At 51.7% G+C, this 71199-nt stretch overlaps 1 protein-coding gene across 2 annotated transcripts; it reads left to right on the top strand.

Annotated features, from left to right (window-relative positions):
- Window positions 1-21343: 21343 nt before the first annotated feature.
- Window positions 21344-70714, top strand: LOC119945079 (amyloid beta precursor protein). 2 transcript variants are annotated; one of them, XM_038766095.1, is made up of 16 exons: window positions 21344-21445; window positions 37688-37855; window positions 42422-42551; window positions 42806-42918; window positions 43244-43464; window positions 44651-44874; window positions 48523-48656; window positions 49689-49763; window positions 51211-51369; window positions 52332-52460; window positions 56761-56860; window positions 58246-58470; window positions 60325-60378; window positions 64688-64788; window positions 67932-68078; window positions 69611-70714. In XM_038766095.1, the coding sequence occupies exons 1-16, from the start codon at window positions 21386-21388 to the stop codon at window positions 69710-69712; spliced, it is 2142 nt and encodes a 713-aa protein (XP_038622023.1). In that variant the 5' UTR covers window positions 21344-21385; the 3' UTR covers window positions 69713-70714. The 2 variants fall into 2 exon arrangements, with proteins under 2 accessions (XP_038622023.1, XP_038622022.1); XM_038766094.1 differs by having other exon boundaries at window positions 51208-51369.
- The last annotated feature ends 485 nt before the right edge of the window (window positions 70715-71199 follow it).

The raw sequence follows: 71199 nt of genomic DNA, 5'->3' as shown, positions 1-71199 counted from the left end.
GCAAGTCACCCCATCTCTCTGAGCCTCAGTTTCCTCCTTTGTAAAAGGGGAGAAGACTGATACCACAGTCTCCCTGGTGCGGGCAGCGGTCCTGCCCAACCCACTGGCATTCATTCATTCAGTGGCATTTATTGAGCGCTTACTGTGTGCAGAGCACTGTACTGAGCATTTGGGAATGTCCAATATAACAATAAGCGGACACATTCCCTGCCCACAACAAGCTTACAATCTAGAGGGCACCTCCCAGAAGGTCTCACGGCCTTTAACAATAATAATGGTATTAAGCTACAAGCCCTGTTCTAAATATTGGAGTAGGTACAAGCTAATAATAATAATAATGGCATTTATTAAGCGCTTACTAGGTACAAGCTAATAATAATAATAATAATGGCATTTATTAAGTGCTCACTATGTGCAAAGCACTGTTCTAAGCACTGGGGAGGTTACAAGGTGATCAGGTTGTTCCACAGGGGGCTCACAGTCAATCCCCATTTTACAGATGAGGTAACTGAGGCACAGCGAAGTTGTGACTTGCCGAAAGTCACACAGCTGATAATTGGCGGAGCTGGGATTTGAACCCATGACCCCTGACTCCAAAGCCCGCGTTCTCTCCACTGAACCACGCTGCTTCTGGACGCAGTCCCTGACCCACATGGGGTTCACAGTCTCAATCCCCATCTTACAGGTGACGTAACTGAGGCCCAGAGAAATGAAGCGACTTGCCCAACGTCCCCCAGCAGACAAGTGGCCGAACTGGGATTAGAACCCACGACCTTCTGTACCCCCAGGCCCAGCCTCTGTCCACTCCTCCATGCTACTTTGAGAACGGAGGGCAGGGACTTGCAGGTTGTGATGTAATTAAATAATCATGGGGTCTTCAGAGGTAAAGTGACCTCCCGCCACGTCTCTTTGCTCATCGCTTTTCCCACAAACTCGGGAATCCAGACCAAGTCCTCTGGTCCATTCCTCTGTTGGACACTCCTAAGTGCTCAGTACAATGCCCTGTCCATGCAAGAATGGAAACTCTTCCAGGGCAAGGGTCATGACTACCAACTGTCTTTTGCTCAGCACAGCGCTCTGCGCAATAGGCACAGAGAAGCGGAGTAGCCTAGTGGATAGAGCACGGAGCGGGCAGTCAGAAGGACCGGGGTTCTAGTCCCGTCTCTGCCGCCTGTCTGCTGGGTGACCTCGAGCAAGTCACTTCACTTCTCTGTGCCTATCTCATCTATAAAATGGAGATTTTTTTTAAAATGGCATTTATTAAGTGCTTACTATGTGCAAAGCACTGTTCTAAGCGCTGGGGAGGTTACGGGGTGATCAGGTTGTCCCACAGGGGGCTCACAATCTTAATCCCCATTTTACAGATAAGGTAATTGAGGCACTGAGAAGTTAAGTGACTTGCCCAAGGTCACGCAGCTGACAATTGGCAGAGCTGGGATTTGAACCCATGACCTCTGGCTCCAAAGCCCGTGCTCTTTCCACTGAACCACGCTGCTTCTCTAAGATTAAGACTGTGAGCCCCATGCGGGACAGGAACTGCGTCCAATCTGATTTGCTTGTATCCACTCCTGTGCTTAGTACAGTATCTGGTGCATAGTAAGCATTTAAAGAATGCCACAATAATTATCATTAATAATAATAATAAAAAACCTGATTGAATAGGATTCTGGCCTGTTTCTCCCTCATCCTCAATGGATGGAAGCAACTTCTCATTCATTCATTCAATCGTAATTATTAGGCGCTTACTGTAGACTGTGAGCCCATTGTTGGGTCGAGATTGTTGCCGAATTGTACTTTCCAAACGCTTAGTAAGTGCTCTGCACACAGTATGCTCTCAATAAATGCGAATGAATGAATGTGTGCTGAGCACTGTACTATTCATTCGATCGTATTTATTGAGCACTTACTGTGTGCAGAGCACTGTCCTAACCGCTTGGGAAGTACAAGTTGGCAACAAATAGAGACGGCCCCTACCCAACAACAGGCTCACAGTCTAGAAGGGGGAGACAGACAACAGAACATGTGGACAGGTGTCAAGTCATCAGAATAAATAGAGATAAAGCTAGATGCACATCATTAACAAAACAGAATAGTAAATATGTAGAAGTAAGAGTAATAAATCTGTACAAACATATATACAGGTGCTGTGGGGAGGGGAAGGGGGATGGGAAAGTACAATGCAACAATAAAGAGTGCCAATTCCTGCCCACAGCGAGCTCACGGTCTCATATTCTGTATTTTAGCGGTTTCCTTCCAGGATGGATCTATTTTGAGGATCCGTATGTCTTTTTTCCGTCTGTTGTTTTTTTCCCCCGAGTCCTTTCATCCTCACCTTGGTTCCAAAAGCCAATGTTTTTTCTGCCGTCAGCTTCCCGACAACGCAGCCTCCTTTGGTTGTTGCCGGCATCGTCGTCGGCCTCCTCATTGTGATCTTTTTATAGCTGCGGGCAGATGGCAGCCCTCCAGAGCTGGGCCAGAGAACAGAGGATGGGAAACGGTTGGTTGGGTCGGTTTCCGGTGGCTGGGCGTCTGACAGTGCTAGCGCTGGCGAGGAATTGGAGCCAGGGGCACGGCGCAATGGCAAGGTCACAAGGTCATGGGTTCTAATCCTGCCTCCGCCACTCGTCTGCCCCATCAATCATTCATTCAATCATATGGAGCGCTTACTGTGTGCAGAGCTCTGCACTAAGCGCTTGGGAAGTCCAAGTTGGCAACATCTAGAGACGGTCCCTACCCAACAGCGAGCTCACAGTCTAGAAGGGGGAGCCCTCCAGAGCTCATCATCATCATTTTGGTAATAATAATAATAATAATGGCATTTATTAAGCGCTTACTATATGCAAAGCACTGTTCTAAGCGCTGGAGAGTTTACAAGGCGATGAGGTTGTCCCACGTGGGGCTCACAGTCTTAATCCCCATTTTACAGATGAGGTAACTGAGGGCCAGAGAAGTTAAGTGACTTGCCCAAAGTCACACAGCTGACAAGTGGTGGAGTATTTGTTAAGTGCTTACTATGTGCCAAGGACTGTTCTGAGCGCTGGGGGAGATACAAGGTAATCAGGTTGTCCCACGTGGGGCTCACAGTCTTAATCCCCACTTTACAGATGAGGGAACTGAGGCCCATTCGTTCATTCAATCGTATTTATTGAGCGCTTACTGTGTGCAGAGCACTGTACTAAGCGCTTGGGAAGTACAAGCTGGCAACATATAGAGACGGTCCCTACCCAACAGGGGAAGGCCCAGAGAAGTGAAGTGACTTGCCCAAAGTCACACAGCTGATAAGTGGCAGAGCCAGGATTAGAACCCCTGACCTCTGACTCCAAAGCCTGGGCTCTTTCCACTGAGCCACGCTGCTTCTGTATGACCTTGGGCAATGATCTTCACTTCTCTGGGCCTCAGTTACCTCCTCTGTAAAATGGGGATTGAGACTGTGAGCCTCATGTGGGACAATCAATCAATCAATCAATCGTATTTATTGAGCGCTTACTATGTGCAGAGCACTGTACTAAGCGCTTGGGAAGTACAAATTGGCATCACATAGAGACAGTCCCCACCCAACAGTGGGCTCACAGTCTAAAAGACAGGGACAGGGACTGTGTCCAACCCGATTTGCTTGTATCCATCCCTGCGCTTAGTGCAGTGCCTGGTGCATAGTAAGTGCTTAACAAATATGTGTTTGTTATAACAAATATGACTCAGTGGAAAAAGCACGGGCTTGGGAGTCAGAGGTTGTGGGTTCTAATCCCGGCTCCGCCACTTGTCCGCTGTGTGACTTTGGGCAAGTCACCTCACTTCTCTAGGCCTCAGTTAACTCATCTGTAAAATGGGGATGAAGATTGTGAGCCCCATTGTGGGACAACCTGATGACCTTGTGTATCTACCCTAGTGCTTAGAACAGTGCTTGGCACATAGTAAGCGTTTAACAAATACTATTATTATTATTATTATTAATTAATAATTATAATTACTAAGGGGCCACGTGGCCTACCCCTACTCCCTGAAGCCCCCGTGTGTGTGTGTGTGTGTGTGTGTGTGTGTGTGTGTGTGTGTGCGCGTCTGTGAGCAGAGACCAAATGCAAGGACCATGGGGCACTTTGGGAGGGGTCTGCTGCACCCCAAGACCTGCAGAAATCAATCCATCATGTTTATTGAGTGCTTACTATGTGCAGAACACTAAGCGCTCGGGAGAGGACAGTGCAACAGAGTTAATAGGCAGTTTCCTGCCCACAATGAGCTTACAGTCTAGAGAGGGAGACAGGCAGAAGAGCGAACTATTGAACAACAGCCCAAGGATAATTGGCCCATCCATCAATTCATCAACCAACTTTGTGGTGCTGTCTTGGCTGTCTTGAGATTGCTTGGTGTTGGGGGGTCCCAGGCCCTGCCAACCCAATGAATCATCATCATCATCAATCGTATTTATTGAGCACTTACTATGTGCAGAGCACTGTACTAAGCGCTTGGGAAGTACAAATTAGCAACATATAGAGACAGTCCCTACCCAACAGTGGGCTCACAGTCTAAAAGGGGGAGACAGAGAACAAAACCAAACATACTAACAAAATAAAGTAAATAGAATAGATATGTACAAATAAAATAGATAAATAAATAGAGTAATAAATATGTACAAACATATATACATATATACAGGTGCTGTGGGGAAGGGAAGGAGGTAAGATGGCGGGGATGGAGAGGGGGATGAGGAGGGAAGGGGCTCAGTCTGGGAAGGCCTCCTGGAGGAGGTGAGCTCTCAGCAGGGCCTTGAAGGGAGGGAGAGAGCTAGCTTGGCGGATGGGCAGAGGGAGGGCATTCCAGGCCCGGGGGAGGACGTGGGCCGGGGGTCGATGGCAGGACAGGCGAGAGCGAGGTATGGTGAGGAGATTAGCGGCGGAGGAGTGGAGGGTGTGGGCTGGGCTGGAGAAGGAGAGAAGGGAGGTGAGGTAGGAGGGGGCGAGGTGATGGACAGCCTTGAAGCCCAGGGTGAGGAGTTTCTGCCTGTTGCGCAGATTGATTGGTAGCCACTGGAGATTTTTGAGGAATGAAGGGGGTCCAGAGGAGAATAACCCAGAGGGGAGCAGGCCTGGGGAGAATGGCTGTGGAACTTGGCGCCGGGGGGCCTTGACAGGGATACGAAAAGGCTGGGTTTGAATCCCGGCTCTGCCACTTGTCTGCTTTGTGACCTTGTGCAAGGCACTTCAATTCTCTGGGCCTCAGTTCCCTCATCTGGAAAATGGGGATTGAGATCGTGAGCCCCACATGCAGCAGGGGCTGTGTCCAACTCACTTTGCTTGTATGCACCCCATTGCCTGGTATAGTGACTGGCACATATTAAGTGCTTAAAAAACATCATCATTGTTATCCGTGTCCTGCTTCTGGCCAGGACTGTCCTCTCTCTCCTTATCAGATGGATAATCCCTCTCCCCCCCCCATCAAAGCCTTATTGAAATAGCAGATAAATTCCCTGCCGGTGATGAGCTTCCAGTCTAGGGGGCAGACAGACATGAATATAAAGAAATAATTTATAATATATCGATCAATCGGTGATATTGAGCGCTTTGTGCAGAACACCGTACAAAGCGCTGGGAGAGTACAGTCCAACGGAAATAGCAGACACGTTCCCTGCCCATAACGAGCTTCCAGTCTCGAGTATATGTAATTTAGAGATGGGTACGCAACTCTTCTCTCGCCTTTGAGGGAAGTGCTGAGACCCAACCCATTTAAGGACACTGAGAATCTAGTCAGCCTGCCCTTCCAGTTACCCCATTTTCCGCGATGGGTGGAAAATCACACCTCCAGGAAGCCATCCCTGACACAGCCCTCATTTTCCCACCCTATTCGCCCTCCTCTCTGCGTCACATGTGCGTTTGGTTCTGGCCCCCCTAAGTGTTTTGATTACTCACCCTCTGGTGCTTATGTTGTTCTATTGTAATAATTATAATAAATAATTATGGCATTTATTAAGCGCTTACTATGTGCAAGGCACTGTTCTAAGGCTGGGGAGGATACAAGGTGATCAGGTTGTCCCACGGGGGGCTCACAGTCTTCATCCCCATTTGACAGATGAGGGAACTGAGGCCCAGAGAAGCGAAGTGACTCGCCCAAAGTCACACAGCTGACAAGTGGCGGAGCTGGGATTGGAACCATGACCTCTGACTCCAAAGCCCATGCTCCTTCCACTGAGCCGCACTGCTTGTACTCTCCTAAGAGCTTAGTACAGTGCCTTACTCAAAGTGCTCCGTAAATACGATTGAATGAATGAATGTCCATATCCCTTATACTGTGTAATCTATTTTAATGTAGGACTCCCCCTCTAGACTGCAAGCTCCTAGAGGTTACAGGGTCGTGCCAACCAACTCTATTATACTGTACTCTCCAAAGCGCTTTGTAGAGTGCTTCGATCCCATGAAGCACCCAATAAATACCAGCGGTAGGTCGATGTATCTTAATGCAGAGGATTCATTAACTTTATCTGTCGATGGTGAATCCATTTTTTTTCTGGTATTTATTATCAGTCAATCAATCAATCGTATTTATTGAGCGCTTACTGTGTGCAGAGCACTGTACTAAGCACTTGGGAAGTACAAGCCGGCAACATATAGAGACAGTCCCTACCCAACAGCGGGCTCACAGTCTAGAAGGGGGAAACAGAGAACAAAACCAAACATACTAACAAAATAAAATAAATAGAATAGATATGTACAAGTAAGATAAATAGAGTAATAAATATGTACAAACATACATACATATATAGGTGCTGTGGGGAAGGGAAGGAGGTAAGATGGGGGGGATGGAGAGGGGGATGAGGGGGAGAGGAAGGAATTATGCACTTTATTATGCACTTTCTAATGTGCCAGGCACCATTCTAAGCGATGGAGTAGATACAAAGTAATCAGGGTGGACACGGTCCATGTCCCACATGGGGCTCAGGGTCTTAATCCAAATTTTATAGATGAGGAGACTGAAGCACAGAGAAGCCAAGTGACTTGGGCGAGGTCACACAGCAGACAAGTGGCAGAGCCGGGATTAGAACCCTGATCCTTCTGACTCCCAGACTTGGGATTTATCCACACAGCTTCTCTATTCAGATTTTGGAATATCCCCTCTCCGAAACTGTGCCGCAGTGAGATCCTTCCAGCATGGCACAATTCCCATCGTAATTCAAATTACTCCGAGCCTCCTTCCCTTCGACGGAAAGCAATTTTTTTGGTAACTCCATCTGACATAAGACTTCTCCGGCTTTTAATTAGATGGCTGCTTTGTCCAAAGCTTCCAAATAGGTCCTTCTTGATAAAAGGGAAAACAGGCTGCTGAAAATCCCATGAGGAATATAAATCTCCATGAGCCTCACAGTTTCTAGCACACTGGCGAGATTTGTCATAAAGGTAATTTATGTAAATAATTTATTTATGCTCAAAACAAAAGGCAATTCTCGGCCTGATGATGTGTCTCTGGGCCTGGTTTTGTGTTTTTGTTTTTTTTTTTAAGCAAACTCCAGAACCACTGGGAATTCAAAAAGGAGTTTCAAGCCAAAGTCTGAATCCACGCCAAGAAGCTGCGTGACTTAAGGGAAGGAGCCCAGGCCTATGAGTCAGAGGACCTGGGTTCTAATCCTGGCTCCGCCACCTACCTCATGTTTGATCTTGGGCAAGTCACTTTACTTCTCTGTTCCTCTGTCGCCTCATCTGCAAATTGGGGATTCAAAACTTGTTTCCCATCCAACTTAGACTCCCGCTTACCTCGCTCTCAACCATCTCGCCACCGACTTTTAACCCACATTCCACCTTTGGCCTGGGACACCCTCCCTCTTCCTATCAAGACGGATGATCAACGCCCCCACCTTGAAAGCCTTTTTGAAGGCCCACCTCCTCCAAGAGGCCTTCCCTGACTAAGCCCTCATTTCCTCTTCTCACACTCCCCCTGTGTCACCTTTGCACTTGGATTTGCTCCCTTTATTCACCTCTCCCTCAGCCCCATAGCACTTAGGTACATATCCATAATTCATGTATATCAATCTCTTTATCCCCCACTAGACTGGAAGCTCATTGTGGGCAGGAAACATGTCTACTGACTCTCTTTTAGTCAGTCGATCGTATTTACTGAGAGTTTACCATGTGCAGAGTTTGACACACACACAGAAGTTACTCAGTCAACACTGGCTGATCCAGGCGGTGATGATAATAATAATAATGATGATAGCATTTATTAAGCACTTACTATGTGCAAAGCAATGTTCTAAGCGCTGGGGAGGTTACAGAGTGATCAGATTGTCCCACGGGGGGCTCACAGTCTTAATCCCCATTTAACAGATGAGGTAACTGAGGCCCAGAGAAGTGAAGTGACTTACCCAAAGTCACACAGCTGACAATCGGCGGAGCCGGGATTTGAACACATGACCTCTGACTCCAAAGCCCGGGCTCTTTCCACTGAGCCACGCTGCTTCTCTGTCTGACTGACCCTTCCAGGAAAAGCAGCACGTCCTAATGGATACCCCCCAGAAGTGGAATTCAGGACCTGTGTTCTAATCCTGGCTCCATCTCATATCTGCTATGTGACGTTGGACAAGTCACTTCACTTCTCTGGGCCCCAGTTCCCTGACCTGTAAAATGGGGATTGAGACTTTGAGCCCCAAATGGGACAGAGACTCTGTCCAACCTGATTAGTTTGAATCTAACCCAGAGCGTAGTACAGTGCCTGGCACATAGTAAGCTCCTAACAGATACCAAAAAAAAAAAACCAAAAATGGTTTGCTACTCCCAAAGGAGGATTCTCATGAAGACATTCAAACCAGACACAAAGGTATTTATTTGAGACTGTTTAAGTGTGTAGGTTTGTTTTATGGTACTTGTTAATAATAATAATAATAATAATGGCATCTGTTAAGCACTTACTATGTGCAAAGCACTGTTCTAAGCACTGGGGAGGATACAACGCTTAGAACAGTGCTTTGCACGTAGTAAGCGCTTAATAAATGCCATTATTATTATTATTATTATACAAGGTGATCAGTTTGTCCCATGTGGGGCTCACAGTCTTAATCCCCATGAGGTAACTGAGACCCAGTGAAGTGACTCGCCCAAAGTCACACAGCTGACAAGTGGCTGAGCTGGGATTTGAACCCATGACCTCTGACTCCAAAGCCCGTGCTCTTTCCACTGAGCCACGTCGTTAAGCATTTACTGCCCTCTCTGTGTCGCGGCTGGGGAGTTTCCCATCCTCTACCAGTCTCGACTACGGGAGGGAGAGCCAAGCAGAGGCCTACCCATTCCATTCCTAGCTTGGGCAATCAATCAATCAATCAATCGTATTTATTGAGCGCTTACTATGTGCAGAGCACTGTACTAAGCGCTTGGGAAGTACAAATTGGCAACACATAGAGACAGTCCTACCCAACAGTGGGCTCACAGTCTAAAAGGGGGAGACAGAGAATAGAACCAAACATACCAACAAAATAAAATAAATAGGATAGAAATGTACAATCAATCAATCAATCAATCGTATTTATTGAGCGCTTACTATGTGCAGAGCACTGTACTAAGCGCTTGGGAAGTACAAATTGGCAACACATAGAGACAGACCCTACCCAACAGTGGGCTCACAGTCTAAAAGGGGGAGACAGAGAACAGAACCAAACATACCAACAGAATAAAATAAATAGGATAGAAATGTACAAGTAAAATAAATAAATGAATAAATAAATAGAGTAATAAATATGTACAACCATATACACATATATACAGGGCAGTGGCTAGCAAGTGGAAGGCCATCTACTACAAGTCAAAACTCACCTGTGCTGAGCAGGAGCGCCACGGGAGAGAGTCGAGGGTGGAGACTCAAGTTTACTGTGCGGAAGGAGGCAATGGTAAACCGCTTTCGGATTTTGACCAAGAAAACTCTATGGATACACAACCAGAACGATTGCGGGTGGAATTGGGGCATTCTGGGAGAGATGCGTCCATGGCGTCGCTATGGGTCGGACACAACTCGACAGCATAAGACAACAACAAACACTTATTATGCATCAAAAACTATTCTAGGCACTGGGGTACGCCCAAGTCAATAAGGTCAGATGCGATCCCAGTCCCCCCTGGTGCTCTCAATCTTACATGGAAGGGAGTAGAAGTATTGGTGGTGTATTTGTGTGTGTGTGTGTGTGTGTGTGTGTGTGTGTGTGTGAAGATCCTGTTGAGAGGAATGTGCCCCCAATAATATTAATAATGATAGCATTTATTAAGCTCTTACTATGTGCAAAGCACTATTCTAAGTGCTGGGGAGGTTACAAGGTGATCAGGTTGTCCCAAGGGGGGCTCACAGTCTTAATCCCCATTTTCCAGATGAGGGAACTGAGGCCTAGAGAAGTGACGTGACTTGCCCAAAGTCACGCAGCTGACAAGTGGCGGAGCCGGGATTTGAACCCTTGACCTCTGACTCCTAAGCCCGTGCTCTTTCCACTGAGCCACGCTGCTTCTGTAGCCCAAAATGCTGTGATGTGGGCACAGGAAGATCATCCTCTGAGTCAGGGCGTGTGTGGCTGGCAGTGCCCGACATTGTTTTCTAATCTCCTCCCGGACTCCTGATCTTCCCATCGGCTCTGCTCTGGGCCAGTGACCCCTTTCTGATGGCTATCAGCCGGGTCAGCCTGTTGACTGTAAGTGCCTCTAAATCATCTTCTAGAAAATAAGCTCGTTGTGGGCAGGGAATGTGTTGGTTTACTGTTCTTTTGTCCTTTCCCAAGCACTTAGTATAGTGTTCTGCACACAGTAGCGCTCAATAAATACAATTGACTGACTGTTGGCTGGTCAAATCCTTGACCAATTGTTGTCTTTGGCTGGAAGAGCCCCTGGAAAGTAGTGGTTATCTTCCTGGTAATTCTACCACCAGTATTTCTCCTCTTTCTTCTTCTTCCTCCTCCATTTCTTCCTCCTCCTCCTCCTCTTCATCCTCCTCCTCCTCCTCCTATCACCCTTTAGCCAGGCCATTTGCTATTCAATAATAATAATAATAATTGTGATATTTGTTCAGCCTTTATTGTGTATCAGGCACTGTAATAATTGCTGGGGTAGATACAAGCAGCGTGGCTCAGGGGAATGAGCACGGGCTTTGGAGTCAGAGGTCATGGGTTCAAATCCCGACTCCACCAGTTGTCAGCTGTGTGACTTTGGGCAAGCCACTTAACTTCTCTGAGCCTGTTACCTCATCTGTAAAATGGGGATCAAGACTGTGAGCCTCCCATGGGACAACCTGATCACCTTGTAACCTCCCCGGCACTTAGAGCAGTGCTTCGCACATAGTAAGTGCTTAATAAATGCCATTATTATCGTTATTATTACAAGCTAATTGGTTGGGCACATTCCCTGTCCCACTTGGGTTTCACACTATTAATGCCCATTTTAATAATAATGATGATACTTAAGCGCTATGTGCCAGGGAATGTACTAAGCACTGGGATGGATACAGGCAAATTGAGTTGGACACAGTCCCTGTCCCACGTAGGGCTCACAGTTTTAATCCCAGATGAGGCAACTGAGGCAAAGAGAAGTGACTTCCCCAAGGTCCCAGATGGAGCCTGGACTAGAATCCATGACCTTCTGATGAGGGAACCGAGGCACAGAGGAGTGAAGTGACTCGGCCAAAGTCACACCCAGCAGACCAGTGACGTCGCTCCCAGGCCCGGGCTCTTTCCACTTAGCCACGCTGTACTATCAGAGAGGCTCATCTACAAAAAGGCACCTTTGTTCCTACGATGGCTTTCCTGTTTCTTCTGGCTGGGGGACAGTCCTCATCTCCATTTGAAGCTCATATCAACGCTGGCATCTGGTGCTCCGGGTCGCAGGTCGGGGCCCGGGGCCTCGTAGGGCCACCGTCTTTTCTGATCTCAACGTCCCATTCGTTCCCATCCAATCCCGGGGCGAGGGAGCCAACCACCCACTTGCAAATGGAAGAATGACAAGAAGCGATCGTGAAAGGGACATTATCCGGAGGAAAAAAATAAGTCCTTTTAGCGAGTAAAGCGGTCCTAGTCTATGTGTGACTGATGAAACTTTTTAGATAACAGTGGAGCTTTGTCCGCTGAGAGCTCACTGCTCACCCCAGCGCGTGCCCAGGGTGGTGAAATTACAGGCAGTGCCACCACTCTGCCGGACAAACAGGCCATCTGGCAGAGTTCGGTCCCTGATGACCACCGGGTTCTTCAGCGGACTGGTGTGCTGGTCGCTCTCCTGGACACCTACCCTCGTGTCCAGGGATGATCCACCCAACACTCCTGAATCTCTTTTCTCCATCCCGCAGTTGAAAGGTCCAGGCTGGGTCACTGGGAGAAAGTCAGGGATGGAGAGGGGAGAGTCAGGAGTGTTGAGTGGTCTTGCTGTGACATTCAATTGTATTTATTGGTTGTATTATTTGCCGGGGGCTGTGCACTGTGCTAAGATCTTGGGAGAGTACAATACAACATTCCCTCCCCACAACGAGATTACAGTCTAGAGCGGGGAGACTGACAGTCCTATAAATAAATTACAGATGTGGACGTAAGCGGTGTGGGGCTGGGAGGAGGGAAGAACAAAGGGAGCAAGTCAGGGCTACGCAGAAGGGAGTGGGAGAAGAGGAAAAGGGGGCTTAGGTCAGGGAAGGCCTCCGGGAGATGTGCCTTCAATAAAGCTTTGAAGAGGGGAGAGTAATTTTCTGTCGGATTTGAGGAGGGAGGGCATTCCAGGCCGGAGGCGGGATGCGGACAAGGAGTCGGCGACGAGACGGGTGAGATGGAGGCACGGTGAGAAGGTTAGCACTAGTAGAGCAAAATATGTGGGCCGGGTTAGAGTAGGAGAGAAGTGAGGTGAGGTAGGAGGGGGAAAGGTTGTGGACTGGCTTGAAGTCGATGGTGAGGAGTTTTTGTTTGATGCGGAAGTGGATGGGCAACCACAGGGGTTTTTTGAGGAGTGGAGTGACATGTCCTGAACGTTTCTGTAGTACAATGATCCAGGCAGCAGAGTGAAGTATTGACTGGAGTGGGGAGAGGCAGGAGACTAGGAGGTCAGCAAGGAGGCCAATGCAGTAATCCAGGTGGGAGAGGATGAGTGAGGATTAACGTGGTAGTGTGGATGGAGAGGAAAGGGTGGATTTGGGGGATGTTGCGAAGGTGAGGCCAACAGGATTTAGTGATGGATTGAATACGTGGGTTGAGTGAGAGAGAGGAGTCAAAGACAATAATAATAATAATAATGGCATTTGTTAAGCGCTTACTATGTGCAGAGCACTGTTCTAAGCGCTGGGAAGGATACAAGGTTATCAAGTTGTCCCACGCGGGGCTCATAGTCTTCATCCCCATTTTACAGATGAGGTAACTGAGGCTCAGAGAAGTTAAATGACTTGCCCAAGGTCACACAGCAGACATGTGGCAGAGCTGGGATTCAAACCCATGACCTCTGACTCCAAAGCCCCTGCTCCTTCCACCGAGCCACGATAAGGCCAAGGTTAGGGGCTTGGAAGACGGGAAGGGTGGTGGTGCCATCTACAGTGATGGGAAAGTCCCAGGGAGGACAGGGTTTAGGTGGGAAGATTAGGAGTGTCACTGGGGGAGAGGCAGGGGTGTTGGAGGATCTGTGCTGGGACACTGGGGAGAGTCCCGAGTGTCCAGTGGTCTGCAATGGGTCGCTGGGGAGAGTCAAGGGTGTGGTGACAGGAGTGTGGACCTGTGTTGTGTCACGGCAGAGATAAATAGAGCTGTCATCTCCGGCTCCCCTCCTAGTTGGCTGCCCGCCCTCCCGAGGAGGTCCCACCCCCGAAAGACCAATGTCTATTCCCGGACATGGTATCCTTGCTGCCCACGGTCAGTCAGGATGGACGTGACCATCCTGGAACGTGACCTTGCCCGCTGACGTCTTTCCATCCTTGCTCCTGACTGGCAGGGTACAATACAACAACAGAACAGACACAGGAAGCAGCGTGCCATAGTGGATAGAGCATGGGCCTGGGTGTCAGAAACTCTGCCACTTGCCTGCTGTGTGGCCTTGGGCAAGTCACTTAACTTCTCTGGGCCTCAGTTCCCTCATCTGTAAAATGAGGATTAAGACTGTGAAGCCCCATGCCGGACAGGGACGTGTCCAACCCGATTTGTTTGTCTTCACCCCAGTGCTTAGTACAGCGCCTGGCACATAGTAAGCACTTAACAAATACAATTGTTATTATTCCTTGCCGACAACGAGTTTGCAGTCTAAAGGATCTTCGGAGGTGGTGGCATCGTTAGCGTCGGAAGGCGGGTTCAGATCGGATGCGAGCCCGGCCCGCCGCACGGAATGAGGGAGTAAGAATAGTAATAATAACTGTGATATTGGTTAAACGCACTGTATGTGACTGGGACTGTACTAACCACTGGGTCCCTGTCCCACGTGGGACTCTCAATCCCCATTTTACAGATGAGGGAACTGAGGCCCAGAGAAGTGAAGTGACTTGCCCAAAGTCACACAGCTGACAAGTGGCAGAGCCGGGATTAGAACCTGTGACCTTCAGAGTTCCCAAGCCTGTGATTTATCTACCATGCCGTGAGTAACCACTACGCTGCCAGACGGGCCAGGACTCCACCTCTTGACTGTAATCTCACTGTAGGCAGCGAATGTGTCTGTTCTATTGTACTCTCCCAAGCGCTTAATACAGTGCTCTGCACACAGTAAGTGCTCAATAAATGCAATTGACTGTCTGGCTCGCCTTGAGGCTGAGGTGCCTTCTACGTGTTTTGACAGGTGGTCAAGAGGGAAGGTCATTCTAGGGAAGATTCCCGATTCCCCCTCTTCCAGATCCACCCAAGCTTCTCCTCCGGGGAGCAGTGCCTAGGCAGTGTGGCCCCATTCATTCACTCATTCAATCGTATTTATTGAACGCTTACTGTGTGCAGAGCACTGTACTGAGCTCTTGAAAGACCCAGGCTTCGGAGTCAGAGGACCAGAGTTTTAATCCTGGTTCTGCCACCAACTTGCTGTGTGACCTTGGGCAACGCACTTCACTAGTCTGTGCCTCAGTTCCCTCCTTATTTGTAAAATAGGGAATCAGTCTCTGTTCTCCCTCCTACTCAGGCTGAGAGCCCCAAGTGGGACCTGATGATTTTGTGTCAACCCCAGAGCTTATACAGTGCTTGGCACATAATAAGTGCTTAACAAATGCTACAGTTATTATTATTATTGGATTTCTCCCTTAGGAACCCCAACGGGAAAACTGGGGGAGAAACAGCATGGTGTAGTGAGATAGAGCCCGGGCCTGGGTGTCAGAAGGTTGTGGGTTCTAATCCCGGTTCTGCCACTTGTCTGCTGTGTGACCTTGGGCAAATCACTTCACTTCTCTGTGCCTCAGTGACCTAATCCGAAAAATGGGGGGTGAGACTGCGAGCCCCAAGTGGGTCAGGGACTGTGTCCAACCCGACTTGCTGTATCCACTCAAGTGCCTAGTACAGTGCCTGGCACACAGTAAATGCTTAACAAATTCTACAGTTGTCATTATTATAATTCGTCAGGTGGTTCCGATCGGTTTAGTGAGCCCCTCTCCTCGCCCGACCCTCAGATCTGTACTTTTCTGTCAAGTCAGTGATGATAATAATAATAATAATAATGGCATTTATTAAGCACTTACTATGTGCAAAGCACTGTTCTAAGCGCTGGGGAGGTTACAAGATGATCAGGTTGTCCCACAGGGGGCTCACAGTCTTAATTCCCATTTTACAGATGAGGTAACTGAGGTACAGAGAAGTTAATTGCCCAAAGTCACACAGCTGACAATTGGAGGAGCTGGGATTGGAACCCGTGACCTCTGACTCCAAAGCCCGGGCTCTTTCCACTGAGCCATGCTGCTTCAATCAGTCAACCAATCGTATTTATCATCATCATCATCATCAATTGTATTTATTGAGCACTTACTGTGTGCAGAGCACTGTACTAAGCGCTTGGGAAGTACAAGTTGGCAACATATAGAGATGGTCCCTACCCAACAGTGGGTTCACAGTCAATGATCTCATAATACCACAGCTGTGTCCAACCCAAATTGCTCGTATCCCCCCCAGGGCTTAGTATAGTGCCTGGCATATAGTAAGTGCTTAAGAAATACCACAATTATTATTATCAATTATTTATGCCCTGACCACAGCCACCCCCGCCTGCCCTAGCTCCTCTCCCCCTCCCTCTCTAGGTGAGGCTTTTCAGCCTTCCCGCTTCCTTCCCCCTCTCCAGAGATGGAACCCCAATATCTCCGCTTTCCCACCAAAGACCGTGGTTGGTTTTTTTCCTCCGCCCGAGATGAGCCCCAAGGCGTTTTGTTTGGCGAGCGGAGCGAACTCGAATAAGACGTCCAAGGACAACCGTTAATTCGTTGGGAGGAGGCTGGTTAAAACGCTACCCACCCTCTCCACTGCTCCCAGCCAACCGCGCCCGGCTCGGTCGAGGCCCGGGCTCTATTTTGGGAACATCCTTTGGATCACACATCAAATACGCCTCCTTTCCCTCTCCGTCCCAAATAGGATCCTGTCGCCAAGAGCCAGCTCTGCTGTGCTTCCCTAACAGGCACTAGGCCCCTGGTGTTCTCAACCCCCAGTTTTGCTCTCCCTGGATTCCCACCACCCCCGAGGAAGGATGGAGCTATCAGCCCTGACTTTCCCCTCTAGACTGTAAGCTCGTTGTTGTCAGGGAATGTGTCTGTTATGTTTTTATATTGTCCTCCCCCAAGCACAATGCTCTGCACACAGTAAATGCTCAGTAAATACAATTGACTGCATGCATAATAATAATAATAGCATTTATTAAGTACTTACTGTGTGCAAAGCACTGTTCTAAACGCTGGAGAGGTTACAAGGTGATCAGGTTGTCCCACGGGGGGCTCACAGTCTTCATCCCCATTTTACGGATGAGGTAGCTGAGGCCCGGAGAAGTGAAGTGACTTGCCCAAAGTCACACAGCTGGCAATTGGCGGAGCCGGGATGAATGACTTTCCAATCCAGCGACTCAGTGTCTGTCAACTGGAAGCTCTTTGTGGGCAGAGAACGTGACTGCCAACTCTGTAGTACTGTGCTCTCCCAAGCGCTTATTCAATATTCTGCACGTAGTAAGCGCTCGATTAATGATGTCTCCCCAGGTTTTTAGACCGTCCTGCTTTATCTTGTGGTATTTATAAAGTGCTTACTCTGTGCCAGACGCTGTACTAAGTGCAGAAATGGATACAATCTACTCAGGTTGGGAACAGTCCCTGTCCCATCATGGGCTTACAGTCTTAATCCCCATTTTACAGATGAGATAACTGAGGCCCAGAGAAGTGAAGTGACTTGCTTGAGGTCACACAGCAGAAAAGTGGCAGAACAGGCTTAGAATCCGGGGCCTTCTGACTCCCAAACCTGGGTAGAGTCAGGATAAGCAGCCCCAGTCCCACATGGGGCTTTCAGTCTAATATTTTAAAATATTCTTGCTTCCCTGCCCTCTTCTGGGTTCCTACTCTTGACACCCCCCAAACTATGGTCCCTTTCTCCATCTTCCAAGATGGGCTTGGGGGCTCCTCACCCCAATTTCCAGGGATTTGTGCGTGTCTGTCTGCGTGTCTATGTCTCTTATCGTACCAGACAAGAGGCTCTAGACTGTCAGCTCATTGTGGGCAGGAAACAAGTTTAGCAACTCTGTTGTATTGGACTCTCCAAAGTGCTTAGTTCAGTGCTCTGCATACTGTACGTGCTCAATCAGTACAAGTGACTGCCTAGATTTCTGCCTCCAGACTGTAAGCTCATGGTGGGCAGGGACTGTGTGTCTACCAACTGTGCTGCATTGGACTCTCCCAAGTGCTTAGTTCAGTGTTGTGCACCCTGTAAACAATCAATACGATTGATGGATTGGTTACCTAGCCTTCCCACTCTAGACTGTAAGCTCTTTTTGAGCAGGAAACGTGTCTACCGAGCGTGTTGGACTGGACTGTGAGCCCGTTGCGGGCAGGGATTGTCTCTCTTTGTTACTGAATTGTACTTTCCAAGTGCTTAGTACAGTGCCCTGCACACGGTAAGTGCTCAATAAATGAATGAAGTGTTTAGTTCAGTGCTCTGCGTAGTGTAAGCCCGCAATCGAATCGATGGATTGCCTAGATTTCCCCCTCTAGACAGTAAGCTCATCGTGGGCAGAGAAAGTTGTCCAACTGTGTTGCACTGGACTCTTCCAAGCGCTTAGTCCAGTGCTCTGCACCCTGTAAACAATCAGTACGATTGATGGGTTGGTTATCTAGCCTTTCCCCTCTAGGAAAGGAAACGTGTCTACCGAATGTGTTGGACTGGACTGTGAGCCCATTATGGGCAGTGATTGTCTCCCCTTGTTACTGAATTGTACTTGCCAAGTGCTTAGTACAGTGCTCTGCAAGCAGTAATAATAATAATAATAATAATAATAATAATAATAATGATGATGGCATTGGTTAAGCGCTTACTATGTGCAAAGCACTGTTCTAAGTGCTGGGGGGATACAAGGTGATTAGGTTGTCCCACGTGGGGCTCACAGTTTTAATCCCCATTTTACAGATGAGGGAACTGAGGCTCAGAGAAGTTAAGTGACTTGTCCAAAGTCACACAGCTGACAAGCTCAATGAACGAATGAAGTGTTTAGGTCAGTGCTCTGTGTACTGTACACCTGCAATCGATATGATGGGTTGCCTAGATTTCCCCCTCTGGATTGTAAGCTCATGGTGGGCAGGGAAGGTGTGTCCACCAGCTGTGTTGCATTGGACTCTCCCAAGCGCTTAGTCCAGTGCTGTGCACCCTGTAAACAATCAATCCATTTGATGGCCTAGCCTTCCCCCTCTTGACTGTAAGCTCATTGTTGCCAATTTGTACTTCCCAAGCGCTTAGTACAGTGCTCTGCACATAGTAAGCGCTCAATAAATACGATTGATGATGATGATGTGAGCAGGAAATGTGTATGAGTGTGGACTGGACTGTGAGCCCGCTGTGGGCAGGGATTCATTCAATCGTATTTATTGAGCGCTTACTGTGTGCAGAGCACTGGACTAAGTGCTTGGGAAGGACAAGTTGGCAACATATAGAGACGGTCCCTACCCAACAGCGGGCTCACAGTCTAGAAGGGGGAGACAAGAGAGGGATTGTCTCTCTTTGTACTGAACTGTACTTTGCAAACGCTTAGTACCGTGTCCCGCATGCAGTAAGCGCTCAATGAACGAATGAAGTGTTTAGTTCAGTGCTCTGCGCCCTGTAAGCCCTCAGTCGGTAGGGTGGATTGCCTAGATTTTCCCCCTCTAGACTGTAAGCTCGTCGTGGGCAGGGAAGGTGTGTCCACCAGCTGTTGCATTGGACTCTTTATTCTGACGGTACTGACACCTGTCTACTTGTTTTGTTGTCTTTCTCCCCCTTCTAGACTGTGAGCCCGTTGTTGGGTAGGGTCCATCTTTATATGTTGACGATTTGTACTTCCAAAGCGCTTAATCCAACAGTAAGCGCTCAATAAATACGATTGAATGAATGACTCTCCCGAGCGCTTAGTCCAGAGCGCAGGGGCCCGATGAGAGGGATGTCTTGTCGAGAAGCAGCATGGCTTAGTGGCAAGAGCCCGGGCTTGGGTTCTAATCCCGGCTCCACCGCTTTCATTCGTTCAATCGTATTTATTGAGCGCTTACTGTGTGCAGGGCACTGTACTAAGTGCTTGGGAAGTACAAGTCAGCAACATATAGAGATGGTCCCTACCCAATAACAGGCTCACAGTCGCTTGTCTGCTGTGTGACTTTGGGCAAGTCACTTAATTTCTCTGCGCCTCAGTTCCCTCATCTGTCAAATGGGGATGAATACTGTGAGTCCCATGTGGACAATCTGATCACCTTGTATCCCCCGCAGCGCTTAGATCCGTAGTAAGCGCTTAACAAATACCAGCATTATTATTATTAAGCTCACTGTGGGCAGGGAAGATGTGTCCACCCGCTGCACCCAGTCAGCGGTCGATAAATCCGACTGAATGAAGGAATGAACTTTCCCAAGCGCTTAGTCCAGTGCTCTGCACCCAGTCAGTGCTCAATCCATCCGGTTGAATGAGCGACCCTGCGGAGCACTTAATCCCAGTGCTCTGCATCCAGTCGGCGCTCAATCCATCCGGTTGAACGAACGACCCTGCAGAGTGCTTAGCCCAGTGCTCTGCACCCAGTCACCGCTCAATCTTTCCACTTGAATGAACGACCCTGCAGAGTGCTTAGTCCAGTGCTGCGCACCCAGTCAGCGCTCAATCCATCCTCTTGAATGAAGGAACGACCCTGCAGAGCGCTTAGTCCAGTGCTATGCACCCAGTCAGTGCTCAATCCATCCTCTTGAATGAAGGAACGACCCTGCAGAGCGCTTAGTCCAGTGCTGCGCACCCAGTCAGCGCTCAATCCATCCTCTTGAATGGAGGAATGACCCTGCAGAGCGCTTAGCCCAGTGCTGTGCACCCAGTCAGCGCTCAATCCATCCTCTTGAATGTAGGAATGACCCTGCAGAGCGCTTAGTCCAGTGCTGCGCACCCAGTCAGCGCTCAATCCATCCTCTTGAATGAACAACTCTGCAGAGTGTTTAGTCCAGTGCTGCGCATCTAGTCAGTGCTCAGTCCATCCTCTTGAATGAATGACCCTGCAGAGCGCTTAGTCCAGTGCTGCGCCCCCAGTCAGTGCTCAATCCATCCTTTTGAATGAAGGAACGACCCTGCAGAGCTCTTAGCGTAGTGCTGTGCCCCCAGTCAGCGCTCAATCCATCCACTTGAATGAATGACCCTGCGGAGCGCTTAGTCCAGTGCTGCGCACCCAGTCAGCACTCAATCAATCAATCCTATTTATTGAGCATTGACTGTGTGCAGAGCACTGGACTAAGCGCTCGGGCAGTGCAAGTTGGCAACATATAGAGGCGGATCCATCCTCTTGAATGAAGGAGCGACCCTGCCAACCAATCAATCGTATTTATTGAGCGCTGACTGTGTGCAGAGCACTGGACTAAGCGCTTGGGAAGTGCAAGTGGGCAACACACAGAGACCACCCTGCGGAGCGCTTAGTCCAGGGCCTTGCCCAATGTGTGGGGGTGGGGATGGGAGGGATGGTTTGGGGGGGTCGTGGGGTGGGGGTGGGGGGCTCTGTTTCTGGGTGTGTCCGGCGGGAGGGGGCCGAGGGAGCCACGTGGGCCGAGGGGGGCGAGGCGCTCCTGGGGCCGGCGGGCCATTGGTCAGCTGACTCCCCCCCCCCCCCCGGGCTCCTCCTCCTCCATCCTTCCTTCCCTCCTCCCTCCATCCCGCTTCCCTCCTGCTCCTGCGGCCAGGAAGCAGCCCGGCCCTCGGAGGTCCAGCCCAGGCCCCCCCGGGGGAGGAGGAGGAGGAGGAGCAGCCCCCCACCCGGAGCCCCCCGGAGCCCCCACCCCCCCAGACCCGGGATGCTGTCGGTGCTGTGGTTGCTGTGGTCGCTGGCCTGCCGCCCGGCGGGGGCCCTGGAGGTGAGGGGCCGGCGGGGGGTGGGGGGCTGGGGGGCTCCGGCCCCCCTCCCCACCTTTGGGACGGAGATGAGGGTGGGTGGGCCCGACAGAGAGCCCCCCAGTCCCCCCCACCCCCCCAGCCCCGTTCCCCTGGGCCCCGGGGGTCTGTGGGGGCAGACGGGGGGTCCCCGGGGGTTTGTGTGGGCAGGGGGTCCCCGGGGGTGGGGGGCGCCGGCAGGCGGAGCGGGAGGGAGCGGTAGAAGGGGCGAAGATGGCGCCTCTGCAGTGCAGCACAGAAAACCGTGGCAGGCAGGGCAGGCAGCCCGCCCCCTCCCCTCCCCTCCCCTCCCCTCCCCTCCCCTCCCCTCCCCTCCCCTCCCCTCCTCCCCTGGACGCCTCCCCTTCCCCCGACCCCGGGGTCCTGGCGGTTTGGGGGGTCCCCTCCCTCCCGCCTTCCTCTTTAACCTCCTCTCTCTGCCCCCCATCTCCTTCCCTTTCCCCCCCGCGATGGTCCTCCCATTTTCTCCCCCTCGGGGTCCCTGCGCTTTGGGGGGGGCCCGGCCCCCCCTCCCTCCCTCCCTCTCTTCCTCTTTAACCTCCTCTCTCTGCCCCCCCCCCCCCCGCCCATCTCCTTCCCTTGACGCCTTCCCCCCCGGGGTCCCTGTGTTTTTTGGGGGGCCGGGCCCCCCCCACCCGACTCCCTTCTCCGCCTCCCTTCTCCGCCTCCCCCCCTCTCTTTGCCCCCCTTCCCTCGGCACCGTCCCCTCCCCCCCCCGGGGTCTCTGTGTTTTTTGGGGGGTTCCCGGCGCCCCATCCTCTCCCCCCCACCAGCCCACCCCCTCCCTTTCCCCCCGCCCGCCCGCGATCTCCTTCCCTTGACGCCTTCCCCTCCCTTTTCTCTCCGCCCCCGCCCCCCGAAGTCCCTGCGTTTTGTGGGGGGCCCTTCCCCCCATCCCCTTCGCCCGCCCCCTTCTCCGCCTCCCCCCCCCCTTTGTCCCCCTCTCCTTCCCCCCCTTCTCCCGCCGGGTGTCTGCAGTTTTGGGGGGTTCCCGGCTCCCCATCCCCTCCCCCCACTCCCAGCCCACCCCCCCCTTTGCCCCCCCATCTCCTTCCCTTGACGCCTCCCCTTCCCCTTCCCCTCCCCAGGGGTCCGGCCCCCCATCCCCTCCCTCTCCCTCCTCCTCCTTAACCTCCTCTCTTTGCCCCCCATCTCCTTCCCTTGATGCCTTCCCCCCGGGGTCCCCCCATTTTCTCCCCCCCCGGGTCCCTGCGTTTTTTGGGGGGCCCCCGCACTCCCCTCTTTTATTCCCCCCTCTCCTTCCCTTGGCGCCTTCCCCTCCTCTTCCCCTCCTCTTCCCCCCCCCCCGAGGGGGGTCCCTGAGTTTTTTGGGGTCCCGGTTCCCCATCCCCTCCCCCCCCCACCCCATCTTCCCCTCTCTTTGCCCTCCCTCTCCTTCCCTTGGCGCTTTCCCCCCTCATCCCCCCCCTCGGGGATCCCTGCATTTTGGGGGGGTCCCGGCTCCCCATCATCCCCTCCCCCCACCTTCCCCCCTCTCTCTCTCTCTCTTTGCCCCCCCCCTCCTTCCCTTGGCGCCTTCCCCACCTCTTCCCCCCCCCCCCGGGGGTCCCTGAATTTTTGAGGGGTCCCGGCTCCCCATCCCCTCCCCCTCTCTCACCCCACCTTCCCCTCTCTTTGCCCTCCCTCTCCTTCCCTTGGTGCTTTCCCCCCTCACCGCCCCCGGGGGTCCCTGCATTTTGAGGGGGTCCCGGCTCCCCATCACCCCCCCTTTCCCCTCTCTCTCTCTCTTTGCCCTCCTTCTCCTTCCCTTGGCACCTTCCCCCACCTTTGTACCCCGCCCACTCCCAGGCCCCTGTTTTCTGGGGGGGGACCCGCCCCCCCCTCAGCCCACCCCCTCCCCCTCTCTCTTTGCCCCCCAGTTCGGTGGAGAGGGGCGCCCCCTCCCCTTATTCCCCATCCCCTCCCTTTCCTCCTCCACCCCTTGGGGTGGGGCTGGGGGTCCCAGGAGACCCTCTCTCGTCCCCCCAGTATAGTGCTGGGGTTCCGTTGCAGATTGATCTCCTGGGTCCCCGGGGCGGTGGGGTGGGGGTGGGGGGTCTGCTCAGCCCCCTCCTCGCCCCCTCCCTTCCCGAGATTGGTTGTTGGGGGGGTGGGGGGCCCTGCGGTCAGCACCCACTGAGCCCAGGGCCCGCTGGGCCTTTCTAAGGGGCAGGGGAGGGGGTTGCCAGTGGCCAGAGCTGCCAGTGGCCAGTGGTTTCCAGTGGCTAGAGCTGCCAGTGGTTTCCAGTGGCCAGAGCTGCCAGTGGCCAGTGGTTTCCAGTGGCCAGAGCTGCCAGTGGCCAGTGGTTTCCAGTGGCCAGGGCTGGGGGAGCTCTGCAGCCCCCTGACCCCCGCTGGTCAACAAGGGCGCCCGGAGTTTGGTTACCCCAACAGGAGGGCTGTCAATCAATCAATCAATCAATCGTATTTATTGAGCGCTTACTGTGTGCCAAGCACTGTACTAAGCGCTTGGGAAGTACAAGTTGGCAACATATGGGGCAACAATGGGGGCTGGGTGCCCAATGGAAGCTGGAGGGGGGGCTCTCTATCTGAGGGAGGGTCCCCTGGGTGTGGGTGCCCAGTGGAAGCTGGAGGGGGGCTCTCTATCTGAGGGGGGGGGTCCCCAGCCTATCAGTTAAGCCCTTTCTCCTTTCTCCAGGGCCTGGGGAATCCTTCCCTGCAGATGGAGCTGAGAGGAGCCTTAATTGGGGCTGGGGGCGGCTTGGCCTCCGGATTGGCTTCACTCTTACAATTCCGCCGGGATCCAGAACCGGGATCCAAGATACGAGGGGGAGGTTTCTGAGCGTTTGCTCGGGTGGGCTTATTGAGGTCAGGGGTGTATTTGGGGGTGGGGGCTGTCTGAGAGGGGGGAATGTGCCCTGGGGGGGACGGGCTGTCAGGTGTGTGATTGGGTAAGTGTGTCTGGGTGGGATATCCGTGTGTGTGTGTTTGGGGGGGTGTCTGGATAGTGGGTTGGGGGGTGGTGTCAGTCTTTTCCCCTTCCTCTCTGGGGATGCCTGGAAGAGGCAGGAATTGGTGCATGGAAGCTTCCAGCTCTTGCTGTGGGTGGAGGGCTCAGAGGGAGCAGATTCCCAGCCATAAACCCCGAGGCAGATATTGGGGGGGCGGGAAGGAGTCCTGTGGTCATCGCAGCGGTCACTCCCCGTGTTGGGCAGCGGGTCCCTGAAGGTTTGACCGCAAAGACCAGAGCCAGAATGGGGTGAAAGGTTCCTTCCGGCTAACAGGGGAAATTATTTCTGGTTGTGGGATTTTTGGGGGGAATTTAGGCTCCCCCAGACCCTACTGACACCCCCTTAGACCCTACCCCTCGTCTCTCCAGGGTGCCCCCCTCTTCCCTCCTGTCCCCACCCTCCCCCATTTCCTGCTACTGGATCCAGTCTGAGCAGCTCTAAGGCTACAAGAAAACATCTTCCCCTGCTTTTGGGGTACCCAGTGCTTTGGAGAGGCCGCTTGGGGTGGGGGGGGATCCTATCCCCCCCACCCCTGTTTTGGCAACGAAGCCACTTAGACGGACAAGGTCAGATTTTTCCAGAGAGCTCACCTCTCTGTCCTAATTCTCATGCAAGCAGAGGAAAAGAAGGCGAGATTCTTTGGGGAAATCAGAATTTTCAGGAAAAATGGGAGTGGCAGGAGTGGGAGGGGGAGATGACGGGGATGTCTGGATCAGGGAGGGAGAGTCCGGGGGTGGGAGGGTCTGCTAGATCATTGGGGGAGAGTCAGGGATGGACAGGGGAGAGTCGGGGGTGTGGGGTGGTCCGTGCTGGGTCAGTGGGGGAGAGTCGGGGGTTGGAGGGTCTGTGGTGGATCACTGAAAAGAATCAGGGGGTTAAATAATAATAATAATAATGATGGTATTTTTTAAGCGCTTACTATGTGCAAAGCACTGTTCTAAGCACTGGGGGGGATACAAGGCGATCAGGATGTCCCACGTGGGGCTCACAGTCTTAATCCCCATTTTCCAGATGAGGGAACTGAGGCCCAGAGAAGTGAAGTGACTTGCCCAGAGTCACACAGCTGACAATTGGCGGAGCCGGGATTTGAACCTCTGACTCCAAAGCCCGGGCTCTTTCCACTGAGCCACACTGCTTCTCCAGTTGTCCCCGATGGGTCGGTGGGGGAGAGTTGGGGTGGTGGGTGGTGGGCATCATGTTGGGTAGGGACTGTCTCTATATGTTGCCAGCTGGTACTTCCCAAGCGCTTAGTACAGTGCTCTGCACATAGTAAGCGCTCAATAAATACGATTGAATGAATGAATGAACAAACGTGGTCATCCCAGGGCCCGGGCTGCCGTCAGAGACGGTCCTATAGGGAGTTGGGGTCTGGGGGTCTGGGGGCAGGATGGCCTCACTCCAGGGCTTCCATTACGAAGGCTCCCAATGGGGATCCTGGAGTGACACTTCCCCGTCAGCCGGGCCCCAACACGCAGAGCGTCACCCATAGCGGGACCCTGGTGCTCGGGCCCTCCGACCATCTCTCCGTTCCTCAGAAATGGGGAAACTGAGGGGGCGAGGCTGGGGGGGGGGCGGCGGGGGTGCTGCGAGCATTTGGGAAGGAGAAAATCCGTGTTCCCAAACCAGCTTCCCCAGCTGTTCCTCAGGCCAATCCTGGGAAACAAATAGAGAACCAGCGTGGCTCAGTGGAAAGAGCCCGGGCTTTGGAGTCAGAGGTCATGGGTTCAAATGCCGGCTCCGCCAGTTGTCAGCTGTGTGACTTTGGGCAATTCACTTCACTTCTCTGGGCCTCAGTTACCTCATCTGCGAAATGGAGATTAAAACTGTGAGCCCCCGTGGGACAACCTGATCACCTTGTAAGCTCCCCAGCGCTTAGAACAGTGCTTTGCACATAGTAAATGCTTAATAAATGCCATAAAAAAAAATTCAAGGCCAGGGGGAGGGGGCAGCTCTCTGACTCGTTCCCTCTGACCCCCATATCTCACCCTCCGCCCCGTCTCTCCCTCCACCCTGTCTCTCCCTCTGCCCCATGTCTCTCCCTCTGCCCCATGTCTCTCCCTCTGCCCCGTGTCTCCCCCTCAGACCCCTATGTCTCTTCTGCCCTCCATCTCTGTCTCTCTCTCCCTCCTATCTCTCTTGGTCTCTGTCTCTCCCTCGCTTTGAAGTTGGCCTCTGCATCAGACTTCTGAAGCGAATTCCATTTCCAGAAGCTGCCAATGCGAAGCCATCGTCCCCCCCGACGTTTATATCGTCCTCTCCCAAGCGCTTAGTACAGAGCTCTGCGTACAGCAAGCGCTCAATAAATACGATTGAATTTAAGGGTCCAGGAGACTTGTGCCATTCCTATATCCTTGTCCGTCTCCCCTCTGCAGGGGGGCCGGCAGAGGTGCCGGAAAGATGGAGGGTGGGAGTCGCAGCAGACGTGGATCAGGGATAGCATTGGATTTATTTTTATTGTAATATTGTACTCTCCTAAATGCTTACTGCAGTGCTTTGCACACAGTAAGCGCTCAATAAATACAGTGGAATGGATGAGGGTGAGGATGTTGATGGTGGCGGTATCAAAGTGCTTAATAATAATAATAAAACTGCTATTTGTTAAGTGCTTACTATTGGCTCAGTGGAAAGAGCACGGGCTTTGGAGTCACAGGTCACGGGTTCAAATCCCGGCTCCGCCAATTCATTCATTCAATCGTATTTATTGAGCCAATTAGCTGTGTGACTTTGGGCAAGTCACTTAACTTCCCTGGGCCTCAGTTACCTCATATGTAAAATGGGGATGAAGACTGTGAGCCCCCTGTGGCACAACCTGATCGCCTTGTAACCTCCCCAGCGCTTAGAACAGTGCTTTGCACATATTAAGTGCTTAATAAATGCCATCATTATTATTATTATTATTATTACTATGTGCCTGGCACTGTTCTAAGCCCTGGGAAGGTTGCAAGCTAGTCGGTGTGGATACGGTCCCTGTCCCACATCGGATTCACAGTCTTAATCTTGTGTATACCCCAGCACTTAGTACAGTGCCTGGCACGTAGTAAGCACTCAACAAATACCACAATTGAATTCCCATTTTGCAGATGAGGTGAATGGCTCAAAGACGTGAAATAACTTGCCCAAGGTCACCCAGCAGACAAGGGGCAGAGCCGGGATGAGAACCCAGGGGCTTCCGACTCTCAGGCCCGGGCTCTAGCCGCTAGATTATGCGGCTTACTGTGTGCTAAACGCTGCTCCATTGCCGGGATGGACACAGATGGTCAGGTTGGACACGGTCCCCGTCCCTCACGGGGTTCACCGTCCAATTAGAACAGCAGAAGATTCAAAAGGGCAGTATGGTCTAGTAGTTAGAGCCTGGGCCCCGGGGGTCAGAAGGACCTAGGTTCATTCATTCAGTCATATTTATTGAGCGCTTACTGTGTGCAGAGCTTGGGAAGTACAAGTTGGCAACAGATAAGAGACGGTCCCTACCCACCAACGGGCTCACAGTCTAGAAGGGGGAGACAGATGACAAAACAAAATATGTGAACAGGTGTCAAGTCATCAGAATAAATAGAAATAAAGCTAGATGCACATCATTAACAGAATAAATAGAATAGTAGATATGTCCAAGCAAAATAAATAGAGTAATAAATCTGTACAAACATATATACAGGTGCTGTGGAGAGGGGAAGGAGGTAGGGTGGGGGGGGATGGGGAGGAGAAGAGGAAAAAGGGGGCTCAGTCTGGGTTCTAGTCTCGGCTCCGCTGCTGGTCTCCTGTGTGACCTTGGGTAAGTCACTTCTCTGGACCTCTGTTCCCTCATCTGTGAAATGGGGATTAAGACTGTGAGCCCCATGTGAGACAGGGACTGGTGCTTGGCGTAATAATAATAATGGCATTTATTAAGCGCTTACTATGTGCAAAGCACTGTTCTAAGCACCGGGGGCGGGGGGGTGTTACAAGGTGATCAGGTTGTTCCACATGGAGCTCGCACTCTTACTCCCCATTTTACAGATGAGCTAAATGAGGCTCAGAGAAGTGAAGTGACTTGCCCAAAGTCACACAGCTGACAAGTGGCGGGGTCAGGATTTGAACCCATGACTCCAAAACCCGTGCTCTTTCCACTGAGCCACGCTGCTTATTTGTTATTATTGTGTAATTGTTATTGTTATTTGTTATTGCTATTGTGGTGTTATGTGTCAGTTGTTAAGCACTTACTACGTGCCAGGCATTGTACCAAATACTGGGGTAGATACAAACAAACGAGGTTGGATGCAGTCCCTGTCCCACATGGGGCTTCCAGTCTTGATCCCCATTTTACAGATGAGGAAACTGAGGCCCAGAGAAATGAAATGGCTTGTCCAAAGGCATACAGCAGATAAGCGGCCGAGCCAGGATTAACAATAATAATAATAATAATGATGGTATTTATTGAGCATTTACTATGTGCCAGGCACTAGACTAAGCGCTGGGATGAATACAAGCAAATTGGGTTGGACACTGTCCCTGTCCCATGTGGGGCTCACAGTCTCAATCCCCATTCTACAGGTGAGGGAAGTGAGGCCCAGAGAACTGAAATGATTTACCCAAGGTCACACAGCACATAAGTGGCGGAGCTGGGATTAGAAACCAGATAGGTGCTCAGCACACAGTTGGCCCTCAGATTCTAGCAGTGATGATGAGAACATTTTATAAAAAAGGATCTATACCTGGTACCAATGGTAATGTTTATTTTTCCTGAGGACAGTGGAACTGCCTTTCCCTCTGTAGGGCCAGGGGTCTCACGTCAGGATGGGAGGGGGGTCCCCTCCACTGACTCTTTTGTGTTTCCCTGCTCATGCAAACAACTCCCCATTCCTGGCCCCAGCTCACGTGAAAAGGGGTACAGTTTTGCCCCAAGAGAGTCGGGGACCATGAGATGCTGGATTATCCGTGGGTTTGGATTATCTGCAGTGCCCGCCCCAATAATAGCTGTGGTAGTTGTTAAGCGCTTACTGTGTGCCAGGCAGTGTATTTAAGCGCTGGAGTGGATACAAGCTAATCGGGCTGGACACGGTCCCTGCCCCAGTGTGGCCGAGTGGAAAGAGTCCGGGCCTGAAAGTCAGAGGACCCGGGTTCTATTTCCAGCTCCACCACTTGCCTGCTGTGTGACCCCTTCACTTGTCGGGGCCTCAGTTCCCTCATCTGTAAAATGGGGATTCAATCCCTGTTCTTGTGAGCTCAAGGTGGGACAAGGACTGTGTCCAACCTGATGATCGTATGTCTTCTCCAGTGATTAGAACCATTCTTGGCACGTAGTAAGCGCTTAACAAATACCCTAATTATTATTCTTCTTTTCTTCTCCTTCTCCTTCTCTTTTTCCTCTTCTTCTTCTCCTCCTCCCCTCGGTTCTAAGGGCTTCTGTGCCTGATGGTTCATGCTACATTAGTGGGGGCGTCTGATGAAGAGGGGAGAGTCAGGGTGTTGGATAGTTGATTCTGGACCATGGAGGAGAGTCAAGGTGTTGAAAAGACCCTGCTGGGTCACTGGGGGAGGGTCAGGGGTGTTGGATGCCACTGTTGGATAGGGACTGTCTCTATATGTTGCCAACTTATACTTCCCAAGCGCTTAGTACAGTGCTGTGCACACAGTAAGCGCTCAAAATATACAATTGATTGATTGGATGGTCCTTGCTGGCTCACTGGCGAGCACAAGGGATGGAGAGAAGAGAGTCAGGGGTGTTGGGTGGTCCTTGCTAGGTCACTGGGGAAGAGGCAGGGATGTGGGATGGTCTGTCCTGGGTCACGGGGAGAGAGGGATGGAGAGAGGAGAGTCGGAAGTGTGGAATGGTCCGTTTTGGGTCATTGGGGAAGTCAGGGATGGAGGGGGCGAGTCAGGGATGTTGGCTGGTCCGTGCTGGGTCACTGGAGGACAGTCAGGGATGGACAGGGGAGAGGCAGAGGTGTTGGAGGGTCTGTTTTGGATCATTGGGGGAGAGTCAGGGATAATAATAATAATAATAATGGCATTTATTAAGCGCTTACTATGTGCAAAGCACTGCCTTAAGGGATGGGGAGGGGAGAGTCAGAGGAGTGGGATGGTCCGTGCTGGCTCCCTGGGGGACAGTCAGTCAGGGAGGGAGAGGGGAGAGTCAGAGATGTGGGCTGGACGGGGCTGGGCCGGGCAAGTCCTGCGGCTGCTCCCCTGGAGTGACCACCCGGGAGGTCTCGCGAGTGGCCTGCGAGTCAGAAGGTCCTGGGTTCTAATCCTGGCTCCGCCCTGCATCTGTTTTGTGAACTTGGGCAAATCACTTCACTTCTTTATGCCTCAGTTACCCCAATATAAAATGGGGATCGAGAATGTAAGCCTCCTGTGGGTCAGGGAGTGTGTCCAAACCGATTAGCTTGTATCCACTCATCATCATCATCAATCGTATTTATTGAGCGCTTACTATGTGCAGAGCACTGTACTAAGCGCTTGGGAAGTACAAATTGGCAGCATATAGAGACAGTCCCTACCCAACAGTGGGCTCACAGTCTAAAAGAACTCCAGCGCTTAGTACAGTGGCTGGCACATGGTAAGCGCTAAACAAATACAATAATGATAATAATAATCTGGCAGGGGGTACATTCCAGTGGAGAGAAGTACGTGGCAAACTCCCCCCACCCCACCATTTATGGTGCATATTTCAGATTTGTGTTCAAGTATTTTATGAAACTATGGTATTGTCTTCTCCCAAACGCTTAGTATAGTTTTCTGCACAGAGTAAGTGTTCAATAAATATCATTGATTAATTGATAGGTTGTTTGACTTGTCCCAGTTAGTCGTCAGTGAAGTGACCCAACACCCGATACGTAGTACTGCCTTTCTGGGCCTGTATTTCTCTTCAGTCAGTCAATATTATTTATTATAATAATAATGATGGCATTTGTTGAGCGCTTACTATATGCGAAGCACTGTTCTAAGCGCTGGGGGGGGGGGGAATACAAGGTGATCAGGTTGTCCCACGTGGGGCTCACAGTCTTCATCCCCATTTTACAGATGAGGGAACTGAGGCCCAGAGAAGTTAAGTGACTTGCCCAAGGTCACACAGCTGACAAGTGGCGGAGCTGGGATTAGAACCCATGACCTCTGACTCCAAAGCCCGTGCTCTTTCCACTGAGCCACGCTGCTTCTTTTTGTGTGCAGAGCACTGTACTAAGCGCTTGGGAGAGTACAATTCAACATTAAAGAGACACATTCCCTGCCCACAATGAGCTTACAGTCTTCTCTTCCATTCATTCACTCACTTGTGTTTATTTATTAACTGGAACAAGTCAAACAATCTATCAATTAATCGATGATATTTATTGAACACTTTGTGCAGAAAACTATACTAAGCGTTTGGGAGAAGACAATACCGTAGTTTCATATGATATTCCCGACTCCCAGCCCTGTCCCAGAGGACACTGGGGGTTTGGCTTGTAGTCCCCCTAAGTAATAATAATAATAACCCGTGGTACCTAAGCACTTATTGTGCCGAGCACTGTTCTAAGTGCTGGGGTAATAATAATAACAATAATAATAATAATAGTGGATTTTATTAAGCGCTTACTATGTGCAAAGCACTGTTCTAATCACTGGAGAGGTTACAAAGTGATCAGGTTGTCCCACAGGGGGCTCACAGTCTTAAACCCCATTTTACAGATGGGGTAACTGAGGCACAGAGAAGTGAAGTGACTTGCCCAAAGTCACACAGCTGACAGAGCATTGGACTGAGCACCCAGGCTGGCCCTGACCAGAGCCTCAGAGGTGTGGGTTGAGTGCTGTTGTGTCGTCCGGCGAGATGTCTGTATCCAGGGGAGCTGGGTCGACACAAAACCTGGAAGTGTCTGTGCACATGCGTGTGTGTTTGTGTTTGTGTGTGTGTCAGTGGCCCAGATGACCTGGTCGTGCCTGGCGGCCCCGGCCCCAGCACTGAGTCACCGTTGGCCGACTTTGCCGCTCAGTCAATGCCCCTGGAGACGGACCGATCGGGGTCAAGAGACAGTCATCCCAGAGGTCCAGGGGGCTGGTAACCGGGATCATCATCAATCGTATTTATTGAGCGCTTACTGTGTGCAGAGCACTGTACTAAGCACTTGGGAAGTACAAGTTGGCAGCATATAGAGACAGTCCCTACCCAACAGTGGGCTCACAGTCTAAAAGGGGGAGACAGAGAACAAAACCAAACATACTAACAAAATAAAATAAATAGAATAGATATGTACAAGTAAAATTAATAAATAGAGTAATAAATATGTACAAACATATATACATATAAACAGGTGCTGTGGGGAAGGGAAGGAGGTAAGATGGGGGGGATGGAGAGGGGGACGAGGGGGAGAGGAAGGAAGGGGCTCAGTCTGGGAAGGCCTCCTGGAGGAGGTGAGCTCTCAGTAGGGCCTTGAAGGGAGGAAGAGAACTAGCTTGGCGGATGGGCAGAGGGAGGGCATTCCAGGCCCGGGGGGATGACGGGGGCCGGGGGTCGATGGCGGGACAGGCGAGAACGAGGTATACTCCTCCCCGGCCGGGCGAGGGTCGGGATTTCTCCCCCGCCGTCCCCTTCCCGAGGAAGCATTTCTAGAGTGGACGGGGGTCTTGGGCCTGGGCCCGGCTGAGGGTCTGCTTGAGGGTGGCCCGTCCCTCCCCACTTCCTCCCCTACCACCCCTCTTCTCAGGCGCGGGCAGCCCCAGCGCGGGTACGGCCACCCCAAGTCCACCTCCCTGAGCCCATAGGCCGGGAACTCCGGCCAGTACATCAATCAATCAATCAACCATATTTATTGAGCACTTACTGTGTGCAGAGCGCTGTACTAAGCGCTTGGGAAGTACAAGTTGGCAACATATAGAGACAGTCCCTACCCAACAGTGGGCTCACAGTACATTGATTGGTGGTTCCTTTCCAGCCTCCTGGGGAGGGCTTTTCTAGACTGTGAGCCCACTGTTGGGTAGGGACTGTCTCTATATGTTGCCAACTTGTACTTCCTAAGCGCTTAGTACAGTGCTCTGCACACAGTAAGCGCTCAATAACTACGATTGATTGCTTTTCTTGCCTGGTTGCACTTGCTGTGCCCACTCGGGCCCATGGAGGGGTCGGGGGTGGTCTCGGGGCAACGGCCCCTTGACTCTCTCTAGTCATTTTCAACCACAGAATGGGTCTTGCGGACTTCCTGTGTGCTGGGGTTAGGGGGATAATAGTTCCGGTGGCAATAATGACGAGAGGGAGAGAGCGAGGAGGCCAACACAGACAAAAGTTTTGTTGGGCAGAGTGTGAGCAAAGCAGGTAATGGAAGGCGCAATCGGGCGTCCAGTACATGGGCATAGGGGACGCCGGTTCCGGCCACGTGGTGCTGCAGAATCAGGCCAGCCCCCACGTCCCGTCCTTCATCCTTCCACTCCCCACTTCCAGCCCTGTCCCAGAGGACACTGGGGGTTTGGCTTGTAATCCCCCTAAGTAATAATAATAATAATAATAATAATAATAATAATAATAACCTGTGGTACCTAAGCATTTACTGTGCCGAGCACTGTTCTAAGTGCTGGGGTAATAATAATAATATTTATGATGCTTACTATGTGCAAAGCACTGTTCAAAGCACTGGAGAGGTTACAGAGTGATCAGGTTGTCCCACAGGGGGCTCACAGTCTTAATCCCCATTTTACAGATGGGGTAAGTGAGGCACAGAGAAGTTGTCACTTGCCCAAATTCACATAGCTGACAACTGGCAGAGCCGGGATTTGAACCCATGATCTCTGACCCCAAAGCCCGGGCTCTTTCCACTGAGCCACGCTGCTTCTCTATATAAGCTAATCAGGTTGGACTCAGTCCCTGTCCCACATGGGGCTCACACTCTTATCCCCATTTTACCGATGAGGGAACTGAGGCACAGAAAAGATAAGTCACTTGCCCAAGGTCATGTAGAAGATGTGGTGGAGCTGGGATTAGAACTCAGGCCTGGGGTCTATCCACTAATAATAATAATAATGGCATTTATTAAGCACTTACTATGTGCAAAGCACTGTTCTAAGTACTGGGGAGGTTACAAGGTGATCAGGTTGTCCCATGTGGGGTTCACAGTCTTAATCCCCTTTTTACAGATGAGGTCACTGAGGCCCAGAGAAGTGAAGTGACTTGCCCAAAGTCACACAGCTGACAGTTGGCGGAGCCAGGATTTGAACCCACGACCTCGGACTCCAAAGCCCGGGCTCTTTCCACTGAGCCATGCTGCTTCTCCTGTTACTTCCAGGGCATTTTTTGGCCAGACCCCTCCTCTACCCCCACCTCTTCTTCCTCCTCCCCGACTCCTGGATTGGCCTGGCGCCGTCCAATCGATCGTATTTATTGAGCGCTTACTGCGTGTGGAGTGCTGTACTAAGTGCTTGGGAGAGGACAACGTAATAGATTTGGTAGCCACATTCCCAGCCCCGACGAGCTCACGATTTCATGATGAGAGAGAGAGAGAGAGAGAGAGACCAAAGACAGAGACCCCATCCACAGAAGCTTTTTCCACCCTCCTCCGGCCAATAAACCTCCACTATCACAAGCTAAGTGCGGCTATTACACAGCCCTGCATGTGTAATAACCCGCGGTCTCCAAGGACCGGATCTGGGTGCAGACTATGGAAGGCCCAGACATTTGTGCTTGGGATTTGAATACCATTTACTTGAGTTTGCACACCATCTGCGTATGCCGGCCAGCTGGGCGGCTATTCCGGCTATTCCGAGGGGTCACCATCCCCTCTCCTCTCATTCATTCATTCATTCAATCATCTTTATTGAGCGCTTACTGTGTGCAGAGCACTGTACTAAGCGCTTGGGAAGTCCAAGTTGGCAGCATAGAGAGACGGTCCCTACCCAGCAGTGGGCTCACAGTCTAGAAGGGGGAGACAGAGAACAAAACAAGACATATTAACACAATAAAATAAATAGAATAAATATGCACAAATAAAATAGAGTAATAAAGTCGTACAAACATATATACATATATACAGGTGCTGTGGGGAGGGGAAGGAGGTAAGGAGGGGGCTCAGTCTCTCCCTCTGCCCCCCGGCAATCTCCCTGCCTGCTGCGATTGCCATGATGCTAAGAATAATAATGAGAAGCAGCGTGGCCTAGTTAATAGAGCCCAGGACTGGGAGTCGGAAGGAACTGTTTTTTTTTTTTTTTGATGGCATTTATTGAGCACTTACTATGTGCAAAGCACTGTTCTAAGTACTGGGGGAGGTTACAAGGTGATCAGGTTGTCCCACGGGGGGCTTCCGGTCTTAATCCCCATTTTATAGATGAGGGAACTGAGGCACAGAGAAGTGAAGTGACCTGCTCAAAGTCACCCAGCTGACAAGTGGCAGAGCCGGGATACGAACCCATGACCCCTGACTCCAAAGCCCGGGCTCTTTCCACTGAGCCACGCTGATTCTAGTCCCGGCTCCGCCACTTGTCTGCTGTGTGACCTTGGGCAAGTCACTCCATTCGTTCATTCAATCGTATTTATTGAGCGCTTACTGTGTGCAGAGCACTGTACTAAGCGCTTGGGAAGTTCAAGTTGGCAACATATAGAGACGGTCCCTACCCAACAGCGGGCTCACAGTCTAGAAGGGGGAGACAGACAACAAAACAAAACATATTAACAAAATAGAATAAATATGTACAAGTAAAATAGAGTAATAAATATGTACTAACATATATACAGGTGCTGTGGGGAGGGGAAGGAGGTGAGGCGGGGGGGATGGAGAGGGGGAGAGGAAGCTCTGGGCCTCAGTTCCCTCCTCTGCACAATGGGGATGAAGAGTGTGAACTCCATGTGGGACGGGGACTGTGTCCAACCTGATTAGCATTTATAATAATAATGGTATTTGTTAAGCGCCTACTATGTGCCAAGCACTGTTCTAAGCACTGGGGCACTGTTCTAACTGCTTGTATCTTGTAACCTTGTAACCTCCCCAGCGCTTTTAGTGCTTTGCACATAGTAAGCGCTTAATAAATGCCATTATTATTATTATTATTATTATTATTATTATTATTATTGTATCTGCCCCAGTGCTTAGTATAGTGCCTGGCACATAAGTGCTTTAGCAAATACCATGGAAAAAAAATGAAAATAATGATGATTACTGTGGAATCAAGGGGCAGGAGATGGGGGCTTGGGCAAAGAAGAACAGGAAGGAAAATGGCCTCAGGGGTCTTGGGTCTTTCCAAGGGGTTAAGGTGGGAAGGGTTTAGTCGGGAGGTGTGAACAACGATGCCTTGTGTGTTACTTGGGGTTGAGGATTTTAATACTACTAACCACAATAATAAAATGATAATGGAGAGAGGGTGCGGCGGAGATGGTCCGTGACTCTGGTGGAGCTGTCAGTGCGGTGAGGCGCATTCAGGAGGAGGAGCAGGAGCGATGGAGACAAAATAAGGAAAGGACCTCATGGTGTGGCACGACAGCAGAGCCGGGAGTGGTGTGTATGTGTGTGCGTGTGTGTATAAATATCTTTGTGTGTGTGTTTGTGATCCCCCTCCTCCCCCTCTCCATCCTTCCTTCCCCACACCACCTGTATATATGTATATATGTTTGTACGGATTTATCACTCTATTTATTTGTACATCTTCATTCTATTTTATTTTGTTAATATGTTTTGTGGTCTGTCTCCCCCTTCTAGACTGTGAGCCCGCTGTTGGGTAGGGGCCGTCTCTAGATATTGCCAACTTGGACTTATAATAATAATAATGATGGCATTTATTAAGCACTTGCTATGTGCAAAGCCCTGTTCTAAGCACTGGGGAGGATACAAGGTGATCAGGTTGTCCCACGGGGGGCTCTCAGTCCTAATCCCCATTTTACCAGATGAGGTCACTGAGGCACAGAGGAGTTAAGTGACTTGCCCAAAGTCACACAGCTGACAGTTGGTGGAGCGGGATTTGAACCCATGACCTTATTTTATTTATTTATTTGAACCCATGACCTTATTTTATTTGTACATATTTATTCTATTTGTTTTATTTTGTTAATGTTTTGTTCTGTTCTCTGTCTCCCCCTTCTAGACTGTGAGCCCACCGTTGGGCAGGGACCGTCTCTAGACGTTGCCAACTTGGGCTTCCCCAGCGCTTAGCACAATGATGCTTTGTTCATTCATCGTCAATCGTATCTATTGAGCGCTTACCGCGTGCAGAGCGCTGTACTAAGCGCTCGGGAAGGTACAGTGCAACAATAAACGGTGACGTTCCTTGCCCGCGACGGACTGACGGTGGAGAGCTTTGTGCCCGCAGGTGCCCACGGATGGGAACGCGGGGCTGCTGGCCGAGCCGCAGGTGGCCATGTTCTGCGGGAAGCTCAACATGCACATGAACGTGCAGAACGGCAAGTGGGAGGCCGACCCGGCTGGCACCAAGACCTGCCTCGGCGCCAAGGAGGGCATCCTACAGTACTGCCAGGAGGTCAGTGGGCCCCCGCCGCCACCGCCGCCGGGGAGGCGAGTCCCGCCCGCCCTCGTCGCCTGCCCGGGCTCTGTGACGGGGCAGTGACCCAGCACGGACCCTCCAATAATGATAATAATAACCATGATGGCGTTGGTTAAGCGCTTACTATGTGCAAAGCACTGTTCTAAGCGCTGGGGAGGATACAACGTGATCAGATTGTCCCACGGGCTCACATCCCCATTTTACAGATGAGGTAACTGAGGCACAGAGAATAATAATAATAATGTTGGCATTTGTTGAGCGCTTTCTATGTGCAAAGCACTGTTCTATGCGCTGGGGAGGATACAACGTGATCAGATTGTCCCACGTGGGGCTGACATCCCCATTTTGCGGATGAGGTAACTGAGGCACAGAGAAGAATAATAATAATGTTGGCATTTGTTGAGCGCTTACTATGTGCAAAGCACTATTCTATAAGCGCTGGGGAGGATACAACGTGATCAGATTGTCCCACGTGGGGCTCACATCCCCATTTTACGGATGAGGTAACAGGCACAGAGAATAATAATAATAATGTTGGCATTTGTTAAGCGCTTTCTATGTGCAAAGCACTGTTCTAAGCGCTGGGGGGATACAAGGTGATCAGGTTGTCCCACATGGGGCTCACAGCCTTAATCCCCATTTTACAGATGAGGTAACAGAGGCACAGAGAATAATAATAATAATGTTGGCATTTGTTGAGCGCTTTCTATGTGCAAAGGACTGTTCTAAGCGCTGGGGAAGGTACAGCGTGATCAGATTGTCCCACGCGGGGCTCACATCCCCATTTTGCGGATGAGGTAACTGAGGCACAGAGAATAATAATAATAATAATCTTGGCATTTGTTGAGCGCTTTCTATGTGCAAAGGACTGTTCTATAAGCGCTGGGGAGGATACAACGTGATCAGATTGTCCCACGTGGGGCTCACATCCTCATTTTATAGATGAGGTAACTGAGGCACAGAGAATAATAATAATAGTGTTGGCATTTGTTGAGCGCTTACTATGTGCAGAGCACTGTTCTAAGCGCTGGGGAGGATACAACGTGATCAGATTGTCCCACGTGGGGCTCACATCCCCATTTTACAGATGAGGTAACTGAGGCACAGAGAATAATAATAATAATGTTGGCATTTGTTGAGCGCTCTCTATGTGCAAAGGACTGTTCTATAAGCGCTGGGGAGGATACAACTTGATCAGATTGTCCCACGTGGGGCTCACATCCTCATTTTACAGATGAGGTAACTGAGGCACGGAGAATAATAATAATGTTGGCGTTTGAGCGCTTTCTATGTGCAAAGCACTGTTCTAAGCGCTGGGGAGGATACAACGTGATCAGATTGTCCCACATAGGGCTCACATCCCCATTTTACGGATGAGGTAACAGGCACAGAGAATAATAATAATAATGTTGGCATTTGTTAAGCGCTTTCTATGTGCAAAGCGCTGTTCTAAGCGCTGGGGGGCTACAAGGTGATCAGGTTGTCCCACGTGGGGCTCACAGTCTTCATCCCCATTTTACAGATGAGGTAACAGAGGCACAGAGAATAATAATAATAATGTTGGCATTTGTTAAGTGCTCACTATGTGCAAAACACTGTTCTAAGCGTTGGGGGGCTACAAGGTGATCAGGTTGTCCCACGTGGGGCTCACAGTCTTCATCCCCATTTTACAGATGAGGTAACTGAGGCTCAGAGAAGTGAAGTGACTTGCCCAAGGTCACACAGCAGACGTGGCGGAGCTGGGATTCGAAAGCCCTGGCTCTTTCCACTGAGCCACGCTGCTTCTCTAAGTGAAGTGCCTTGCCCAAAGTCACACAGCGGACAATTGGCGGAGCAGGGATTTGAACCCATGACCTCTGACTCCCAAGCCCGGGCTCTTTCCACTGAGCCACACTGCTTCTCTAAGTGAAGTGCCTTGCCCAAAGTCACACAGCGGACAATTGGTGGAGCAGGGATTTGAACCCATCACCTCTGACTCCCAAGCCCGGGCTCTTTCCATTGAGCCCTGCTGCTTCTCTACCACCCCTGACTCTCCCCCCTCCTGGCTTTCCCGGCTCTGGCCCTAACGACCCCCAATCCGAGAATAGCGTTCCTTCCTGGACACTTCTCATCCGTGTCCAGTTTTCTATCCACACCCATTTCCCCTGCAGCAGTTTTTCCACCGCACAATCCCGGGAGCGCTCACTGCCCCTCGACGGGCGCGTGGTTTGGCCAAACGAGATCCCGCCGCGGCCGAGACGCAATGGGGCCGTCGCCCCGCTTCCGGCCGGAAGTGACTGGGAGAAATCCCGGCCAAGAGAACGAATTCACTTCCTTCCCGTTTGCCTCACGCCCCGGGCCGGACCCACGTCGACCGAACGGGGAAGACCCGGGCTTGACCCAGGCACATCGGTGCAAGTTTGGGGGGGTCACACCGCTCCTCTCCCCATCTCAAGACGGCTGGGAGACTGCTCCTCCAGAGGGAATTTAGTTTTCCCAAACACTGCCCTCGGAGCAAGGAATACCTTTCAGGGGATGAAGCAAACTTCCTTGTCAGCTCTGTGGGAAGGAGGGTTTTGGGGGACAGTGAGGTCGGGGAGGAGGAGGAGGGCCGATCGTGGAGCAGGGACACTCCGGAGAGAAGCAGCGTGGCTCAGTGGAAAGAGCCCGGGCTTTGGAGTCAGAGGTCGTGGGTTCGAATCCCCGCTCCACCACAAGTCTGCTGCGTGACCTTGGGCAAGTCACTTAACTCCTCTGAGCCTCAGTTCCCTCATCTGTAAAAATGGGGATTAAGACTGTGAGCCCCACATGGGACAACCTGATCACCTTGTATCCCCTCCAGCGCTTAGAACAGTGCTTTGCACATAGTAAGCGCTTAACAAATGCCATTATTATTATTATTATGGAAGTTTTTGACAAAAAAGAATCTGAGGTAAATGAATCCCTGTGGGATGGAAGTGGTTCCTCTGTACTGAGCACCACACTGGGGTAGAGGGGTTAGACACAGTTCCTGTCTCAAACGGGGCTCCTGTGGAGCAGGTTTGGAACCCCCATTTTACAGAACAGGAATGTAAGGCCCATAGAGAAAAGCAGCGTGGCTCAGTGGAAAGAGCCCGGGCTCTGGAGTCAGAGGTCATGGGTTCAAATTCCGGCTCCGCCCATTGTCAGCTGGGTGACTTTGGCCAAGTCACTTCACTTCTCTGGGCCTCAGTTCCCTCATCTGGAAAATGGGGATGAAGACTGGGAGCCCCACGTGGGGCAACCTGATCACCTTGCAACCTCCCCAGCGCTTAGAACAGTGCTTTGCACATAGTAAGCGCTTAATAAATGCCATCAAAAAAAAAAAAAAAAGAGGCCTGGAGACTCTCTCAGGGTCACACAGGAGGCAGGTGGCGGAGCTGGGATTAGAACCCACGTCCTCTCACTCCCCGGCCTGGGCTCTACCCGTTGGGCCATTTTGGAGCAGCTGGCCATCCCGGGAGTGGTGGGAAGAAGGGGGAGAATCCTGGACAAGGAGGAAGGGAAGGGAAGAGAGAGGGAGTCTGGGGGCCCGAGAGGAGGGACAGTCTTCTGCTGCTGACCTTTGACCCAGCATTTCTACTCAGGGCAGGCAGGGGATGGAGGGAGGCCGTAGCCGTGGCCCTTGGGGCCGAGAACCGGGGCAGTCTCGGCCCGGATGGCAGGTCTGCCTCTTCCTCTCTGCCTCCTCATCCTGCTCTCCACCAGAGAGGAGGCCCAAAACGGGTCAGGCCATCCTCCCCCACGGACTGGTCACCTCAGCGGGCGTCGTTGGTCACTCTTGGGATCGGGGCATCTGTACGTCCTGGCATCTGACCAGTGGTTAATACGATAATGGAGGGGTGGCTGACCGGTAGGCTGGAAATGGATCTGGAGAGATGCCCGTGCTGGTGGCTTCCTTTCCTCCGCCCCCGTGGCAGCTAATAATAATATTAATGATGGTACTTGTTAAGCACTCACTATGTGCCAAGCACTGTTCTAAGCGCTGGGGTAGATGCAAGGTAATCAGGTTGGACACAGTCCCTGTCCCACGTGGGGCTCACGGTCTCAATCCGCATTTTACAGAGGAGGTAACTGAGGCCTAGAGAAGTGAAGCGACCTCCCCAGGGGCACACAGCAGGCATTAGAGAAGCAGCGTGGCTCAGTGGAAAGAGGAGTCAGAGGTCATGTGTTCAAATCCCGCTCCGCCAATTGTCAGCTGTGTGACTTTGGGCAAGTCACTTCACTTCTCTGTGCCTCAGTTCCCTCATCCGGAAAATGGGGATTAAGACTGTGAGCCCCCCCGTGGGACAAGCTGACCGCCTTGTAACCTCCCCAGAGCTTAGAACGGTGTTTTGCACATAGTAAGCGCTTAATAAATGCCATCATTATTAGTAGTAGTAGTAGTATTTGGCAGTCCTGGCATTAGTACCCAGGCCCTTTTGACTCTCAGGCCCGGGCTCCATCCACTAGGCCTGGGCGTGGGCACGGACGCGTCCGGGGTGGACGTTGGGCAGGGGGAAACGAGGCCGACGATGTCCTCTTTCTGCCCGCGTCGTGTGCCAGGTGTACCCAGACCTGCAGATCACCAACGTGGTGGAGGCCAACCAGCCCGTGACCATCCAGAACTGGTGCAAGAAGGGACGGCGACTGTGCAGGAGTCACCCCCACATCGTCATCCCCTATCGCTGTCTGGGTCAGTGCTGGGGGGTGGGACCGAGCGGGAGTCTCCCCGACATGGGCATGACCTTCCGCTTCTCGTTGGCACCCGGCGCGGCGCTCCCCCCTCGGCAGTGGCTCGATTTTGATTCTTGTAGTTGGTGGGTCCCACCCCCGTTAGCGCTGGGGGGGCTTGGTCGACGAGGGGCATCGGATGAGGGGTGCAGTCCTGGCATGGGTGGGCGGGGCGTCATGGGCGTGCCACGACAGGGGGTTTGTGGTCCCCTGCAGTGGGCGAATTTGTCAGTGACGCGCTGCTCGTGCCTGATAAGTGCAAGTTCCTGCATCAAGAGAGGATGGATGTGTGTGAGACCCATCTCCACTGGCACACCGTGGCCAAAGAGGTACCCACCGCACCGGACCCTTCCACCTTGGCTCTTCTGCCCTTCACCCCATGGCTCTCTGCTCCTTCTCCCCTTTGTCCCCCTGCCCAATGGCCCTGCACCGCTCAGCCCTTCGCTTCTCTTACTTTCACCCCCTTGGCCACTCGCCCCTTTGACCCCTCGCCCCAATCCCTTTGCCCTCTTGCCCCCCTGCTCTCCCCCCCAACCCTTCGGCCCCTCGCCCCGCTCTCCCCTCCCTCCCATCGATTCCCATCCCGTCGTCCCCGTGGGCCCTACGGCCTCCCGCGCCCGTCCCGGTCACCCGTGTCCTCCCGCCGGCCGGCAGACGTGCAGCGAGAAGAGCACCAACCTGCACGACTACGGCATGCTGCTGCCCTGCGGCATCGACAAGTTCCGCGGCGTGGAGTTCGTGTGCTGCCCCGCGGCCTCCTCCGCCTCCTCCGTCGCCTCCGCCGCCGCCGCCGGGGACGTGGACTCGGCCGACGCCGAGGAGGACGACTCGGATGTGTGGTGGGGGGGCGCGGACGCCGACTACGCCGACGGCAGGTGGGTTTGTTGGGGAGGGGACCACGGGCAGGGCATCTGGGCCGGGGCCGGGCTGCCAGCTGCACCCCTGGCAGGGCGGTGAAGAGGGTGGTATTTTTTTTATGATATTTGTTAATCTTAGGTATTCATTCATTCATTCAATTGTATTTATTGAGCACTTACTGTGGGCAGAGCACTGGACTAAGCGCTTGGGAAGTACAAGTTGGCAACACATAGAGACGGTCCCTACCCAACAACGGGCTCACAGTCTTGAATTGCTTTATTGAGTGCTCACTGTGCGCAGGGCACTGTCCTAAACACTTGGGAGAGTATAATACAACAATATAACAGACACAATCCCTGCCCACAAAGCGCTTACAGTCTAGGGGGGAGACGGACGTTAGTAGAAATAAATTAGGGAGCTGATATAAGTGCTGTGGGCCCGGGAGAGGGGATGAATAAAGGGAGCGAATTGGAGCAATGTAGAAGGGAGTGGGAGAAGAAGAAAATCAGGCTTAGGGAAGCGCTTACTATGTCTTCTAGACTGTGAGCCTGTTGTTGGGTAGGGACTGTCTCTATATAATAATAATAATAATAATAATAGGCATTTGTTAAGCACTTACTTTGTGCAAAGCACTGTTCTAAGCACTGGGGAGGATACAGGGTGATCAGGTTGTCCCACGTGGGGCTCACAGTCTTAATCCCCATTTTACAGATGAGGGAACTGAGGCCCAGAGAAGCTAAGTGACTTGCCCGAAGTCACACAGCAGACATGTGGCGGAGCCGGGATTCGAACCCATGACCTCTGACTCCAAAGCCCGGGCTCTTTCCACTGAGCCACGCTGCTTCTCTAATATGTTGCCAACTTGTACTTCCCAAGCGCTTAGTACAGTGCTGTGCACACAGTAAGCGCTCAATAAATACGATCGAATGAATGTGCCATACACTGTACCAAGCTCTGGGGTAAGTACAAGCTAATCAGGTTGGACACAGTCCCTGCCCGACACGGGGCTCACAGTCTCCATCCCCATTTTCCAGCTGAGGTAAGTGAGGCCCAGAGAAGTGAAGCGGCTTTCCCGAGGTCGCAGAGCGGACAAGTGACGGAGCCGGGATTAGAATCCAGGTCCTTGTGAGGCCCGGGCTCGGTCCGCCCCTCTCTGCCCCCGCGTGCGGTCAGCGCGCTGATGACCGGGCGCTTCCCCTCCAGCGACGACAGGGCCGCGGAGGAACGCCCCGAGGAGGAGCAGGAAGAGGAGCGGGCCGGTGCGGAAGACGACGACGACGACGAGGAAGAAGAGGAGGAGGAGGAGGAGGACGGGGACGAGGCGGAGGACGGCGGCGAGGAGCGCTTCGAGGAGGCCACGGAAAGGGCCACCAGCATCGCCACCACCACCACCACCACTACCGAGTCGGTGGAAGAGGTCGTCCGAGGTAACGGTCCGGCCGGCGCCCGCCCTGACCCCCCGGGGACCCCCTCTCTGAGGCTGCGGGGGGCCGGCCGGGCCGGGCTGACCATGGCAGGGGCTCTTTTAGTCTCCGACACGGGTTGAGCGCTTGCTTGGGGCAAGCCCGGTGCTAAAAGCCGAGGCGGACTTCATACTATCAATTCGGACCCGGGGCCGGGCTCCCTTGCCATCCGAGAGGAACACAGACTGGGAAACGGAAGCCCAGAGAGGGTTAGTGACTCATTCGCGGTCACACAGGCCGGGCAAGAGCTGGAACCTGCGTCCTTTGCTCTGCGCCCCAAATTCTTTCTGCTGGACGACTACGCGGTGTCCTTTTTTCCCGGTGACCGGCTCCCCTCCCCACACAGAGCCCCCAGCCTCAGTGGCAGCCTCAGTGGCAGGATGTACTGAGCCTCTGCTACTTGGGATCCGGTATACTAGATCATCATAATAATAATAATGGCATTTATTAAGCGCTTACTATGTGCAAAGCACTGCTCTAAGCGCCGGGGAGGTTACAAGGCGATCAGGATGTCCCACGGGGGGCTCACAGTCTTCATCCCCATTTTCCAGATGAGGTCACTGAGGCCCAGAGAAGTGAAGTGACTTGGCCAAAGTCACACAGCTGACAATTGGCGGAGCCAGGATTTGAACCCAGGACCTCTGATTCCCAAGCCCTTGCTCTTCCCACTGAGCCACGCTTCTCAAATGAGAAGCATTTGAAATGTCAAATGAGTCCTATGTTACGTTCTTGCTGATCAGCGAGGGTGCTCTGGTTGTCATCTAAGCCTTTTTTAGGGGGTTCATTCAGTCGTACTTATCGAGTACTTACTGAGTTGCAGAACTCTGTACTAAGCGCTTGGGAGAGTACAATATAACAGTGGAACTGACACATTCCCTGCCCACAACAAGCTTATGGTCTAGAGGGGAAGACAGACAGTAATAGGGGAAGCAGCGTGGCTCAGTGGAAAGAGCCCGGGCTTTGGAGTCAGAGTTCATGGGTTCGAATCCCGGCTCCGCCAATTGTCAGCTGTGTGACTTTGGGCGAGTCACTTCACTTCTCTGTGCCGCAGTTCCCTCATCTGCAAAATGGGAATTAAGACTGTGAGCCCCCCCGTGGGACAACCTGATCACCTTGTAACCTCCCCAGCGCTTAGAACAGTGCTTTGCACATAGTATGTGCTTAATAAATGCCATTATTATTATTCTCTGGGCCTCAGTTTCCTCATCCTTAAAGTGGAGATCGAGAGTGTGAGCCCCGCATGGGACAGGGTCTGTGTCCAACCCGATTTGCTTGTACGTGGCTCAGTGGAAAGAGCCCGGGCTTTGGAGTCAGAGTTCATGGGTTCGAATCCCGGCTCCGCCAATTGTCAGCTGTGTGACTTTGGGCAAGTCACTTAACTTCTCTGTGCCTCAGAGACCTCATCTGGAAAATGGAGATGAAGACTGTGAGCCCACCATGGGACAACCTGATCATCTTGTAACCTCCCCAGTGCTTAGAACAGTGCTTTGCACCTCGTAGCAGAATGGCTTAATGGAAAGAGCAAGAGCTTTGGAGTCAGAAGTCATGGGTTCAAATCCTGAGCCCTGTGTGGGACAACCTGATCACCTTGTAACCTCTCCAGCTCTTAGAACAGTGCTTGGCACATAGTAAGCGCTTAATAAATGCCATCATTAGTAGTAGTAGTAGTAAGTGCTTAATAAATGTCATTATTATTATTATTATCATTATTATGGAGTCTCCACACCCCGGGAGGCCGGGGGGGCGCAGGGGAAGGGTCTCTCCCTGGAGCGAGCACAGGGTCGTGACTGTCACTGTCCCCTTCCCCACCTTTCGGGCCAAAAGGAGCCGGGCGGGGAGCGGGCCGGTGTTAGTGGAGACATCCCTGAGGACTATGTCTCATCCCGGCCTGGATGGTCAGTTAGTGGTATTTATTGAGCACTTCCTGTGTGCAGAGCACTGTGCTAAGCGCTTGGGAAAGTGTAATAGAACAATAAACAGATACATCCCCTGCCCACAACGAACTGACAGTCTAGAGGGGGAAACGGACGTTAATATAAATAAATTACAGGTATGGAGGTAAGTGCTGTGGAGCTCTAAACTGCAGGCTCGTTGTGGGCAAGGAATGTGTCTATGTATTGTCCTAGTGTGCTCTCCCAAGAGCTTAGTACTGTGGTTTGCACACAGTAAGCGCTCAATAAATAAAATAATAATAATAATAATAATGATAGCATTTTTTTAAGCACTTACTATGTGCCAATCACTGTTCTAAGTGCTGGGGGGGATACAAGGTAATCAGGTTGTCCCGCACAATAATAATAACAATAATAATAATAATAATAATAACAATAATAATAATAATGGCATTTATTAAGCGCTTACTATGTGCCAAGCACTGTTCTAAGCACTGGGGGGGATACAAGGTAATCAGGTTGTCCCACATAATAATAATAATAACGATGGCATTTATTAAGCGCTTACTATGTGCAAAACACTCTTCTAAGCACTGGGGGGAATACAAGGTAATCAGGTTGTCCCACACAATAATAATAATAATAATAATGATGATGGCATTTATTAAGCACCTACTATGTGCCAAGCACTGTTCTAAGCACTGGGGGGGGATACAAGGTAATCAGGTTGTCCCATGTAATAATAATAATGATGATGGCATTTATTAAGCGCTTACTATGTGCAAAGTACTGTTCTAAGCACTGGGGGGGATACAAGGTAATCAGATTGTCCCACATAATAATAATAATAATAATAATGGGCATGTATTAAGTGCTTACTATGTGCAAAGCACTGTTCTAAGCGCTGGGGAGGTTACAAGGTGATGAGGTTGTCCTACGGGGGGCTCACAGTCTTAATCCCCATTTTCCAGATGAGGGAACTGAGGCCCAGAGAAGTGAAGTGACTTGCCCAAAGTCACCCAGCTGACAAGTGGCAGAGCCGGGATTAGAACCCGTGACCTCCGACTCCAAAGCCCGGGCTCTTTCCACTGAGCCACGCTGCTTCTCTAAATGGTCTGACTGGGAGGGGGAATGCATAAAGGGAGCGAGGCAGAAGGGAGTGGGAGAAGAGGAAAGGAGGGCTTAGTCCTGTTGCCAACTTGAACTTCCCAAGCGCTTAGTACAGTGCTTGGCACACAGTAAGCGCTCAATAAATACGATTGATTGGAAGGCCTCTTGGAGGAGATGGGCCTTCGATAAGGCTTTAAACGGGGGAGAGTGACGGTGTGTCGGATATGGTGGCATCTACTAGAGAAGCAGCATGGCTCGGTGGAAAGAGCCTGGGCTTTGGAGTCAGCGGTCATGGGTTCGAATCCCAGCTCTGCCAATAGTCAGCTGTGTGACTTTGGGCAAGTCACTCCACTTCTCTGGGCCTCAGTTTCCTCATCTGTAAAATGGGGATTAAGACTGTGAGCCCCCTGTGAGACAACCTGAACACCTTATAACCTCCCCCAGTGCTTAGAACAGTGCCTTGCACATAGTAAGCACTTAATAAATGCCATTGTTATTATTATTACTTTGGGCTGGAGAGTAGTGGGTGGGGACCCCCGTCTGTGGGGGTTGGGGGGCTTGGCCTTTGTCCCTGATTCCGTCGTCCCCGCCTCTCACCCGTGTCCTGCAGTTCCCACCACGGCGGCCAGCACCCCCGACGTCGTGGACAAGTACCTGGAGACCCCCGGGGACGAGAACGAGCACGCCCACTTCCAGAAGGCCAAGGAGAGGCTGGAGGCCAAACACCGCGAGAGGATGTCCCAGGTGACGCCCCAAAACGGGGGGAAAGTCGGGGTGGATGGGGGGGACGCCGGCCCTGCCCTGCCCGGGATCTCCCCGGGGGACGTATTCCGGGAGATCGAGTGGGCTGGGCCTTGGACCAAAGTGTGAGAGCGGCACTACATTTTTTTAAATGGCATTTATTAAGCACTTACTATGTGCCAAGCCCTGTTCTAAGCGCTGGGGAGGTTACAAGGTGATCAGGTTGGCCCACAGGGGGCTCACAGTCTTCATCCCCATTTGACAGATGAGGGAACTGAGGCCCAGAGAAGTAAAGTGACTTGCCCAAAGTCACACAGCTGATGAGTGGTGGAACCGGGACTTGAACCCATGGCGGTCTTCATCCCCCTTTTCCAGATGAGGGAACTGAGGCCCAGAGAAGTGACTTGCCCAAAGTCGCAAACCCATCACTGGAGTTTACCGAGTGCTTGCCGAGAGCGAGGACGCCTGCCGGGAGCGGGGCAGTGGGCTGGGCGCCTAGCGATGCCCTTGCTGTGCTCTGTCCTGCTCCCCGAAGTTCATTTTTGTGGGAGCCCCAAACGCCTTGCGCTTCCGGCCCCCCCGGGAACCTCTCAGATGGCTCCGGCCCATCCTCCAGCCCCCGCTCCGACGTGGGGAGGGGAGAGGGGCATCGACTTGGTCGTGGCTCAGTGGAAAGAGCCCGGGCTTTGGAGTCGGAGGTCGTGGGTTCGAATCCCGGCTCTGCCAATTGTCAGCTGGGTGACCTTGGGCAAGTCACTTCACTTCTCTGGGCCTCGGTGACCTCACCTGTAAAATGGGGATTAAGACTGTGAGCCCCACGGGGGACAACCTGATCACCTTGTAATCTCTCCAGCGCTTAGAATGGTGCTTTGCACATAGTAAGCGCTTAATAAATGCCATTATTATTATTTTGATTATTATTATTATTCTTAAAGGCAAAGCCATGAGGGGTAGGGGTCAAGGGTCAGGGAGAGCCAGCTGGGAAAGGAGCTGGCCTCGGGGATGACCAGACTTTGGCCATCTTGTCCCCCGCAGGTCATGAGGGAGTGGGAAGAGGCAGAGCATCAAGCCAAGAACCTCGCCAAGGCCGACAAGAAGGCGGTCATCCAGGTAATCGAGGACCAAGGGGGCTCCCTGGGGTGCGAGGGGGCATCCAATTCATTCATTCATCCATTCAATCGTATTTATTGAGCACTTACTGGGTGCAGAGCACTGTACTAAGCGCTTGGGAAGTACAAGCGGGCAACATATAGAGACGGTCCCTACCCACAGCGGGATCAATCAATCAATCAATCGTATTTATTGAGCGCTTACTGTGTGCAGAGCACTGGACTAAGCGCTTGGGAAGTCCAAGTTGGCAACATACAGAGACGGTCCCTACCCAACAGCGGGCTCACAGTCTTAAAGGGGGAGACAGAGAACAAAACCAAACATACTAACAAAATAAAATAAATAGAATAGTCTATTTATCACAGTCTAGAAGGGGGAGACGGACAACAAAACAAAACATATTCACAAAATAAAATAAATAGAATAAATATGGACAAGTAAAATAGAGTAATACATCTGTGCAAGCATATATCCAGGTGCTGTGGGGAGGGGAAGGAGGAGAGGAAAAAGGGGGCTCAGGCTGGGAAGGCTTCTTGGAGGAGGTGAGCTCTCGATAGGTTTGGATGAACGTGAGCCCTAGGTGGGGCAGGGACTGCGTCCAACCCGGTGAGCTTGTGTCTGCCCCGGCGCTTAGAACGGGGCTGGGTCTACGGTCAGCCCTTAACCGTTCCCTTAATGATCCTTTATTAATAACATTACAAGCGCTTTGTCCAGTGCTCTGCACACAGTAAGCGCTCAGTAAATACGATTGATTGATTGACTGGTGATCGATTGTGTGTTGCCAACTTGTCCTTCCCAAGCGCTTAGTCCAGTGCTCTGCACACAGTAAGCGCTCAATAAATACGATTGATTGATTGGTGATCGACTGTATGTTGCCAACTTGTCCTTCCCAAGCGCTTAGTCCAGTGCTCTGCACACAGTAAGCGCTCAATAAATACAATTGATTGATTGGTGATCGATTGTATGTTGCCAGCGTGTACTTCCCAAGCGCTTAGTCCAGTGCTCTGCACACAGTAAGCGCTCCATAAATACGATTGATTGACTAGTGATCGATTGTATGTTGCCAACTTGTACTTCCCAAGCGCTCAGTCCAGTGCTCTGCACACAGTAAGTGCTCCATAAATACGGTTGATTGACTGGTGATCGATTGTATGTTGCCAACTTGTACTTCCCAAGCGCTTAGTCCAGTGCTCTGCACACTGTAAGTGCTCAATAAATACAATTGATTGACTGGTGATCGATTGTATGTTGCCAACTTGTACTTCCCAAGAGCTTAGTCCAGTGCTCTGCACACAGTAAGCGCTCCATAAATACGATTGATTGACTGGTGATCGATTGTATGTTGCCAACTTGTCCTTCCCAAGCGCTCAGTCCAGTGCTCTGCACACAGTAAGCGCTCAATAAATACGATTGATTGATTGATATTGATTGATTGATCGGGAAGCAGCATTTCCAGGAGAAAGTGGAGTCTCTGGAGCAGGAGGCGGCCAACGAGCGGCAGCAGCTGGTAGAGACGCACATGGCGCGGGTGGAGGCCATGCTGAACGACCGGCGCCGCGTCGCCCTGGAGAACTACATCACCGCCCTGCAGGCCACGCCGCCCCGGGTCAGCCGCCGCTCGGGGGACGGGGGGTGGGAGACCCCCACGGGGCGGACCCCCGAGGGACGGGGGGTGGGAGGGGGTCTTGGGGCCGGCCGCCATCCTGCGCGGAGTCCACTCTTTAGACTGTGAGCCCACTGTTGGGTAGGGACCGTCTCTATATGTTGCCAACTTGGACTTCCCAAGCGCTTAGTACAGTGCTCTGCACACAGTAAGCGCTCAATAAATACGATTGATGATGATGATGAAGGGGACCCCCGCCTCCCTACTGGAAGCATTCACTCATTCACTGTTGGGTAGGGACCGTCTCTATATGTTGCCAACTTGGACTTCCCAAGCGCTCAGTCCGGTGCTCTGCACACAGTAAGCACTCAATAAATGCGATTGATTCACTCAGTGCTATTTATGGAGCGCTTACTGTGTGCAGAGCGCTGTACTAAGCGCTTGGGAAGTCCAAGTTGGCAACATATAGAGACAGTCCCTACCCAACAGTGGGCTCATAGTCTAAAGAGTGGACTCCCGCCCGCCTCCGCGCAGGATGGAGAAGCAGTGTGGCTCAGTGGAAAAAGCACGGGCTTTGGAGTCAGAGGTCATGGGTTCAAATCCCGGCTCCACCACTCGTCAACTGTGTGACTTTGGGCAAGTCACTTAACTTCTCTGGGCCTCAGTTCCCTCATCTGTAAAATGGAGATGAAGACTGTGAGCCCCACGTGGGACAACTGATCATCTTGTAAATTCCCCAGCGCTTAGAACAGTGCTCTGCACATAGTAAGCACTTAATAAATGCCATTATTATTATTATTATTATTGGGAGGTCCAACATACAGAGATGGTCCTTACCCACCAACGGGCTCACGGTTTAGAAGGGGGAGACGGACGGTAACGTGCGGACGGGGGGCCAAGCCATCAAAGCGGTGGACGGGACGACGTTTTTTCCCCCCCGTTGACCCCCCGACTCTCACCCCCAGCCGCGGCACGTGTTGAATATGCTGAAGAAGTACGTGAGGGCCGAACAGAAGGACAGACAGCACACCCTGAAACACTTCGAGCACGTGCGCATGGTGGACCCCAAGAAGGCCGCCCAGATCCAATCCCAGGTGCCTTAGCCAGGCCGGGTCATTCCGGGCAGCGGAGGGTGGTGGGGGGGGATCACAACGTCAGTGGCATTTATCAATCAATCAATCAATCGGGGGGAGACAGACAATAAAATAAAATATATTAACAAAATAAAATAGAATACGCATGGTGGACCCGAAGAAGGCTGCCCAGATCCAATCCCAGGTGCCTTAGCCGGGCCAGGTCATTCCAGGCAGCGGAGGGTGGGGGGGGATCACAACGTCAGTGGCATTTATCAATCAATCAATCAATCAATCAATCAGGGGGAGACAGACAATAAAACAAAACATATTAACAAAATAAAATAGAATACGCATGGTGGACCCCAAGAAGGCCGCCCAGATCCAATCCCAGGTGCCTTAGCCGGGCCCGGTCATTCCGGGCAGCGGAGGGTGGGGGGGAATCACAACGTCAGTGGCATTTATCAATCAATCAATCAATCAATCTGGGGGAGACAGACAATAAAATAAAACATATTAACAAAATAAAATAGAATACGCATGGTGGACCCGAAGAAGGCTGCCCAGATCCAATCCCAGGTGCCTTAGCCGGGCCAGGTCATTCCAGGCAGCGGAGGGTGGGGGGGGATCACAACGTCAGTGGCATTTATCAATCAATCAATCAATCAATCAATCGGGGGGAGACAGACAATAAAACAAAACATATTAACAAAATAAAATAGAATACGCGTGGTGGACCCCAAGAAGGCCGCCCAGATCCAATCCCAGGTGCCTTAGCCGGGCCCGGTCATTCCGGGCAACGGAGGGTGGGGGGGGGGATCACAACATCAGTGGCATTTATCAATCAATCAATCAGTCGGGTGGAGACAGACAATAAAACAAAACATATTAACAAAATAAAATAGAATAAATATGTACAAATAAAATAGAGTAATAAATCTGTACAAACATATATACAGGTGTGGTAAGCACGTTACTATTCAGCCACTTTGGGAATTCCATTCCTTCCATCGTGTTTGTTGAGCGCTTACTGTGTGCAGAGCACTGGACTAAGCGCTTGGGAAGTCCAAGGTGGCAACATATAGAGACAGTCCCTACCCAACTGTGGGCTCACAGTCTAGAAGGGGGATGCAGAGAACAAAATCAAGCATGTTAACAAAATAAAATAAATAGAATAAATATGTACAAATAAAATAAATAGAGTAATAAATCTGTACAAACATATATACATATATACAGGCGCGGTAAGCACTTTACTATTCAACCACTTTGGGAATTCCATTCCTTCCATCGTGTTTGTTGAGCACTTACTGTGTGCAGAGCACTGGACTAAGCGCTTGGGAAGTCCAAGTTGGCAACGTATAGAGACGGTCCCTACCCAACAGCGGGCTCACAGTCTAGAAGGGGGAGGCAGAGAACTAAACAAAGCATGTTAACAAAATAGAATAAATATGTACAAATAAAATAGAGTAATAAATCTGTACAAACATATATACATATATACAGGCGCAGTAAGCACTTTACTATTCAACCACTTTGGGAATTCCATTCCTTCCATCGTGTTTGTTGAGCACTTACTGTGTGCAGAGCACTGGACTAAGCGCTTGGGAAGTCCAAGTTGGCAACATCCAGAGTTGGTCCCTACCTAACAGTGGGCTCACAGTCTAGAAGGGGGAGGCAGAGAACAAAACAAAGCATGTTAACAAAATAAAATAAATAGAATAAATATGTACAAATAAAATAAATAGAGTAATAAATCCATACAAACATATATACATATATACAGGCACGGTAAGCACTTTACTATTCCACCACTTCGGGAATTCCATCCCTTCAATCGTGTTTGTTGAGCGCTTACTGTGTTCAGAGCACTGGACTAAGCGCTTGGGAAGTCCAAGTTGGCAACATATAGAGACAGTCCCTACCCAACAGTGGGCTCACAGTCTAAAAGTGGGAGACAGACAACAAAATAAATTAACAAAATAAAATAAATAGAATAAATATGTACAAATAAAATAAATAGAGTAATAAATCCGTACAAACCTATATACATATATACAGGTGCGGTAAGCACTCTACTATTCAACCACTTTGGGAATTCCATTCCTTCCGTCGTGTTTGTTGAGTGCTCACTGTGTGCAGAGCACTGGACTAAGCGCTTGGGAAGTCCAAGTTGGCAACGTATAGAGACGGTCCCTACCCAACAGCGGGCTCACAGTCTAGAAGGGGGAGGCGGAGAACTAAACAAAGCATGTTAACAAAATAGAATAAATAGAATAAATATGTACAAATAAAATAAATAAATAGAGTAATAAATCTGTACAAACATATATACGTATATACAGGCGCAGTAAGCACTTTACTATTCAACCACTTTGGGAATTCCATTCCTTCCATTGTGTTTGTTGAGCACTTACTGTGTGCAGAGCACTGGACTAAGCGCTTGGGAAGTCCAAGTTGGCAACGTATAGAGACGGTCCCTACCCGATAGTGGGCTCACAGTCTAGAAGGGGGAGGCAGAGAACGAAACAAAGCATATTAACAAAATAGAATAAATATGTACAAATAAAATAAGTAGAAGTCACTTCACTTCTCTGAACCTCGGTGACCTCATCTGGAAAATGGGGATGGAGGCTGGGAGCCCCACGTGGGACAGGGACCGTGTCCAACCCGATTGGCTTGTCGCCCCAGTGCTTAGTACAGTGCCTGGCACGTAGTTAAGCGCTTAACAAATACCATGATTATTATTATTATTATTATTTATCGAGCGCTGACTGGGTGTGGAGCACTGTACGAAGCGCTTGGGAGAGGCCAGTAGGACGGACGCGGTCGACGGTTCCCTGCCCACGACGAGCTTTCAGTCTGAAGGACGAGCTTACAGTCTGTCAGTCCATCAGTGCTGTTTATCCAGTCCGTACTGTGTGCGGAGCCGTATAATAATAATAATAATAATGATAGCATTTATTAAGCACTTACTATGTGCAAAGCACTGTTCTAAGCGCTGGGGAGGTTATAAGGTGATCCGGTTGTCCCACGGGGGGCTTGCGGTCTTAATCCCCACTTTACAGATGAGGGAACTGAGGCCCAGAGAAGTGAAGTGACTTGCCCAAAGTCCCACAGCTGACAATTGGCGGAGCCGGGATTTGAACCCATGACCTCTGACTCCAAAGCCCGGGCTCTTTCCACTGAGACACGCTGCTTCTCACCTCCCCAGCGCTTGGAACAGTGCTTTGCACATAGCAAGCGCTTAATAAATACCATCATTATTATTATTTATCGATTGCTTACTATGTGCAAAGCACTGTTCTAAGCTCTGGGGGGGGATACAAGGTGATCTGGTTGTCTCACCTGGGGCTCACAGTCTTCATCCCCATTTTACAGATGAGGGAACTGAGGCCCAGAAAAGTGAAGTGACTTGCCCAAAGTCACACAGCTGACAAGTGGCGGGGCCGGGATTTGAACCCGTGACCTCTGACTCCAAAGCCCGGGCTCTTTCCACTGAGCCACGCTGCTTCTCGCCTCCCCAGCGCTTGGAACAGTGCTTTGCACATAGCAAGCGCTTCATAAATACCGTCATTATTATTATTTATCGATTGCTTGCTGAGCGCGGAGCACTGTAGTAAGCGCTTGGGGGGAGTTCAGTATGACAGAATGAGAAGTCGCGTTCTCTGTCCACCTTCAGTCGAGAGGTTTGAGCAGCTGGTTTGCGGCGCTCATCTCCCCCATCTTACCTCCTTCCCTTCCCCACAGCACCTGTATATATGTTTGTACATATTTATTACTCTATTTATTTTACTTGTACATATCTATTCTATTTATTTTATTTTGTTAGTATGTTTGGTTTTGTTCTCTGTCTCCCCCTTTTAGACTGTGAGCCCACTGTTGGGTAGGGACCGTCTCTCTATGTTGCCAACTTGGACTTCCCAAGTGCTTAGTACAGTGCTCTGCGCACAGTAAGCGCCCAATAAATACAATGGATTGATGGACTGGGGTGAGAGGGTATCATGGCTGCATATTGGGGGGGGTCCCTAAAGTTCCACCGAGCAGCGTGGCTCAGTAGAAAGAGCCCGGGCTTTGGAGTCAGAGGTCATGGGTTCGAATGCCGACTCCGCCACGTGTCTGCTGCTTCTCTGTGCAAGTCACTTCACTTCTCTGGGCCTCAGTTGCCTCATCTGTCAAATGGGGGTGAAGACTGTGAGCCCCCCGTGGGACAACCTGATCACCCTGTATCCTCCCCAGCGCTTAGAACAGTGCTTTGCACATAGTAAGCGCTTAACAAATGCCAATTATTATTATTATTATTATTATTCTCCCCGGGCAGGTGATGACGCACCTGAGGGTCATCTACGAGCGCATGAACCAGTCGCTGTCGCTGCTGTACAACGTGCCGGCCCTGGCTGACCAGATCCAGGACCAAGTCGGTGAGCTCCGGCCCTCCGCCCTACTGGACGCCACCTCCCGCTGTACTAAGCGCCAACTGTGGGCCGCATTCATTCATTCATTTAATCGTATTTATTAAGCGCTTACTGTGTGCAGAGCAGTGTACTAAGCGCTGAAGGCCTCGTCCAACCCTCTGCGTCCGTGGGAGTGCGGGGTGTGGTCAGCGAGGGTGGCGTTTTCATTTGGTCGTGTTTATTGAGCACTCACTGTTGCCAAGCGCTGTACTAAGCGCCGACAGTGGGCCGCATTCATTCATTCATTTAATCGTATTTATTAAGCGCTTACTGTGTGCAGAGCAGTGCACTAAGCGCTGAAGGCCTCGTCTGACCCTCTGCGTCCGTGGGAGTGCGGGTGTGGTCAGCGAGGGTGGCATTTTCATTTGGTCATGATTATTGAGCACTCACTGTTGCCAAGCGCTGTAGTAAATGCCTACAGTGGGCCGCATTCATTCATTCATTTAATCGTATTTATTAAGCGCTTACTCTGTGCAGAGCAGTATACTAAGCGCTTAAGGCCTCGTCCGGCCCTCTGCGTCCGTGGGAGTGCGGGGTGTGGTCAGCGAGGGTGGCGTTTTCATTTGGTCGTGTTTATTGAGCACTCACTGTGTGCCAAGCGCTGTACTAAGCATTGACAGTGGGCCGCATTCATTCATTCATTCATTCATTCATTCAATCATACTAATTGAGTGCTTACTGTGTGCAGAGCACTGTACTAAGCACTTAAGGCCTTGTCCGACCCTCTGCGTCCGTGGGAGTGTGGGGTGTGGTCAGTGAGAGTGGTACTTTCGGTAGTGTTTATTGAGCACTCACTGTGTGCCAAGCACTGTACTAAGCGCCGACAGTGGGCTGCATTCATTCATTCATTCAGTTGTACTAATTGAGCACTTCCTGTGTGCAGAGCACTGTACTAAGCGCTTAAGGCCTCGTCCGACCCTCTGCGTCCGTGGGACTGCAGGGTGCGGTCAGTGAGAGTGGCTCTTTCATTCAGTCGTGTTTATTGAGCACTCCCTGTGTGCCAAGCGCTGTACTAAGCGCCGGCAGCGGGCCGCAGGCCCCGTCCGACCCTCCGCGTCCGTGGGAGTGCGGGGGTGATCAATCAGTCAATCGTATTTATTGAGCGCTTACTATGTGCAGAGCACTGTACTAAGCGCTTGGGAAGTCCAAGTTGGCACCATATAGAGACAGTCCCTACCCAACAGTGGGCTCACAGTCAGCGAGGGGGGCCCTCGTCGTCCTGTCCATAGTGACGGGGGCGTTGAGGGTGGGCTGGATTTCTTGGGGGGTCCATAAGGGTCCCCCCAACCGGCGGCTAACGTGCGTCCTGTCCCCCCCCCCGCCCCCCCGCCGGACGGGCTCGCGCCCCTCAGACCAGCTGCTTCAGAAGGAGCAGAACTATTCGGACGCCGTCCTGGCCAACGTGCTGGGCGAGCCCCGGGTGAGCTACGGCAACGACGCCCTCATGCCCTCGCTGAGCGAGACCAAGACCACCGTGGAGCTGCTGCCCCCCGTCGGGGCCGACTTCGGCCTGGACGACCTGCAGCCCTGGCACCCCTTCGGCGTCGACTCGGTGCCCGCCAACACGGAGAACGAAGGTGGGCCGGCCCGGGCGCGGGCGGCGGGGTGGCTCTGCCTCCCTGGTGGACCGTTGGCTCCGAGGATCTCCTGCCAGGGCGGGACAGCCGCGCTGTGAGCCTTCCACCCGGGTGGATCCTACGCTCCCTGTGGGTTGGCCGCCCTGGTGGATTATCCGCTCTGCGGGTCTTCCGCCCTGGTGGATTATCCGCTCCGTGGGGCCTCTGCCCCGATGGTTCGTCCGCTCTCTGTGGGTTGTCCACTCTGGTGTATTATCCGCTCTGTGGGTCTTCTGCCCTGGTGGATCATCCGCTCTCTGTGGGTTGTCCACTCTGGTGTAGATTATCCACTCTGCGGGTCTTCCGCCCTGGTGGACTATCCGCTCTGTGGGTCTTCTGCCCTGATGGATCATCCGCTCTCTGTGGGTTGACCACTCTGGTGTAGATTATCCGCTCTGTGGGTCTTCCACCCTGGTGGATTATCTGCTCCATGGGTCTTCTGCCCTGATGGATCATCTGCTCTCTGTGGGTTGACCACTCTGGTGTAGATTATCCGCTCTGCGGGTCTTCCGCCCTGGTGGATTATCCGCTCCGTGGGGCCTCTGCCCTGATGCTTCGTTCGCTCTCTGTGGATTGTCCACTCTGGTTTACTATCCGCTCTGTGGGTCTTCCGCCCTGGAGGATTATCCGCTCCGTGGGTCTTCTGCCCTGGTGGATCATCCGCTCTCTGTGGGTTGACCACTCTGGTGTAGATTATCCGCTCTGCGGGTATTCCACCTTAGTGAATTATCCGCTCTGTGGGTCTTCCACCCTGATGGATTATCCGCTCCGTGGGGCCTGTGCCCTGATGGTTCATCCGCTCTCTGTGGATTGTCCACTCTGGTGTATTATCCGCTCTGTGGGTCTTCTGCCCTGATGGATCATCCGCTCTGTGTGGGTTGTCCACTCTGGTGTATATTATCCGCTCTGCGGGTCTTCCGCCCTGGTGGATTATCCGCTCTGTGAATCTTCTGCCCTTGTGGATTATCCGCTCCATGTGTCTTCTGCCCTGATGGATCATCTGCTCTCTGTTGGTTGACCACTCTGGTGTACATTATCCGCTCTGCGGGTCTTCCACCCGGGTGGATCATCCACTCTGCGGGTCTTCCACCCTGGTGGATCATCCACTCTACGGGTCTTCCGCCCGGGGCGACGACTGTGGGCGGAGCGCTGTACTAGGTGCTCCTTGGGAACCCGCCGGAGAAGCAAAGGGAGGGTCCCCGCCCCCCAGGAATTTAATTAATTAATGATGGCATTTATTAAGCACTTACAATGTGCAAAGCACTGTTCTAAGCGCTGGAGAGGTAACAAGGTGATCAGGTTGTGCCACGGGGAGCTCACATTAATCCCCATTTCCCAGATGAAGTAACTGAGGCCCAGAGAATAATAATAATAATAGTGGCATTTGTTAAGCACTTACTATGTGCAAAGCACTGTCCTAAGCGCTGGGGAGGTTACAAGTGATCAGGTGGTCCCACGGGGGGCTCACAGTCTTCATCCCCGTTTTACAGATGGGGTTAACTGAGGCCCAGAGAAGTGAAGCGACTTGCCCAAAGTCACCCAGCTGACCAGTGGCGGAGCCGGGATTGGAACCCATGACCTCGGGCTCCCAAGCCCGGGCTCTTTCCACTGAGTGCTGTACTAGGTGCTCCTTGGAAACCCGCCCTCCGGGAATTTACGCCAAATCCCGTGAACCCCCTGAGGTGGAGAGCTCTTTAGGCGGTTTTCCTTTCCCCCTCCACCGACTCTCAGCCCGCTGTTGGTTCTAAGAGCTGCTGACTCAGTTTCCCCATATGTGTTCGCCCTTTGTCCCCCGTCTCGCTTCCGGCGGCCCAGTGGAGCCCGTGGACGCCCGCCCAGCCGCTGACCGAGGCTTGACCACACGGCCAGGTACAACCGCACTGCTTTATTCGCGCCTCTGTTCCCCGCGTCCCCTCCCCGCAACCCACCCCGCCTTGGGTGAAGGCCAGCGGGGGTTTAATAATTAATACCACAATTATGGTATCAGTTAAGCGTATGAATTTAATTAATACCACAATTATGGCATCGGTTAAGTGTATGAATTTCTCAGTGCTCTGAGGGCAGTTTGTCTCTTCCAAAATGTGGAGGATTGTTCTTTTTCATCCAAGTTGAGCTGTGTAGACGTCCAGCACAGTCCTCTCCACTTGGATCTGTACTCTTAGGCCATTTGGAGTTGGCCCCATCACCCTTCTGGACGTATAATAATAATAATTACGATGGCATTTGCTCATTCATTCATTCATTCATTCAGTCGTATTTATTGAGCGCTTACTGTGTGCAGAGCGCTGGACTAAGCGCTTGGGAAGTCCAAGTTGGCAACATAGAGAGACGGCCCCTACCCAACAGCGGGCTCACAGTCTAGAAGGTGTTAAGCGCTTACTATGTGCCAAGCACTGTTCTAAACGCTGGGGGAGAGACAAGGTCATCATGTTGTCCCACGTGGGGCTCTTAGTATTTATCCCTCTTTTACAGGTGAGGGAACTGAGGCACAGAGAAGTGAAGCGACTTTCCCAAAGTCACACAGCTGATCCCTTCTAGACTGTGAGTCCGCTGTTGGGTAGGGACTGTCTCTATATGTTGCCAACTTGGACTTCCCAAGCGCTTAGTACAGTGCTCTGCAGACAGTAAGCGCTCAATAAATACGATTGATTGATTGATTGATACATGGCAGAGCCTGGATTAGAACCCACGACCGCTGGCTCCCAAGCCCGGGCTCGTTCCACTGAGCCACGCCGCTTCTCTGCGTATCTATGAATTATATTTTTCAGAGGTCGTGGGTTCGAAGCCCGGCCCTGCCACTTGTCAGCTGTGTGACTTTGGGCAAATCACTTCTCTGTGCCTCAGTTACCTCATCCTTAAAATGGGGATTCATTCATTCAGTCAGTTGTATTTATTGAGCGCTTACTGTATGCAAAGCACTGTACTAAGCGCTTGGAAAGTACAGTTCGGCAACAGGTAGAGACAATCCCTACCCAACAACGGGCTCACAGTCTAGAATAATAAAGGATTAAGTCTAAGGATTCAGACTGTGAGCCCCACGTGGGATAACCTGATTAGCTTGTATCTACCCCAGCGCTTAGAACAGTGTTTGGCACATAGTAAGCGCTTGACAAATACCGTGATCATTATTATTATTATTAATATGTACCAAACACTGTTCTAAGTACTGGGGTAGATACGAGGTAATCAGATTAGACCCAATTTCTGTCCCACATGGGCTCACATTGTTCATCTCCATAGAGAAGCAGCATGGCTCAGTGGAAAGAGCCCGGGCTTTGGAGTCAAGAGGCCGTGGGTTCAAATCCCGACTCCGCCGCTTGTCAGCTGGGTGACTTTGGGCAAGTCATGTCACTTCTCTGGGCCTCAGTTCCCTCATCTGTAAAATGGGGATGACGACGGTGAGCCCCACGTGGGACAACCTGATTACCTTGTAACCTCCCCAGCGCTTAGAACAGTGCTTTGCACATAGTAAGCGCTTAACAAACACCAACATTATTATTATTATTATTATTATTTTACAGACGAGGGAGCTGAGGCCTGGAGGAATGAAATAATAATGATGGTATTAAGCGCTTACTCTGTGCCGAGCACTGTTCTAATCACTGGGGTAAATATAAGGTGACCAGGTTGTCCCCCGTGGGGCTCACAGTCTTCATCCCCATTTTACAGATGAGGGAACTGAGGCCCAGTGAAGTGGCTTGCCCAAGGTCACACAGCGGACAAGTGGCGGAGCTGGGATTAAGAAGCAGCGTGGCTCAGTGGAAAGAGCCCGGGCTTTGGAGTCAGAGGTCGTGGGTTCAAATCCCTGCTCTGCCGCTTGTCAGCTGTGTGACTCTGGGCAAGTCACTTCACTTCTCTGGGCCTCAGTTACCTCATCTGTAAAATGGGGATTAAAACTGTGAGCCCCTCGTGGGACAACCTGATCACCTTGTATCCTCCCCAGCGCTTAGAACAGTGCTTTGAACACAGTAAGCACTTAATAAATGCCATTATTATTATTATTAGCACCCCACACCACCTGTATATATGTATATATGTTTGCACGTATTTATTACTCTATTTTATTTGTACATAGTTATTCTATTTATTTTATTTTGTTAATACGTTTGGTTTTGCTGTCTGTCTCCCCCTTCTCGACTGTGAGCCCGCTGTTGGGTAGGGACCGTCTCTCTATGGTGCCAACGTGGACTTCCCAAGCGCTTAGTCCAATCAATCAGTCAATCAGTCGTATTTATTGAGCGCTTACTGGGTGCAGAGCACTGTACTAAGCTACCGTACTGTACTAAATGTCCAGTGCTCTGCACCCAGTAAGCGCTCAATAAATACGATCGAATGAATGAACGAACCCAGGTCCTTCTGATTCCCAGGGCATGAAGCCACGCTGTGGACAGAGCACTGTATTAAGCAAACAATCAATCGTATTTATTGAGCGCTTACTGTGTGCAGAGCACTGTACTAAGCTACTGTACTGTACTAAGTGTCCAGTGCTCTGCACCCAAGAAGCGCTCAATAAATGCGATCGAATGAATGAAGGAACCCAGGTCCTTCTGATTCCCAGGCCACCAAGCCACGCTGTGGGAAGAGCACTGTGTTAAGCAATCAATCAATCGTATTTATTGAGCGCTTACTGTGTGCAGAGCACTGTACTAAGCTACCGTACTGTACTAAATGTCCAGTGCTCTGCACCCAATAAGCGCTCAATAAATACGATCGAATGAATGAACGAACCCAGGTCCTTCTGATTCCCAGGCCACCAAGCCACGCTGTGGGCAGAGCACTTTATTAAGCAATCAATCGATCGTATTTATTGAGCGCTTACTGTGTGCAGAGCACTGTACTAAGCTACTGTACTAAGTGTCCAGTGCTCTGCACCCAAGAAGCGCTCAATAAATGCGATTGAATGAATGAAGGAACCCAGGTCCTTCTGATTCGCAGGCCATGAAGCCACACTGTGAGCAGAGCACTGTATCAAGCAATCAATCGATCGTATTTATTGAGCGCTTACTGTGTGCAGAGCACTGTACTAAGCTACTGTACTGTACTAAGTGTCCAGTACTCTGCACCCAAGAAGCGCTCAATAAATACGATCGAATGAATGAATGAACCCAGGTCCTCCTGATTCCCAGGCCGTGAAGCCACGCTGTGAGCAGAGCACTGTATTAAGCAATCAATCAGTCATATTTATTGAGCGCTTACTGTGTGCAGAGCATTGTACTAAGCTACCGTACTGTACTAAACGTCCAGTGCTCTGCACCCAAGAAGCGCTCAATAAATACGATCGAATGAATGAAGGAACCCAGGTCCTTCTGATTCCCAGGCCACCAAGCCACGCTGTGGGCAGAGCACTGTATTAAGCAATCAATCAATCAATCGTATTTATTGAGCGCTTACTGTGTGCAGAGCACTGTACTAAGCTACTGTACTGTACTAAGTGTCCAGTGCTCTGCACCCAAGAAGCGCTCAATAAATACGATCCAATGAATGAAGGAACCCAGGTCCTTCTGATTCCCAGGCCACCAAGCCACGCTGTGGGCAGAGCACTGTATTAAGCAATCAATCAATCAATCGTATTTATTGAGCGCTTACTGTGTGCAGAGCACTGTACTAAGCTACTGTACTGTACTAAGTGTCCAGTACTCTGCACCCAAGAAGCGCTCAATAAATACGATCGAATGAATGAATGAACCCAGGTCCTCCTGATTCCCAGGCCATGAAGCCACGCTGTGAGCAGAGCACTGTATTAAGCAATCAATCAGTCGTATTTATTGAGCGCTTACTGTGTGCAGAGCACTGTACTAAGCTACTGTACTGTACTAAGTGTCCAGTACTCTGCACCCAAGAAGCGCTCAATAAATACGATCGAATGAATGAACGAACCCAGGTCCTTCTGATTCCCAGGCCACCAAGCCACGCTGTGGGCAGAGCACTGTATTAAGCAATCAATCAGTTGTATTTATTGAGCGCTTACTGTGTGCAGAGCACTGGACTAAGCGCTTGGGAAGTCCAAGTTGGCAACATATAGAGACGGTCCCTCACTTAGAAGGAGGAGGAGAAGGAGAAGGAAAGGAGGCAGGAGGCCGTCTCCCTGACCATCGGGGGGGAAACTGAGGTTCCCAACTCCTCCTCCTCGGCCCCCGCGGCCCCGGCCGACCCCCCCTCTGCCGTCCCTCCCCCTCAGGCTCCGGGCTGACCAACATCAAGACGGAGGAGATCGCCGAGGTCAAGATGGACGCCGAGTTCAGGCACGACTCCGGCTACGAGGTGCATCACCAAAAACTGGTGAGAGCGGGCCGGGGGGGCCAGGGGCCGGACTTTTAGACTGGAAGCCCACTGTTGGGTAGGGGCCGTCTCTAGATGTTGCCAACTGGGACTTCCCAAGCGCTTAGTACGGTGCTCTGCACACAGTAAGCGCTCAAGAAATACGATTGATGATGATGATAATAATAGTAATAATAATGATGGCATTTGTTAAGCGCTTACTGTGTGCAAAGCACTGTTCTAAGCGCTGGGGGGGGATACAAGGTGATCAGGTTGCCCCAGGTGGGGCTCACAGTCTTCCTCCCATTTTACAGATGAGGTAACTGAGGCACAGAGAAGTTAAGTGGCTTGCCCAAGGTCACACAGCTGACAAGTGGCAGAGCTGGGATTCGAACCCATGACCTCTGACTCCCAAGCCCGAGCTCTTTCCGCTGAGCCACGCTGCTTCTCCGTCTGCTTCTCTGAGTGGCCCGGCTCAGGGGGTGGCGGCCACTAAGCGCCCCGGGAGGACGCTCATCCTAGCTGCTGCCATCTTGGGAAGGGCAGCATCTCCCATCTTAGGGACCGGGCGGCTGCCCTGGGGCATCTTGGAGACGGTGGGCACTGCCACCCGTTCCCCCCTCTGAGAATAATTACATTTTTTATTTGGATGGCATTTCTTAAGCGCAGCGTGGCTCAGTGGAAAGAGCCCGGGCTTTGGAGTCAGAAGTCGTGGGTTCAATCAATCAATCAATCAATCAATTGTATTTATTGAGCGCTTACTGCGTGCAGAGCACTGTCCTAAGCGCTTGGGAAGTCCAAGCATCCGCAAGCATCACCATCTGTCGGGAAGCAGTGTGCCTCCGTGGAAAGACCACGGGCTTGGGGGTCAAGAGGTCCCGGGTTTGAATCCCGGCTCCGCCCCTTCTAAATGATTGTTCCCGGTGAAACGGGACAAGAAGGAAATCCGGGGATTATGGAGCGTGAAGTCGGGAATGGGATAGGCGGGGAGAGGGAAAGGGGTCAACGTAGATGAGATGCGCGGAGTGGAGTGAGGCTATTTCAGAGTTGGTAGGTCTCTAATAAGGCAGAGTGGAAGGCATTGTAGATAACAAGCTGGTTGTGGGCAGGGATTATGTACACCAACCCTGTTGTATTGTGCTCTCCCAAGTGCTGAGCGGTACGGCATTCTTCACGCAGTAAGTGCTCAATAAATGCCACTAATTGATTAATAACGAGGAGCGTAGTTTTGTTGTAGAAGGTGGCTCAGGTAAATTTAGTGCAGGGAAAAGACGTTGGAAAGAGAGTTGCTGAGATGCTAATTCCCAGTATTTGCAAATTTTTTTTTATGGTCTTTGTTAGGCGCTTTACTACGTGCCAGGCACTGTTTTAAGCGCTGGGGTAGATACAAGGTAATCAGGTTGGACACAGTGAAGAGTGAGTAGAGCCCTATTGAGTAGCCCCCTTCTAGACCGTGAGCCCGCTGTCGGGTAGGGACCGTCTCTATGTGTTGCCGACTTGTAATCGATCAATTCGGGTTCGAATCCCGGCTCTGTGTGACCTTGGGCAAGTCACTTCCCTGAGCCTCAGTGACCCCATCTGTAAAATGGGGATGAAGACTGTGAGCCCCACGTGGGACCACCTGATCACCTTGTATCCCCCCCAGCGCTTAGAACAGTGCTTTGCACGTAGTAAGTGCTTAACAAATGCCATTATTATTATTACTATACGCCAAGCACTGTTCATTCATTCATTCATTCAAGCATATTTATTGAGCGCTTACTGTGTGCAGAGCACTGCACTAAGTACAAGTTGGCAACATATTGAGACGGTCTCTACCCAACAGTGGGCTCACAGTCTAGAAGACTGTTCTAAGCGCTGGGTAGGGTAGCTGGGTAGCTCAGGCTCTCAACCCCCATTTTACAGATGAGGTAACTGAGGCACAGAGAAGCAAAGCGATTTGCCCGAGGTCACACAGCAGACATGTGGCGGAGCTGGGATTAGAACCCAGGTCCTTCTGACTCTCAGGCCCGGGCTCTAGCCACTGAACTATTTAATCAATCATTCAATAAATAATAATAATAATAATAATAGTGATAATAATGGTATTTGTTAAGTGCTTACTATGTGCAGAGCACTGTTCTAAGCACTGGGGGGATACAAGGTGATCAGGTTGTCCCACATGGGGCTCACGGTCTTCATCCCCATTTGACAGATGAGGCAACTGAGGCACAGAGAAGGGAAGTGACTTGCCCCAAGTCACACAGCTGACAAGTGGCGGAGCCGGGATTAGAACCCAGATATTTGCTAAGCGCTTACTATGATTTGTACTTCCCAAGTGCTCAGTACACAGTAAACGCTCAATAAATACGATTGAATGAATGAATGTGCCGGGCGCTGTAATAAGCGCTGGCCTGGGGTGGGGTGACCGGGGACATCGGGAGGATGAACTGGAAGCTTGTTCATTCAGTCGTATTTATTGAGCGCTTACTGTGGGCGGAGCGCTGTACTAAGCGCTTGGGAGCGGACAATAGAGCAATAAACAGCAGCGTGGCTCAATGGAAAGAGCCCGGGCTTTGGAGTCAGAGGTCATGGGTTCAAATTCCGGCTCCGCCAACTGTCAGCTGTGTGACTTTGGGCAAGTCACTTCTCTGGGCCTCAGTTCCCTCATCTGTAAAATGGGGATGAAGACTGTGAGCCCCCCATGGGACAACCTGATCACCTTGTAACCTCCCCAGCGCTTAGAACAGTGCTTTGCACATAGTAAGCGCTTAACAAATACCATCATTATTATTATGATTATTATTATATTAAACAGACACATTCCCTCCCCTTAGGGAACACGTCTGCCACCTCTGTTGTAATTGGACTCTCCCCATCATCGTCAATGGTATTTATTGAGCGCTTACTATGTGCAGAGCACTGTACTAAGCGCTTGGGAAGTACCAATTGGCAACATATCCCCCCCAGCGCTTAGTACAGTGCTCCGCCCACAACGGACGCTCCATAAATACGAATCGTTGGCTTGGTTGGAGCTCGAGGGGAGGGCAGGGGGCTGCCCGCAGCTGGCCAGGGAATATGTCCGTTAGGTGACCGTGTCACCCTCTCCCCGGCACTTCGTACAGCGCCCCGCGCCCGGTAAGCGCTCAGTAAATACCGTCGACCGATAGGTTGGTCCTTCCCAGGTCTTCTTCGCCGAAGACGTGAGCTCCAACAAAGGCGCCATCATCGGCCTCATGGTGGGCGGCGTTGTCATAGCGACGGTGATCGTCATCACCTTGGTGATGCTGAAGAAGAAGCAGTACACGTCCATCCATCACGGCGTCGTCGAGGTGAGCGAGGGGTCGATCATTCGTTCAGTCGATCGGATTTATTGAGCGCTTACTGTGTGCAGAGCACTGGGCTAAGCGCTTGGGAAGTACGAGACGGTCCCTACCTAACAACAGGCTTACCAGGGGAGTCCGGGCATTAGGGCCTGGCCCGCCGGCCGCCGGGGTGGACCGAGCGCTTAGTACAGTGCTCTGCACACAGTAAGTGCTCAATAAATATGATTGAATTAATGAATGAACTAGGGAGACGGGGCGCTGTCTGGGACGGCCGTGACTGGAAGCTCATCGTGGGCGGGGAACGCGTCTGCCAATTCCATCGTTTTGGACCCTCCCGAGCGCTTATTTCAGTGCCCTGCACATAGTAAGCGCTCAGCAAATACCATAAGAAGCAGCGTGGCTCAGTGGAAAAAGCCCGGGCTTTGGAGTCAGAGGTCATGGGTTTGACTCCCGGCTCTGCCACATGTCTGCTGTGTGACCTTGGTCAAGTCACTTAACTTCTCTGAGCCTCAGTTCCCTCACCTGTAAAATGGGGATGAAGACTGTGAGCCCCCCTTGGGACAACTCGATCACCTTGTATCCCCCCAGCGCTTAGAACAGTGCTTTGCACATAGTAAATGCTTAACAAATGCCATTATTATTATTATTGTTATTATTTATTGAATGATTGATTAAATAGCTCAGTGGCTAGAGCCCGGGCCTGAGAGTCAGAAGGACCTGGGTTCTAATCCCAGCTCCGCCCCATGTCTGCTGTGTGACCTTGGGCAAATCGCTTCGCTTCTCTGTGCCTCAGTTACCTCATCTGTAAAACGGGGGTTGAGAGCCTGATTCCCGTGTGGGTCAGGGACTGTGTCCGACCTGATTAGCTTGTATCTATTCCAGCGCTTAGACCAGTGCCTGGCACACAGCAAGCGCTTAACAAATGCCATTATTATCAATAATCATTATTCCCTGCCCACAAGGAGCATACAGTCGAGACGGGATAATCAATCAATCAATCAATCAATCAATCGTATTTATTGAGCGCTTACTATGTGCAGAGCACTGTACTAAGCGCTTGGGAAGTACAAATTGGCAACACATAGAGACAGTTCCTACCCAACAGTGGGCTCACAGTCTAAAAGTAATAATAATGATGGTGTTTGTTAAGCGCTTACTATGTGCAAAGCACCGTTCTAAGAGCTGGGGAGGTTACCAGGTGATCGGGTTGTCCCACGTGGGGGATCCCAGTTTTCATCCCCATTTGACAGATGAGGGAACAGAGAAGTGAAGCGACTTGCCCAAAGTCACCCAGCCGACAATGGGCGGAGCCGGGATTCGAACCCATGACCTCCGACTCCAAAGCCCGGGCTCTTTCCACCGAGCCGCGCCGCTTCTCAGATGAAGCGTGCGCAGTGTACCCTGCTCACAAGTAGCATCCAAAGACGGGCTGACAGGCCTGAGTATAAACCAGTGACGCCGGGGGCTCCGTGTCCGGGGGTCGGGGGTCTCCCCCGGCAGCTGACGCTCGCGTCTCCCCCGCTTCTGGCCGCCCGCAGGTGGACGCCGCGGTCACCCCCGAAGAAAGACACCTCTCCAAGATGCAGCAGAACGGCTACGAGAACCCCACCTACAAGTTCTTCGAGCAGATGCAGAACTAGCCGCCCCCTTCCCGCCCCCGGCCGCCCCCCTTCCCGCCTCCCGCCCCCCGCGCCCCGGCGTCCCGGTCCCACCGTCGGCCGGCCGGTGACCGTCTGGACCGCGTTCCGGCCGGGACGCGGGAGCCGACACGCACTGTCTGATTATTTACTCGACGCCTTCGACAGCCGTGCTGAATTCCTCGAGTAGACACCCTGAACCTGAATTCGAGATCAGCGCTGTGTCTTCTCTCCCCCCCTCCCTCCTTCCTTCCCCCGCCGCCGGTCCCCATTTTGGCCTCCTCCACTTCATTATTCCTGAATGTTTTTTGTGAATTGTAAAGAGTTTCGCTGTATTTAACTATTGCATGGACCCCCCCCGCCCCCCGGCCTCCCTCCCGCTCACGTGGTGCCCGTTGTATATTATCCTTGTGGTTTGTGGCAAAAAATCCGATCCTAGCGGAGTCCCGCCTGACGAGCCGACGGCGTCGGTGGGCTCTTTAGCCGCCCCCCTCGGCGACGTTCCTCGCTTTCCTTTTTCCCGTCGCTCGGCATTTGAGGGTAAAACGATCTTTGGGGAAAAGCGTCCCGTAGGAATTATCCGGAGGGGTTTTCGTTGGGGTTTTTTTTTTGGTTTTTTCCCTTTTTTCTTCCGCCCCACCGCAGTCGCATCTCACTGTACAGAAAGTTGCTTCTGCTGAGCTGGTGTTTGGTGCTGGACCTGCCCCGGTTTTTCGGTCCCCGCGGATTCGCCCGCCTCAGACCTCTCCGGGCCGATCCCCGCTAACCGCGTCCCGGCCCGGATCTGCCCCGAGGGGTCGGGCCCGGGAGGGGAATCCGGGCGGCCAGAGGCCCGGGCTTCCCACCGGGATCTTCCAAAGTTTCGGCCGGATGATTGTACAGAGCCGTGGCTTCCTACACTGTGTTCCCCGAGGGAGGACGGGCCCGGGAGGATTGGGAGGGTGAGATTCCTCGCTGCGGGATGGAGGTGACCGGCCCCCGTCGAGGCCCAGGCCTGGGCTCCGGATCCCGTCCCCGCCTCCCTCCGGAGTTTGTCTTTGGTTTGTATAATAAAATCGTGCTTTTTCTGTAAATAAACACATTCCTGGAAGAGTCTCGGTGGTGCGGTGTCGTGGTCTCCCCTCTCCCCACCGGCCCCCGCCCTCCCCGGCTACGTCCGGACCCCCGGGACCCGGCCGGGCGGTGGGCGAGGTGGGGGGGACCCCGCCGAAGCCCCCGTCGGGTGACGGGTCGAAGCCTGTGGCTGGTAAGCCTGGCGTGGGCAGGGAATGCGTCTGTTTGTTCTGTTGTGCTCAGTACAGTGCTCAGGAAGCGCTCAGTAAATACGATTGAACGAGTGAGAAGGTCGGGGCCTGGAAATAGGCCTAGGAGCAGGTTTGGGAGGTCTCCTTCTGGGTCTGGGGGGGATCCACGGGGAGCAGCCCCCCGACCTCGTGGAAAATTGTGGCGGCTGCCCCGTGGAGAAGAAGCGTGGCGGAGTGGATAGAGCC

Source organism: Tachyglossus aculeatus, chromosome 24, assembly GCF_015852505.1.
Source record: "Tachyglossus aculeatus isolate mTacAcu1 chromosome 24, mTacAcu1.pri, whole genome shotgun sequence".
NCBI lineage: Eukaryota > Metazoa > Chordata > Mammalia > Monotremata > Tachyglossidae > Tachyglossus > Tachyglossus aculeatus.
This window is presented reverse-complemented; position numbering and strand designations above follow the sequence as displayed.

Coding starts and splice junctions, on each gene's coding strand:
- LOC119945079 (XM_038766094.1), top strand. CDS start 21,386: ATGCTGTCGGTGCTGTGGTTGCTGTGGTCGCTGGCCTGCCGCCCGGCG. Junction 51,370..52,331: donor TGCAGGCCACGCCGCCCCGG/GTCAGCCGCCGC, acceptor TCTCACCCCCAG/CCGCGGCACGTGTTGAATAT. Junction 68,079..69,610: donor TCCATCACGGCGTCGTCGAG/GTGAGCGAGGGG, acceptor GGCCGCCCGCAG/GTGGACGCCGCGGTCACCCC.